Genomic DNA, 59,836 nt, shown 5'->3' with positions numbered 1-59,836 from the left:
TGAAACCTACCTTCTTTGACCGTCTTCTCATAAGCATGCCTTAATTGCAAGAATTTATAAATAGAATGTCATTTAACACCTTAGCGCTCCGCGCCGTAGCTGTACTGCGCAGCTTCCGACGATTAGCGCTCAGCGCAGTACAGCTACGGCGCGAGCGCATAGGATTTTAGAATTGTCACCACGTCTCGCGACGTGGTGACATCGGGACGAGAATTGGGTGACAGAGGCAGGAGGAGTTCCTGTCTCCGTCACCCGACCAATCAAATCGGTCCCGCCCGCCGATCGCCGTGATTGGCCAGTCAAACCTGACTGGCCAATTACAGCGATTTTGGGCTGAAAAACGTGGTTTTAGCCCCTTCCTCTTCCTCCAGCGGCACCATTTTGGTTTGGTATCGCTGGAGAGAGGAAAGAGCGTTACTGTGTGCACCAAAATACACTTTTACACTATAAATAGTGTTCTGATCCTTATCTGATCCCTATTGTTCCCTACAAATTCCCATCCTATCTGTTTTTTCCTGTGTCCTGTGTGTTCCCTGTGTGATCGCCTTGTGTGATCCCACGTGTCTTCCGTTTTTCCCTGTCTGTCCCTTCTGAACCCAAACGCACTTTTCAGTGCGCTGTGTTAGCGTTGTTCTGCACTGGACGCACTTTTCAGTGCGCCGTGTGAATAGCGCTGCACAGAATCTTTAGCAGTCTTAGCGGTAGTTAGTTTGTCTTAGGGCAAGCTAGGTGCATTTGTAGCGCCTTTTTGCGCGGTGCACATAGGTTTTTTTTCGGTGCCTGGTAATATTTTTTTCCAGAGCGCCGTAGGTGTACCCGTACGTAGCTACTTTTTGTGTGTGCCATCTGTGCGGCTTGTCCGTGTGGTTTGGTGTGCATTCTCTTTTTTTTTGTGTGCTATCTGTGCGGCTTGTCCGTGTAGTTTAGTGCGCATTATTTTTTTTGTGTGCTATCTGTGCGGCTTGTCCGTGTAGTTTAGTGCGCATTATTTTTTGTGTGCCATCTGTGCGGCTGGTCCGTGTGGTTTGGTGTGCATTCTCTTTTTTTTTTTGTGTGCTATCTGTGCGGCTTGTCCGTGTAGTTTAGTGCACATTATTTTTTTTGTGTGCTATCTGTGCGGCTTGTCCGTGTAGTTTAGTGCACATTATTTTTGGTGTGTGCCATCTGTGCGGCTTGTCCGTGTGGTTTGGTGTGCATTCTCTTTTTTTTTTTGTGTGCTATCTGTGCGGCTTGTCCGTGTAGTTTAGTGCACATTATTTTTTTTGTGTGCTATCTGTGCGGCTTGTCCGTGTAGTTTAGTGCGCATTATTTTTTGTGTGCCATCTGTGCGGCTTGTCCGTGTGGTTTGGTGTGCATTCTCTTTTTTTTTTTGTGTGCTATCTGTGCGGCTTGTCCGTGTAGTTTAGTGCACATTATTTTTTGTGTGTGCCATCTGTGCGGCTTGTCCGTGTAGTTTGGTGTGCATTATATTTTTTTTTTTTTGTGTGCCTGCTAGACGGTTTATCCGTGTAGTTTGGTGCACATTATCTAATTTTTCTAGTTCTCTATTTTTTTTGTGTGCAATGTCTCAGAAGACGTACACCGTGTTGGAGGCATATAACATGCTTGCCTCTGACACCGAGTCAGCTAGTGGGGATGATGGTCCCTTTTACTTATCATCATCCTCCTGCTCATCTTCTAGTGACCTGGAAGGACCCCCAAGAAGGCGCCGTAGGGTTCCAGGGACTTCTGCAGGAGAAGTGCCTGGGACTTCTGCAGGAGAAGTGCCTGGGACTTCTGCAGGAGAAGTGCCTGGGACTTCTGCAGGAGAAGTGCCTGGGACTTCTGCAGGAGAAGTGCCTGGGACTTCTGCAGGAGAAGTGCCTGGGACTTCTGCAGGAGAAGCGTCTGGGGCTTCCACTGACCCCACATGGGTAGCCCCAGATAATTATACCCCTCAGGTCCCTGACTTTACGGGCCATCCTGGAATTAACTTTGACACGACAGGGCTCAGAGCTGTGGACTTTTTTAAGTTTTTTTTTGATGAGGCGCTGCTGAATATTATTATATTTCAGACAAATCTCTACGCTGCACAACATATTGCCCAAAACCCCACGTCCTTTTATGCACAACCCTACAGGTGGACCCCTGTCACTGCAGCAGAGATGCACAAGTATTGGGGCATAATACTCCTTATGGGGATAGTAAAGAAGCCTTCAATCAGGGACTACTGGAGCACAGACATACTGTACCACACCCCCATGTTCCGCATGGCAATGAGCAGGATGCGCTTTGAAGCCATCCATAAGTTTTTGCACTACACTGACAACACACAGTGCCCACCCAGAGGTGACCCCAGTTATGATCGGTTATTTAAGGTCAGGCCCATATTAGATCATTTTAGTGCCAAGTTTGCCCAGGCATATACTCCCGCCAAACATGTGAGCATAGACGAGTCCCTGGTACAATTCAAAGGGAGACTTCAATTCCGCCAGTACCTGCCCAATAAGAGGGCAAGGTATGGTGTGAAGATGTATAAGCTGTGCGAAAGTACATCAGGGTATACCTACAAGTTCAGGGTATATGAAGGGAAGGACTCCACTATAGTGCCCCCAGAATGCCCCCCCTTCCTGGGTGTTACAGGGAAGATAGTGTGGGATTTAGTGCACCCACTGCTGGACCAGGGCTACCACATCTACCTGGACAATTTCTACACCAGCACCACCCTGTTCAAGTGCCTCACTTCCAGAAATACTGCGGCATGCGGCACTGTACGCAGAAATCAGAGAGGTCTCCCTAAGTCGCTGCTTGGGCAAAAACTTAAAAGGCACGAAAGCAGGGCACTATGCAGCGACTCTGTACTGTGTGTTAAGTACAAGGACAAGAGAGAGGTCCTTGTATTAACCACAATACATGAGCACACCACCACCCCTGTCCCAGTACGAGGTGCCAGTGCAGAAGCCCCCAAGCCAGACTGTATTTTAGATTATAATAAATACATGGGAGGGGTGGACTTGTCTGACCAGGTGCTTCAGCCGTACAATGCCATGCGGAAGTCGAGGGTGTGGTACAAGAAGCTGGCCGTGCACATCATGCAGATGGCATTGTATAATGCTTATGTGCTGCATCGATATGCCGGCCAGAGGGGAACTTTCCTGGAATTTCAAGAGGTGGTAATAAAGTACTTTCTTTTTGGAGACCAGGAAGGGGAGAGTGCTAGCACATCTGGAAGTGAGGCCCCATCACGTATTGTACCAGGGCAGCACTTTCCAGGAGTAGTTCCCCAAACAGCCAGCAAGGGAAGGTCACAAAAGAGGTGCAGGGTGTGCTCCAAAAATGGCATTAGGAAGGACACCATTCATCACTGTGAGACATGCCCAGAAAAACCAGGGTTATGTATGAAAGATTGCTTCCGAATTTATCATACATCCCTGGATTTTTAGAGTACCCTGTTGTTACCCTGACGCACAGCTTATACATCATGCCGCATGCCGCATCTTCCCTTCTAAGCCCTGCCATGTGCCCAGCCTGTAGATTACTGTCCCGTATGCTTTACCCGGGAAAACATGCATCATGATTTTTAGGGTGTTTGTCTCCCGTGGCAGCAGCTGGGCACAAAATGACATAATGGATATTTTTTACTATGCACTATCCATTATGCACTTTTTCAGGGGTCCACCTGTGGGGTTAAAATGCTAACTATACCCCTAGATTAATTCATGGAGGGGTGTAGTTTCCAAAATAGGGTCAGTTCTTAGGGGTTTCTACTGTACTGGCCCCTATTGCCATCTACAAATCTTTCATGATGCCAAAAAGAAAAAAAAAAGTACAATGTCTGTGCTCCAACAAGTTATTCCCTTTTGAGCCCTGTTGTGTCTCCATCCTACAGATTATTGCCTCCTATGGGGTATTGCCCTAACCGGGGTAACCCGCAGAATGATTTTTGGGGTGTTTGTCTAAAGTGGCATGAGTTGGGCAAAATACTTTTGTCACTTCAATGGCATATTTGATAAATTGCAATACAATTGTCTCTCTGCACTACTCACTTTGTATTACATTTGAGCCAGCACCTTAGTGGTTAAAATGCTCATACAAACCTACATACATTCTTTGAGGGGTGCCCTTTCCAAAATGGGTTCACTACTTGGGGGTTTCTATTGTACTGGTACCTCGGGGGTACCCCCCATTACCAATCTAGTGAAAACGAAGCTTGAAAACCTAAATTGTGCTTCTTTATTCCTGACCCCTGCCGTGTGCCCAGCCTGTAAATTATTGGCACATGTGTGGTATTGCTGTACTCGGGACAACCCGCAGAATGATTTTTGGGGTGTTTGTCTAAAGTGGCATGGGTTGGGCACAGTACATGAGGCACTAAAATGACATTTTTGAGATAAAAACACAATTTTTACTCTGCACCATTTACTTTGCACTCAATTTTGGCCAGCGTGTTGGGGGTTAAAATGCTCATACAAGCCTACATACATTCTTTGAGGGGTGCCCTTTCCAAAATAGGTTCACTACTTGGGGGTTTCTATTGTACTGGTACCTCGGGGGTACCCCCCATTACCAATCTAGTGAAAACGAAGCTTGAAAACCTAAATTGTGCTTCTTTATTCCTGACCCCTGCCGTGTGCCCAGCCTGTAAATTATTGGCACATGTGTGGTATTGCTGTACTCGGGACAACCCGCAGAATGATTTTTGGGGTGTTTGTCTAAAGTGGCATGGGTTGGGCACAGTACATGAGGCACTAAAATGACATTTTTGAGATAAAAACACAATTTTTACTCTGCACCATTTACTTTGCACTCAATTTTGGCCAGCGTGTTGGGGGTTAAAATGCTCATACAAGCCTACATACATTCTTTGAGGGGTGCCCTTTCCAAAATAGGTTCACTACTTGGGGGTTTCTATTGTACTGGTACCTCGGGGGTACCCCCCATTACCAATCTAGTGAAAACGAAGCTTGAAAACCTAAATTGTGCTTCTTTATTCCTGACCCCTGCCGTGTGCCCAGCCTGTAAATTATTGGCACATGTGTGGTATTGCTGTACTCGGGACAACCCGCAGAATGATTTTTGGGGTGTTTGTCTAAAGTGGCATGGGTTGGGCACAGTACATGAGGCACTAAAATGACATTTTTGAGATAAAAACACAATTTTTACTCTGCACCATTTACTTTGCACTCAATTTTGGCCAGCGTGTTGGGGGTTAAAATGCTCATACAAGCCTACATACATTCTTTGAGGGGTGCCCTTTCCAAAATAGGTTCACTACTTGGGGGTTTCTATTGTACTGGTACCTCGGGGGTACCCCCCATTACCAATCTAGTGAAAACGAAGCTTGAAAACCTAAATTGTGCTTCTTTATTCCTGACCCCTGCCGTGTGCCCAGTCTGTAAATTATTGGCACATGTGTGGTATTGCTGTACTCAGGACAACCCACAGAATGATTTTTGGGGTGTTTGTCTAAAGTGGCATGGGTTGGGCACAATATATGACGCACTAAAATGACATTTTTGAGATAAAAACGCAATTTTTACTCTGCACCATTTACTTTGCATTTAATTTTGACCAGCGTGTCGGGGGTTAAAATGCTCACCACAACCACCGATAAATTCTTTGAGGGGTCTAGTTTCCGTAATGGTATCATTTATTGGGGGTTACTATTGCACTGGCACCTCACGGGCCCTGCCAACATGACATGGCACTCCAAATCCAAACATGTGAAAACGGAGCTGGAAAATCTAAATTTCACTCCTTCCGTTTTCATCCCTTCTGTGTGCCCAGTCTGTAAATTATTGGCACATGTGTGGTATTGCTGTACTCAGGACAACCCGCAGAATGATTTTTGGGGTGTTTGTCTAAAGTGGCATGGGTTGGGCACAGTATATGAGGCACTAAAATGACATTTTTGAGATAAAAACGCAATTTTTACTCTGCACCATTTACTTTGCATTTAATTTTGACCAGCGTGTCGGGGGTTAAAATGCTCACCACAACCACCGATAAATTCTTTGAGGGGTCTAGTTTCCGTAATGGTATCATTTATTGGGGGTTTCTATTGCACTGGCACCTCACGGGCCCTGCCAACATGACATGGCACTCCAAATCCAAACATGTGAAAACGGAGCTGGAAAATCTAAATTTCACTCCTTCCGTTTTCATCCCTTCTGTGTGCCCAGTCTGTAAATTATTGGCACATGTGTGGTATTGCTGTACTCAGGACAACCCGCAGAATGATTTTTGGGGTGTTTGTCTAAAGTGGCATGGGTTGGGCACAGTATATGAGGCACTAAAATGACATTTTTGAGATAAAAACGCAATTTTTACTCTGCACCATTTACTTTGCATTTAATTTTGACCAGCGTGTCGGGGGTTAAAATGCTCACCACAACCACCGATAAATTCTTTGAGGGGTCTAGTTTCCGTAATGGTATCATTTATTGGGGGTTTCTATTGCACTGGCACCTCACGGGCCCTGCCAACATGACATGGCACTCCAAATCCAAACATGTGAAAACGGAGCTGGAAAATCAAAATTTCATTCCTTCCGTTCTCATCCCTTTTGTGTGCCCAGTCTGTGAATTATTGGCACATGTGTGGTATTGCCGTACTCGGGACAACCCGCAGAATGATTTTTGCGGTGTTTGTCTAAAGTGGCACGGGTTGGGCACAGTATATGAGGCACTAAAATGACATTTTTGAGATAAAAACGCAATTTTTACTCTGCACCATTTACTTTGCATTTAATTTTGACCAGCGTGTCGGGGGTTAAAATGCTCACCACAACCACCGATAAATTCTTTGAGGGGTCTAGTTTCCGTAATGGTATCATTTATTGGGGTTTCTATTGCACTGGCACCTCACGGGCCCTGCCAACATGACATGGCACTCCAAATCCAAACATGTGAAAACGGAGCTGGAAAATCAAAATTTCACTCCTTCCGTTTTCATCCCTTCTGTGTGCCCAGTCTGTAAATTATTGGCACATGTGTGGTATTGCTGTACTCAGGACAACCCGCAGAATGATTTTTGGGGTGTTTGTCTAAAGTGGCATGGGTTGGGCACAGTATATGAGGCACTAAAATGACATTTTTGAGATAAAAACGCAATTTTTACTCTGCACCATTTACTTTGCATTTAATTTTGACCAGCGTGTCGGGGGTTAAAATGCTCACCACAACCACCGATAAATTCTTTGAGGGGTCTAGTTTCCGTAATGGTATCATTTATTGGGGTTTCTATTGCACTGGCACCTCACGGGCCCTGCCAACATGACATGGCACTCCAAATCCAAACATGTGAAAACGGAGCTGGAAAATCAAAATTTCACTCCTTCCGTTTTCATCCCTTCTGTGTGCCCAGTCTGTAAATTATTGGCACATGTGTGGTATTGCTGTACTCAGGACAACCCGCAGAATGATTTTTGGGGTGTTTGTCTAAAGTGGCATGGGTTGGGCACAGTATATGAGGCACTAAAATGACATTTTTGAGTTAAAAACGCAATTTTTACTCTGCACCATTTACTTTGCATTTAATTTTGACCAGCGTGTCGGGGGTTAAAATGCTCACCACAACCACCGATAAATTCTTTGAGGGGTCTAGTTTCCGTAATGGTATCATTTATTGGGGTTTCTATTGCACTGGCACCTCACGGGCCCTGCCAACATGACATGGCACTCCAAATCCAAACATGTGAAAACGGAGCTGGAAAATCTAAATTTCACTCCTTCCGTTTTCATCCCTTCTGTGTGCCCAGTCTGTGAATTATTGGCACATGTGTGGTATTGCTGTACTCGGGACAACCTGCAGAATGATTTTTGGGGTGTTTGTCTAAAGTGGCATGGGTTGGGCACAGTATATGAGGCACTAAAATGACATTTTTGAGATAAAAACGCAATTTTTACTCTGCACCATTTACTTTGCATTTAATTTTGACCAGCGTGTCGGGGGTTAAAATGCTCACCACAACCACCGATATATTCTTTGAGGGGTCTAGTTTCCGTAATGGTATCATTTATTGGGGGTTTCTATTGCACTGGCACCTCACGGGCCCTGCCAACATGACATGGCACTCCAAATCCAAACATGTGAAAACGGAGCTGGAAAATCAAAATTTCACTCCTTCCGTTCTCATCCCTTCTGTGCGCCCAGTCTGTAAATTATTGGCACATGTGTGGTATTGCTGTACTCGGGACAACCCGCAGAATGATTTTTGGGGTGTTTGTCTAAAGTGGCATGGGTTGGGCACAGTATATGAGGCACTAAAATGACATTTTTGAGATAAAAACACAATTTTTACTCTGCACCATTTACTTTGCATTCAATTTTGACCAGCGTGTCGGGGGTTAAAATGCTCACCACAACCACCGATAAATTCTTTGAGGGGTCTAGTTTCCGAAATGGTGACATTTTGGGGGGTTTTCTATTGTACTTTTACTTCAGGGGCTCTTCAATTACACTGTGGCACCACAAAATATTTGCAGCCAAATTGGCCTTCCAAATTCCCGGTATCGCTAACTCTGTTCTGGACATCGATGTGCGGGGAAACAGCAGCTGACATCCACATGTCTGGTATTGCCGTACTCGGAAGAAGCAGGGCAAGAAATTAGGAATATATATTTACCTCAAATTCCTTCTGAATGTATCCGTTTTAGGGCTAAATTGGAAAGATTGAAATCAAAAATTGAAATTTCAAAATTTCCACTCCATTTTCATATGCTTCCGGAAAAATAATTAAAGGGTTAACAGACTTCTTAAATGCTGATTTGAATAGGTTGAGATGTTAGGTTCATAAAATGGTGTTACTTGTGGGGGTATATAGTACATAAGCCTTTATAGAGCACTTCCAAACTGAATTGATCACCAAAAAGTTCGCATTTTTCAAATTTCAAGAAAATCTGAGAAGTTGCTACTAAAACTTCAAACCTTCTCACATCCATAAAAATAATGGAAATGTAAAACAAATTATGGATATAAAAAGAAGACCAATGGCAAAAGGTTTCTATCAAAAAAAATTTGTGGTATCACTTTTTGTCTAAAAATTATAACATTTGAAACTTTGAAAATAGTCATTTTTTTCAAATTTTTCCTAAATTTTTGAATTTTTACCCCCCAAAAAAGGAACGGATCACTGAAATGACACTACTAACATAAACTACAATGTCTCACGAGAAAACAATCTCAAAATCACAGAGATATCTTAAAGCGTTGAAAAGTTATTACCACAGGAAGAGACACTGGTCAAATTTCCAAAAAAAGTTGCGAGCCTTAACCTGCAAACAGGCTGCGTCCTTAAGGGGTTAAATGTCTGTTCTACTCTTGATCTAAGGATTTAGGCCACGGGCCTTTAGTGGTTCAAGGACCACATTATCATACCAGTAATCAGCACCAACAACCACCACAGTACAACATAAAACGCCACCCCAGAATTTAGAAATACCACAGTACAGCAATAAATACCACACCAGGAACCAAATACTTCATTCCGAGTAGATTACAATAGTGGAGACCCCAGAGGAAACAAATACTGGAGACTCCATATAACTATACTATATTCACCAATCTGCATGGTGTGGCAGTTTATTGATTATTGGCACACGGTCTTCAATTATCTGGCGTAAATGTGCAAACTCCCCTTCAGGTCCTTTTGTCACAACACAAAACTGGCACTTCTTAAATACAATGGCAAGCTCCAAAGACGTTCTTTTCAGTGCAAAGTACAACAAAACTAGCCAACGAGTAGACAATTATAATACTGGAGACCCCCAGAGCAAACAAATACTGGAAACCCCAAAGCAGATAATAATACTAGGAACCTCACAGCAGACAACTACAAATATTGGAGATTCCAGAGCAGACAAAACCTGGAGACCCCCAAAGTAGACAAAATAAATACCCTCCTTTTCTCTTCTGCCCCCTGCACCACACTGTAGCTTCTTCTCTCCTCCATATGTTGCTCTGTTTCCAGCATTGGTTGTTTGCACCAGTGTCGCGACCCAGAGTTGTATCAGGAGCAGAAGAGGACCCTGGAGCAGCACTGTAAGAGTGACAAGTATTGACCACTCCAGGGTCCCCTCCTCTTCTGGGAGTCATGGCACAAAGCATAGTGGCAGGAGAGGACACAGGAGCAGTGAGGACTTCATTGCCTCTACCCGACCATAAGTTATGGAAACACTCATTGGACTTTGACCGTCGGCAGGGTGTGGAACTTAACTCAAGACTTGGGTTGAGTTGGCCATAGGATGTGCACCATTCTTCTAAGCTGTTAGTTGAAATGAATGTATGCTGCACTTTATATAGATTTTTAGTAGTGAAGCTCCTCTACAGATCAGAGGAAAAGGCACCAGGAAGGAATAGCTGCTAGAGTAACCCGGAAAACAGGAATGTGGATTCAGAGATGAGGAGTTACTGTTATTATTCACTCCACAGTCTAGGTTTTCTTCTGTTAGACCTTTGTTGACCATTGTTGATCCTTGGAAGAATCCTTGATCCTCTAGTGACCATTATTTAAACCAGTACATATTTATATTCATTTTTTCTTGATTTTTCTTCAAGCTCCATATTGGAAGTAAAATATTCTGTCTGGATGTCATCTACCATGTTGTATCTAGTGGCACTGTCTTCTCATCCTATCCTTTTCCTGACCTAGGCTTAATGAATCCGTGACTTGTATTCTCTTATTCTTTCTAGGTAATTTCTTGATTTCATATGATCGGCTTGTCAGGTCTAGTTAGTTCTATATTACTACCGTAATTGCATAATGGTGACCTTGGTCTGTAAATCCGCACTAGTGACACATGCCTTCATTTCTAGCAACCTACATTACCTGTCAGTGTTGGATTTTTGAAATATGACTCAGGGCGTTTATGTCATGTCCATTCTTCTAGGGATTTCAATAAAGCCCTTGGGGTGAGATAGAAACTTACTCCATAGCCCCAGTACCCTGTATATCTTCCTCTATATTCTCTCATTCTGCTCCTTCTTACTTCGCCGCCTCTCCTCTCTGCAGACTTCTATGTACCGTATTTTCCGGGCTATTAGGCGCACCGGACTATAAGGCGCATTAGTAGTCAGCGCCTTATATATGGAATAATTCCATATATAAGGCGCACCGGACTATAAGGCGCAGGGTCCGGGGGCGTGGCAGGGAAACGGAGCGGAGACCGACCCCGTAAGAGGTGAACGGTCTCCGGGGAAGGGGGTCGGTTCAGGTGGAGGAGGGCAGCGAACTACTTACATAGGTCCCCGCTACCGGAGACAGCAGATCTCCAGCGGGAACTGCAGACCGACGCGGCAGAAGTTGGTTCGCGCTATGGCGCTGGAGATCTGCGGTCTCTGGTCTCCGGTAGCGGGGACCTATGTAAGTAGGGTCCGCTGCTCTCCTCCATACTTAGGGCGCACCGGACTATAAGGCGCACTTTGGATTTCTAAGGAAATCCTAGGTTTTTATGTGCGCATAGTCCGGAAAATACGGTAATCTAATAATTTTGTGATCTTTCTACATCTTTCTTCAGTAGATTTAGTTTGTGAATTACCGCTTTTTGCCAGGCTGCAGCTGTACTTGAAAGTTAAACCACAGCAAGTATGGGTGTAGGCCGGCAATTAGCAATAATTTACATGTGATTACTGGAACCCATTAAGACTGACCGAGCCGGCTCTTAATTAGGAATAGATTTGTTGCTAACAAAATAACCATATATAATGCTTTCTATTCAGTATTATCACTGGGCTGCGTCCAGGTCTGAACTGGCAAACAGATCTTCTCTCTGTTCTTGCTCATTATAACGCCACGCCGTACCTACCTTGTGCCATAACTAGACTATGCTACATATACAGGCAGTCCCCGGGTTACATACAAGATAGGGTCTGGAGGTTTGTTCTTAAGTTGAATTTGTATGTAAGTCGAAACTGTATATTTTATAATGGAAGTTCTAGACAATTTTTTTTCTTTTGCCCCAGTGACAATTGGAGTTTCAAAATTTTTGGTGTAATTGGACCAAGAATTATCAATAAAGCTTCATTACAGACACCTTACAGCTGATCATTGCAGTCTGGGACTATAGTAAAGCATCCAGAGAGCTTCACCAGAGGTCACAGGGGGCAGAGGGGTCCGTCTGTAACTATGGGTTGTCTGTAAGTCGGGTGTCCTTAAGTAGGGGACCGCCTGTACACACGATGGGGCACATTTACTAATAACAGTGCAGTCTCTACTATGTGCAGTTTGCCTGTGTAGTGTACAGGGGGCGCCAGATTCAGGATTTGGGGCGCCCCTTATGTATGAATCTGGTGCCCCCTGCACTGCTCCGACAGGGTGCACTCCTTTTTTTTGGTGCACCTTTAACATAGGCCGTGGACACAATTCATGCGGACTTTGCATGCGGACTGAGCACCGGAACGCCCCTTTAGTGTAGAAATTCATGTACATACATACATATAGTATACAGTATATACACTTATATGATATCCATAAACAAAAATTAGCCGTAAAAGGTGATTTGGAAATATTGAATTCCAGCTGCTGATAAGTCACATTAGAGAATCTGCATTACAGAAAAAGCTTTTCGTAGTAGAGGGTTTGTTACATTTGCGTTCCAGCTATTCTTTTCATTTATTCTGTGTCTGCTCTGGATCCATCGCCTCAACGGTGGCTCCTCGCAGCCTCTTGTGGGCAGGCTGAGAACTGCAGTTGAGAAATAAACTGATCTCTGTAGGTCTCATTTTCATTAATAATAATTAATTCCTTCATTTATATAGCACCTACAGATTACGCAGCGCTGCACAGAGCTTTCCAATTTGGTCCTGTCCCCATTGGGGCTCACAATCTAATCAACCAACCAGTGAGTTCATTATTTCTAAACATAACAATATCAAGCGTGAAACCCCTCTCACCATTGTCTGAAATCACACTAAGGAGGTTTTTGTGCCTGTAAACTTGTGAGCCCCTATTTTTTTTAACTAGAGACCGACTGTACATAATAAAGATTTTCCAGGGACAGATGAGAGAGGAGGGCAGCCCCCATAAATTATGATACTAGCTTCCTGTGAAACTTCACTCTATATAATGCCCCCTTCTCTGTAACCCCTCTGTATAATGCCCCCTTCTCTGTAACCCCTCTGTATAATGCCCCCTTCTCTGTAACCCCTCTGTATAATGCCCCCTTCTCTGTAACCCCTCTGTATAATGCACTCTTGTCTGTACCCCTTCTGTATAATGCCCTCCTTTCTGTTCCTCCTTCTGTATAATACCCTCTTGTCTCCACCCCCTCTGCATAATGTTCTCTTTTCTGTTGGCCCTCATTTAATCCAATCTTGATGACATGTCTTCTGGCGAATGGTATTTGACACCTATAGCAGGGTGTCTGGTAAGACTATACAATTCAGCCCACAGGTCGCCCTCCTTTCAGTGTTGCCGGGCACCATCTCCTCCATCAAAAAAGGCCTCCTTCGCCGTTTTCTCGCGGCTGCGAGGACAGTGATCCCTCGACACTGGAAGAGCCCTCACCCACCCACGGCTGTGGAGTGGATACAGGAGCTCCGTTACATACGAAGGATGGAGGAGCTGGTGGGCGAGGATATGCCAGACGAGTAAAACAGCCACGGTGTAGACCCCCTGGGAGGAATACCAGCTAACCCCTGCCTTTCAGGATCTTTTTGCTTAGAATAATAAGATTTTTACTTGAAATCGTAACCTTTCAGGACCCTTGCATTGAAAATACTAGGCGGTACGCTCAGTGCGTATGGCCAAAGAATGACTCAGAAGTAGAGATGAGCGAGTATACTCGTCTGAGCTTGATGCTTGTTCAAGTATTAGCATACTCGAAACGACTCGCGTGTCGAACGGCGGAGGAGCGGAACGTGGGCTGGAGGGCTGAAACGAAACGGAGCGGAGCGGAGGCTGGATCAGGCATGCAGGAGCGGAGGCTGAAGTGGAGCAGAGCGGGGGCTGGAGTGGGCATGGGGGTGCGGAGCGGGGCCGGAGCGGGCATGGAGGAGAGGAGCGGGGGCTGAAGTGGAGGCTGGAGTGGAGCGGGCTGGAGCAGGACCAACAGCACAGAAAGAACACAGTGAAGAACACATTGCAGATGTTCCGTACATCTGCTAACCTATCGGAAGACACGCGTGCAGAACGGTGTTCTTCACAATAGTATATGAAGAACATTGGGGGTCATTTACTAAGGGCCCGATTCGCGTTTTCCCGACGTGTTACCCAAATATTTCCGATTTGTGCCGATTTTCCATGAATTACCCCGGGATTTTGGCGCACGCGATTGGATTGTGGTGCATCGGCGCTGGCACGCACGCGACAGAAATCGGGAGGCGTGGCCGAACGAAAACCTGACGGAATCGGAAAAACCGCCACATTTTTTTAACAAAAAGTGTTGTGGGACTCACGCTTACCTTCACTTGGTCCGGCTTGGTGAAGATCAGTGCATTCCGGGGAACTTCCGCGCAGCAGCACCACCTGGTGGACGTCGGAGAAACTGCCTTAGTGAATTCCGGCCGGACCCGAATCCACCGCAGAGAATGCGCCGCTGGATCGCGAATGGACCGGGTAAGTAAATGTGCCCCATTATGTGTGAAGAACACATTGCAGATGTTTGGAAACATCTGCAATATGTTCTTCACACATATTGTTCCTCATATACTATTGTGAAGAACACCATTCAGCGCGCGTGTCTTCCGATAAGTTAGCAGATGTACAGAAACATCTGCAATGTGTTCTTCTTCAGTGTTCTTTCAATGTGTTTTTTCAGTGACAAATGCTCGAGTCTCCCATTGACTTCAATGGGGTTCGTTATTCGATACGAGCACTCCAGCATCGGGAAAAGTTCGACCCGAGTAACGAGCACTCGAGCATTTTAGTGCTCACTCATCTCTACTCAGAGGCCATCCTTAACCCTAGCCCCCCCCCCTGCTCTTTCTTACTCATCTATGTCTTGTGTTGTCTGTCCCCTGTTTTTATTTTTGTCTTGTTCTATCACTGAAAAGGGTGGGCAGACCCCTGCGGTCATCACATTATGATCTTCGCCTCAGTGTGATCTCACAGTCTGCCGTCACACCGCTATATGATATTGGATGTATCTTGATGCTGGGGTCCTGCGAGACCACCCATCATGCCTTGAAAATTCTGTTTGTAGCTGTTGTTTTTTATTTTCACCAATAAATGTGGATTGAACATAATCTTGATGACATCACCATGGATGATGCGTAACTTATGTAGTCAATTTATTGCCTGGTCACTTTCCAGAAGATCTGTCAGGGAATAAGATGTGGTTATTTCAAGTACCACAACTCTTATTATCTTTAGGCTGCACATAGATCACTACCATAACTGTGTTACGTCTCCATCAGAGAAATATCTCTCCAGTATGTTGTTGGCCGACAACCAGCAGCCGGAGGAGACAAAACGAGTCCAACGTGCAGCCAATAGGAGCCCGACCACTGCTCCCGCCTAGTGTGAAATTCCTGACGGTCAGCTCCGGGCCTTGGCCTGTCTGTAGAGTGTGAGGTTTCCTGGCACAGCAGGGATCCAGGTATGAAAGATACTGAAGTAAATTGGGAAACGCCACTTCCACATGAATCTCCCTTGTGCCAGTCTCCTCCAGCGGGGGAGTCTGATCCAAAAATATCTCCATATACTAATTTTAAGGCATGACTGTCTGTGTATTCATTCTGTGACATGAACCGGGGCTCAGGCCCCTCCATTTGGGGTTGGAGGGTACACACAAGGAAGATAAATCCTTGAAATGATGCAGATTCTCTCGTACTATCTACAATACATGAAACAACGTGCATGAGACACTCATATTCACTTCTGTGGGGTAAACTTTGGATTTTCCTAAAACTATACACAGGTCTTTACACTATAAACAGACTTTGAGGTTGATGTCTGGCTGTGGTTGCAACTGACAATGACTGCAAATGGAGGTTGCACGGCATATTAGCTTCTTGGTTCCTTGGTCCCATCTAGGAGATAGATCTTAATAGCCTTAAAATCGGTTTGTACCTCTGGGGTCCAGTATTAGGTTAGAACCTGTGCCCACAGGAGGATCATCTGGAGGGCCACTGCCACATCGTTTTTTTAGAATGGAGATGCTCATTACTTAATGGAAACTTAGTAACGGGCATCTCCATTCTCAAGTCCAGTGTGGTACTGGCCCACCAGATGATCCTCCACCAGATGATCCACAAACTCTAGCCCGATCACTCATGGACTTCAGTGGAGAGTGGCTGTGAACACATGGTTGCTTTCCCATAAAGGAATAGATATCCTAAATTTTGGATGTGCCAGTGCTCAGATGTGGCCATTCTTGATGGGCAAGTAATAGAGTTGCACGATCCTGGTGGAAAATTGAGCCTATTTAATCAAAATGTGCATGGTTCCTATACACCAAGCAGTAGAGATGCTTATATTTGGAGGTGCCTGCTCATGATGGCCAATGAAAATTGATGACATTTTGATATATTGACCAAGTTTTTTTTAGATATTCTCTATTGCTTTCAACAGACTGTGACACAAGGATTGGACATCCTCATTTTTGGAGGTGCCAGTGGTTGGACCGCTGCTGTTTAGACTCAATGGGGCACGTTTACTTACCCGGCCGCTGAAGTTCACTGAAATTGCATTGTCTGTTCGGCTATTCACTAAGTTTGTGCATCTGAAATTATGAATGTGTCGTTTCCCTGCTCAGGTTCGACAGAGTTCACCATCTTTTTTGTGGTGCATCTTAAACATAGTCGTGCGACACAATTTAAAAGTTAAATACCGCGCTCTGTCCGAATCAGTCGGACTGTCCGATATCACGCTCCTTAAATTGTGTCGCATGGAAGCCGATGCTGCAGCGCAACAATCCAAGTGTACACACTTCTTAAATACCTGTGCAAGCCGTTTTAGCCCCGAAAAAGATGCACAGTTCGACAAAAGTGGCTGAGTGGTTAGCACTACAACCTTGCAGCACTGGGGTCCTGGGTTCAAATCCCTCCTAGGTCAGCAAAGAGTTTGTATGTTCTCTCTGTGTTTGCGTGGGTTTGCTCCCACACTCCAAAACATACTGGTAGGTTGATTAGATTGTGAGCCCCATTGGGGACAAGTACCAATTTGGCATGTTCTGTGCTGCGCTACGTAATCTGTAGGCACTATATAAATAAAGGAATTATTATTATTATTATTATTAAAGAGTGCCGCGGCCCGTAGTAAATGGGCCCAATGGGTTGCAAAGATTAACTTTCATTCCAGATTAGTATACTGTTGTGTGAGAAAGGGGTGATTGATTTTAGTAGCTCGTATTATCTGGTAGGTCACATACCTCTACGCTGGAATCTGTGGAACCCTCCCGATACCTGTCCCGTGATGTCAGTGTCTGTCAGTCTGTCTGTCGCTGGTCACTGCCTGTGTCACTATCGCTGGAAGTCTATGTCAGGCTGAGTTATAGCAACAGGTGGTGGGAAGGAGGGGGGAGCACAGAGACACAGAGACTGAGGAGGGGGAATTCATTTGGGAAGTGGGAGAGCGAGGAGAGGCCTGTGAAGAACACTGGCTGCTACAGAAAATAGCAAGAGGTCTGAGTTGTTTGGGGGAGATGCAATCCGGGACTGGGCAGAGGACACAACACTCCACTGGATGCATCAAAAGTACAATTGTTTTGTAGTAGTAGTAGTAATAACACTACAGAAGTTCTTGAAGTTGACGGACCGTATAGACCGAACGCTATGGAAATGTATAGAGTGAACTTGGGACCTGTGCACTGATCTCTCTTCTACCACTGGCCTCCATTTGGGAACATTTGGATCATCTACCATCTGACCAAGACCCTAGAAGACATCAACTTCTTCATATCGACTGGTCATCAAATCTTACGAATTCCCATATATATTGACAGCAGAAAAGGATTTTGATACATTATAGATTGTAAGTAAATGTAATGTATATGTATTGTAATTAATATATCGGTATAGTTGCCTTGTAACACGTGTTGTTGTCCCATGTGCGTCACTAGTGTCATCTTTACTATGTAGGCACGTGGAAAGCTTGGTTTAGGGGGCACCAGCTAAATTTCACGTTAGTTTCTTAAGATCTCATTCCACGACTCAAACTATATGATGACTGTGATAATGCGTTTCACTTTGGTGCGTTTCGATGCCAGTGTAATACATGGCTGGGGCACGTTGTAGTTTACGGCCCCCCCCCCCCCCCCCCTCCTGACTGCAATGTCAGTTGCCGGAGTAATAGACTGATAGACTGGACTACGAAACCAGTCTGCAGGGGGCAGCAATGGGGTAGTAGTGGTAACTATTCACATAATAGACTTACAATAGGACATGATGTATTATAAAGCATTGGATAGATAAAATATAACATCTAAAATCATAACCAAACTTGAAACTCTCGTGAACATGGGATATTAATGGGGCCTTATACATAGGAAACTAAAATCTAAAATAAAAAAATTAATCAACTCAACATAGCACAGTGAAAAGACGCTGGTATATGGTGACGAACTGCACAGCTGTGTTAGTTTGCCATGGTCAGGATAGACTTTTAGCGCCTAGATGTGAAGCGGACCATTTCTGTTCACTGACAGCAAGCTGAGATCTTGCAAATAGCGAGGAACTGAACTGCATTCTAATGTTACAAAAGCAATCAATGGATAGTATTTTGTCGTATTTACTAATACTTCATATTGACGGAAAGTGAAAGTAGTGGTCATTCAACTAAATATTCAATATGCAGAATGTTTACATCCGGCCACAACCAATAATGAAGTGAGGGGTCAGTGTTAAAGGAGCGCTCTAGTAAAATGTGATATGTTGTGCTAATGTCTAATGCAGGCCTCAGTGGGCGGGGCATGACACAGGGGCGTCTTCTCCTTCAATGATTCTGCTCCGCCCCTCATACATACAGCAAAGTCGACTTGGTGTGCTTTCCATTAAAAAAAGAAAAAAAAAAGATATTTTTTAAAATGAAAACATAAAACATTTATTTGAATAAAAAGAAAAGTTGTGAATTATTACAGTTTTGCAGATTTTTGATGGTAGTTGGGGGTGAGGAATTGGGTGTGGTTAGTCTAGTAAATTGATGTTAAATGGATTTATCAAATATAACTCTTTAAATACCGGCGGTGGACGCCATTTTTCGGAGGATTGGTGCTCCCAGTGACATCAGGTGGCAATCCTCTGGAAAATGGCGGCATGCATTTGCTGCCGACATCCAAAATCCAGCAGTGAATGCCAGGGCTTGCATTTGGTACCCAAACTCCAACAAAACCTATGGGTACTGGTTTGTCCGTTCTCGAACCTTAATGTCTCCGCTTACCCCTAAATATAGCATCACAGTACAGAACCGTTTGATGAGATAAATGTTCAATTGATCAAAAATTGTTCAGCTTTTTTGTAAATTTGGGGGAAATTTTCATGTCTATTGTATTTAGCTAAACTGACTAAATTCCAGTAATGTCTCCCCATTCATTAACTTTAAGAAAATGTTATAATCTTTTGCTCGTGCACACATTTCTTCTCCGTAGAGTTGATTTCTTCTGGTTGCCAATGGAAACAGACAACAGCTTATCTCCCATGTGTTGTCAGACCTATCATCTCCCATAATTTACTTCTCTCTGGTAACAGGAAGGAAGGGAACATAGTGTGGTTTTTGCAGTCTTTTTGGGGTCCACAAAGTTCAGCGCCAGTGGTTCATTCACATTTCATGGTCATGCACTGGATTTTGGCAAACTTTTTTGAAAATGCTTCAAAAACTGAAAATGTCTGAAAATTGTGGTAAAAAAAATGTAAAATTATTATTAAGTCAGTGTAATGACAGCCCTGCTCCGCTACCCTGATACTATTAAAAATACAGTTTTTACAGAAATTTTACCAAAATGTGGTTGACTTTAAGAAATGGTGAAAAGCTAATTACATTTTACTAAATACATAAATTTTACTTTAAAGCCCCTATAACTATTCCCCCGACCATTTGTCCCTTTAATTCTGCTTTGTAGACGTATCATATTGTACTTAATCTAATCAATGGGCGGCTCATAGTAGAGGAATGTCCCCTCGTTAGTGGGCGCTGATGTGTAAATGCTTGTGACTTTGTCTCCTTCAGATTTCGGCAATGCTGTGACTATGAGGTCATGTCTTCTTCCATTAAACCACATTATTGTGACTCCGTCCAGTAATACAGAGCGGCCTTAGCTGACTCGTCTCCAAGGCAAGGTCTGGCTAATATACTTTATCATGTGGGTGCTGACTTTCCAGTTGGTCATACTGGCACCGTGTGCCCGTGTTCTAGGCTGATTACCATTCTAGATCAAATACCATTCTAGTTTTTGTCTGTGATTTTTTTCCCCTTGCTGTGCCTGTTGCACCTTATTTATGAAATGTGGGTGCACAATTTGGGAGCAACTTTGAAATCCGGACATTTTTCTTGCGCTTCTAGATTTCCGACACATTTGAGCTTCAAAATGCTTGTCTACGGAGATCTAATTCACCTCCATGATTGTGGAGACAACGCAATTCATTAACCTCTTGGTCCAGAATCTAACATCACAGGGAAGATTTTAGCATAATTTGTGTGCCAAAAACAGGCCCTGCTCCCCAATTTGTAAATGCCACCCATAATGTGTATGCTTTGTTGAAGGCCTCCTAGGATCAGAGTGCTATTGCTTTGATTCACCAGTGTCAGTGTGCTATTGTACTAGGTCCACAAATTACAGAATGGTACATTGTGACTAGCTGAGAACAAGGGTACACTGTGACAAGTGGACCGAATACTATGTGTACACTGTGACTAGTGGACCTAGAACAATGGTACACTGTGATAAGTGCACCTACAACAATGGTACACTGTGGCTAGTGGACCTAGAACAATGGTACACTCTGGCTAATGGACCTAGAACAATGGTACACTGTGACTAGTGGACCTAGAACAATGGTACACTGTGATAAGTGCACCTAGAACAATGGTACACTGTGACTAGTGGACCTAGAACAATGGTACACTGTGACTAGTGGACCTAGAACAATGGTACACTGTGACTAGTGGACCTAGAACAATGGTACACTGTGACTAGTGGACCTAGAACAATGGTACACTCTGGCTAACGGACCTAGAACAATGGTACACTCTGGCTAATGGACCTAGAACAATGGTACACTTTGGCTAATGGACCTAGAACAATGGTACACTTTGGCTAATGGACCTAGAACAATGGTACACTCTGGCTAATGGACCTAGAACAATGGTACACTGTGACTAGTGGACCTAGAGCACACTGAGACCTACAATAATGCTATACCCAGTATCACATTGTTGTCCACCCTCTAGTCTCCTTGTGGTATTGTTCTAGGTATACTAGTCTTAGCTTGCTAATATTCTTCATCCTCTAATTTTACTGTGCCGTTGTTCTAGGTTCACTGGTTACAGTGTGTAATTGTTCTAGGTCCAGTGTACAATTGTTCTAAGTCCACTAGTTTCAGCGTACCATTGTCCTGGGTCTACTAGTCTCAGTGTGGTTTTGCACTAGTTCCACTAGTCTCAATGTGCCATTCCTCTAGGTGCACAAGTCTCAGCGTTCAATTGTTTTTCACGCTCTAGTCTTAAGGTAAATTAGTTCTAGGTCCACTAGTCCCAGTGTACAATTGTTATAGATCCACTAGTCTTAGTGTGCCATTGTTCTAGGACCACTAGTCCCAGTGTACCATTTTCTAGGTCCACTAGTCCCATTATACCACTGTTCTAGGTCCACTAGTTCCAGTATACCACTGTTCTAGGTCCACTAGTCCCAGTATACCACTGTTCTAGGTCAACTAGTCTTATTATGCATTGTTCTCTGTACCTTTTTTCTCGGTCAACCAAGCAAAGTGTGGTATCGTTCTAGGTCCACTAGACCCATTGTGCCATTGTTCTCGAACTATTACAATCAGCATTCCTACGTTCTAGATACAGTATATCTTAACTCCAGGTACACCAGCCATTATTTTGAGACTCTCTGTTTTTATTGGGCCACTTTCTAAATGACCATATCTTGTTTGTACACCAGTGTCCATGTGCCAATCCCTTGGCTTCTTAATCCTCAATTGGGAATCTGACAATCCAATGTGCACACATAGGGTGTTTGTGTAGCTTTGTGGTATGTGTAGGTGTTGTGATAATGAAAATCCTGCTTGTGGACTAAAGCTCGGATGTAGGGACCATGAGGTGGGGCGGAGTAATGCAATACATAGAAATGAGGGGATTAATATATCCTTGAATCTTCTATTACTTGGGAATAATCCTGGGTACAATCCCCCTGCACGCTTTGTTATCTCAGGCCAAGGCCGTAACTTTCTCACATGCTCTCCTAGTCTATCCCTTTCTTTTCCGGCTCATCACCCATCTTGCCACTTGTTGTTTCCATGCTCCCCCCTATGCGGTTGCCTGCATCTTGTGTTCCCTCAATGTCTCTTTCTCTGTCTCACAATCGCCCCATTGTTCTTGCTGATTCCTTTATTCCGGGCAGCTGTCCCTCCATCACGCCCCCTTACACACCGAGCAGCTGATCTACACCCCATCCCCCTCATCGCCCACATAGCATCCCCTAGTATACATGGGCATCTGCTCCTCCTGACATTCTACCTCAGGTACCAGGCCCTGACCCTCGGCAGTTTAGCATTTTCCAGATTTTCTTGAACAAAAGTTTTGGCTTGGTAACTAAACGAATCAAAACAAAGAAGCAAAGTCACCCATGCACGTAACTACGTATCCTTAGGCCTTAGGCCTGAGGCCTAGCAATAGAAGAGGCCGAGGATGCAGTTGTACCCAGAACTAGAGTTGTCACCTTTGCAACTCAAAATTGCTGCAATAACGGAGGGCAGGACTGAAAAATACTGACCACAATTGGTGCCCCTTAACCCCTTAGTTTCCCACGCATAAAAATACCAAAGTCTGATGGGGTCAGCAAATAATAATAATCTTTATTTATATAGCCACATCAAATTCCGTAGCGTTTTACATATCATAGGGGACATATACAAGTATAATATTACATTATAGAGTACAAGAAAATATACTGGCCTAAGGGCAAAATACAATTCAGGGGGAAACCTTACTTGGTACCTGAGGAGGAACAGTGGTCCTAGGAACTCTACGTGCCACTGTATATTGTTGGAATATGTTGCCATCACCTTCACTATACAAAGTGTTATGTACCTAAACAAAGTAGTTGAAATACACATGGGCCTATACGATTCTACAATGTCCAATATCAAATATACTGAATTTGTACCGCATGGATCGGTCATGTCGGGGCACATTTACTTACCCATCCCGTCACAATCCCCGAGGTGCGTTGTCCGACGAGGATTCAGAGCTGCCGCGATTCACTAAGATCGTGCGTCCAATTTCCTGCATGTGTCGCTTCCCCGCTCAGGTCCCCGGGGTTCACCTTCTTCTTCCGGGTGCATGTAAGTGCTTGGCTTGCGACACAATTTTGAATGTTAAATCCCGTGCTTATTCCGAATCAGTCGGGTTGTCCGACAGCCACGCCTCCAATTTGCATTGCATGAAAGTCGGCGTCAAAATCTGATTGCGTGCACCAAAAACCCCAGTTAAATGCGGCGCAAAACGGAAACCCAATGAAAAGGCGGTCCGCGGACGCTTAGTAAATGTACCCCATAGTCTCTGACCAGCTGTTTGTCCCACCAAGGAAATGTCAAGGTGGAAGAAACAATAAAGTTTTGCTACAATTGTAGTAAAAAAACCCAGCACAACTATAAAATGCTGCAGCGGAAAAACACCACAAAAACTCATGGTGTGAACCCGGCCTAATAGGGTCTTCTCTTCAAGGACTTAAAGGCTTTTCTCACCCCGATGCTTTATAACATGTCACCAAAATAGGTGGTAAAACCGAGATTGATGGGGGTCGGACCCTTATTATCCCCATAAACAGTCTGTTTTTTTTGAAGAAAGAAAAGCCTCTTTCCCTGTAAAAATACTAATTTATTGGCCATAAAACAACATGGTGCCAAAACTCTCATGGGCAATGGTCCCACCATGTTCACACTTGATGTGGTTTTGTCACATACAGAAGTGCAGTGGGTTGGAGCAGTGGCGTAACTACCGCCGTAGCAGCCGTAGCGGTTGCTACGGGGCCCGTGAGCATCAGGGGCCCGGACGGCGGCACAATCACAATGTCTGCTGACAGCGCTGCATTTCTGTACCCATTCAGACCGCCGCCCGGGCCCTGCTATACGGCGCATTAAGGTCAATACCAAATATCACCCTCTTTGTCAAGCCCGCCCCAGTGTTTCTGTCCCGCCCCGCTGCTCCCGCGGCCCCATGGACAGCATGTTGTGCCCGCGGCCGGAACACTGGTTCCACAGCTGCCCGCCCCGCAACTGCCTGCCCGCCCTCCACTCTGTTGCAGCGGCTGCCCGGCCGGTATCCTGGTCCCGCAACTGCCCACCTGTACTCAGCGCTGCTTGGGAGCGTGCCCTGCAGGCATGCTACTCCCACGGCCTTCAAGCAAACTCCCTGGTCCCACGGCTGCTTGGCCGGTACCCTGGTCCCGAGGCCGCCCGGCCAGCACCCTGGTCCCGAGGCCGCCCGGCCAGCACCCTGGTACCGAGGCCGCCCGGCCAGCACCCTGGTCCCGAGGCCGCCCGGCCAGCACCCTGGTCCCGAGGCCGCCCGGCCAGCACACTGGTCCCGAGGCCGCCCGGCCAGCACACTGGTCCCGAGGCCGCCTGGCCAGCACACTGGTCCCGAGGCCGCCCGGCCGGTATCCTGGTCCCGCAGCTGCCCGTCTGTTCTGAGCACTTCTCCCACGGGTGTCCGGCCGTTACCTTGGTCCCTAGTCCCGCAGCTGCCCACCCTCGACGCTGCTCCCGCGGTCCCCGGTCCCACGGCCGCCCGGTTGGCACCTCGGTCCAGCGGTCGTCTGCCCTCCACACTGCTCCCACGGCCACCCGCCATGTAGCTGCTGCGGCCGCCTGGCCGACACACTTCTTGGGCTCGCAGGATGAGACCTAACTGACCCACCCCACTGCAAGAAATGTAAGTCCCTATATATGTATGTATAGTTAATTAATGTATGCTATATGTGTGTATTTGCTGTGTGTAAATGCTGTATATACTGTATATATGTGTGTATATGCTGTATATACTGTATATATGTGTGTATATGCTGTATATACTGTATATATGTGTGTATATACTGTATATATGTGTGTATATGCTGTATATACTGTATATATGTGTGTGTATATGCTGTATATACTGTATATATGTGTGTGTATATGCTGTATATACTGTATGTGTGTAAACACTGTATATACTGTATGCGTGTAAACGCTGTATATACTGTATGTATGCGTGTAAACGCTGTATATACTGTATGTATGCGTGTAAACGCTGTATATACTGTATGTATGCGTGTAAACGCTGTATATGTGAATATTTTTAAGGGGAAGGGGGGCCCCCATGCAAAAATCTGCTATGGGGCCCTGCCTCTCCTAGTTACGCCACTGGGTTGGAGCATTGTTTTTTTCAGTGCAGTGGGTTTTTTTCTCCTTTTCTGTTTTGCTGAGAATTCATTGAAATGGATCTATTCCGATCTCCATGTTTTTCTTGGAAACATGCTCTATTTCGGTCAGTATTGCCATTCCATGCCTTCTATTAGAACCAGAGAATCTGTGGACATCATGAACAGCACATGGATGACATCTGTTCACTGTCCATGATTTTCAAAGACATAACATAAAAAAAATAAAAAAAAATAAGTTTTACACAAAAATCATGATATTCACATTAGTTGAAGATATTTCTGTCACCCAAAATCCGTTTGGTTAACAGATTTTTGCAAATCCTGCTGAAATGAATGGCAGTTTTGCAGAAAATTTTAAGGGAACCTGTCATCAGATTTAGCACTAGCCCGCTCAGGTAGGATGAGGATGAAATGTTCTTTTTAGAACTTTTATGTGAAATCTTGTTTACCTGTGAAAATCTCTCCTCCAAATTCATGGGAAAATGTGGAAAGAAGAGTCATATTGGGTTCCTGAAATGAGTCAGGTTTAGAGGTTGCATGGGGGGTGTCACGTCAGATGCCCCTGTCTTTGGTTTCACAGTACCTAGAAACATGCTACTTGTGCCATATTAAAGATAAGAATCTCATCTTTAATATTACAAATTTAATATTACACCAGCAGCACAATTCTAGATCTCATAGAGCCGAAAAGAAGGGCATCTGATGCCACACTCACCCTGCAGCCTTGACTCTTATCGGGCAAATATGACTCTTCTCTGCTCATTTTCATATGACCTGTTTTTATTTATAGGTAAATGGGTGAGATTTCAGATAACAAAGAAAGAACATTTCATTAAACTACTAGGGTGCTAGTAGTTTAATGGGGTAAAATCTGATGACCGTGAAATCTTCCATGTGTGGACAATTTTGCCCATCCCCTGCCCACTTTTTTCAATTGAAAGGCATAAAAGGGGTTAGACAAATGCACACATAGCTGACATACATTGATAGATACATCGCATTACATTCATAGGTTTGTCCCTGAACATTTGGAATAAAATGGCGTACATCATATAGGCGCAAACATATAGAGACACAAGGTCCTTATACTCCCCCCTCCCCAAATCTCCCAAACAGCTGGGAGCCACAGATCTTGTTTCATTTATTCCAGGAGTGACCGCACCACCCAGGAATTTCTGTCATGTGTGCGTGAGAGCCGTACCCTGCATGTGTGTATGAATGTGTGTGTAATACTTTACATATGTACGTTATGCAATGTACCGCCGTGCAGAGCCCCAACTACATGCCTATTAAGTGTGTCCGCTCAGTACAGGCCTTTACATGTGTGGAGATACGGGGTTAATAGCAGGTCTATGATGTTACATACTGTAAGACATGGTGACTGTATACATGGGTACATAGTCGTATGTAACACAGGCAAGATCAGGCAGTCTATACAGGCAAGATCTTTGGAAGGGTTTGGCACCAAAAAGGATTAAAACAACGGCAGTGGAAGGGTTAACAATGAGATTTCGGCATAGGTAGGGGTTAAACAGTGAAAGCCGCTCCACAGGAACATAATACAGAACAGCCTCAGGCCTTTTATCTTTTATTAGCGAGAGCACCTGAAAGTTATTTCACTGCCTCGTCTTACTCTTCCATGCCGAATTGAATCCCACTTGCCCTAATTCTCCTCTTTTCATCCGCACCGCCCCCTCCCACTCCTCGGTTTTTCACTCTTGCCTGTGGTATTTCTCAAGGGACCAGCACTTTTCATCCTTCAACCACCAGAAGCCGTCGTGTGTCTATGCTACAGGCGTTACTCTACAATCCCCAGGGTCGGGATACACTAGTGGTGAGGGGCTTCAAACGTCTTCGAGGACAGTGCAGTGTTCATGTTTTCTACAACAGAATCCTCATTACTTATAAGATGTCTTAGAACCAGAAAGATATTTTACGACCCAGAATCCTTATAAAGTTGCATAATAAGAATAGGAGATATTCTAGAATTATATGGATAAGTATTAATTTAGATCCAAAAGTCTGGTTCATTTATGCTTCCAAGCATATATATGTATTCTAGAATGAGATGTCCATGGTTCTAGATACGCAACAAATTGAAGCCCAATACAGCCATGGGTCTAAGAAAAGGGGTCTAACTACTAAAGGAGCTGCCATAGCAGCTGATATGGGGTCCATAGTGTCAGGGGGCCCAGCATCTGCAGTATTGGGTGTGTATATGCTGGATGTGTGTGTGGTGTGTATACTGTATATATGTGTATATGCTGCATTTAAATATGGTGTATATTTACTGTATGTATGTTTATGCTGTATTTGTGTATATACTTTGTGAGTATACAAATATGTATATTTTTTTTAAAAGGGAAGTAGGCCCCATTCAGAAGTCTGCGATTGGGCCCTGTCTCTCCTAGTCACACCCCTATTTTATTATTTTATTAAGAACCAAAATCCTGATGTATTTACACACCTATACAATGTTCTAGAATCATCTATTCTCACAGGAATGTGTAATCTAAAAGACACACAAACTTCTACGCTGATTAATTTTCTAATATATCTTTATATGGATTACAGCTCCCTTCTCAGCTTTGGGTTTTCTTCATAAATGTAGGTAGGTCAGCCTTAGGATCCGTCCATACGTTCAGTTTTTCGGATGCAGTTTTTGATGTCCAAACCAGGAGTGGAGTGAAAAAAAGAGTTGGAGTGTAACCTCTCAATGATATGTCCTTATCCATAATGATCCTCACCTGCTTGTGGCTTCAAAAACTGTATCTGAAAACCTGAACATGTGGATGCAACCTTAATCAGGTCCCAAAGACCTCTACATGGAATGAACAGTCATCTGACAGGTGACCAGCATTTGTCTCAGAGCTGACCAAGAGGTTCTGTATGGGAGGTGTACCAGAATGCCATTCGATATTCATCCTAAAAGACTACAGTTGAAGCCTACGGTCATATATATGGGGATCAATTCTGAAAAATGTAAAATATCTTATTTTGGGAGCCAATGTAGAGCGTACTCAAAACCAGAGAGATTGCAGATGGGATGGGGTTGAGGTTATAAAAGATCCATGTACTGTGTAGACATGAAGCATAGCCTTGTGTCCAGTCCCTTCTTCGAAAACTCTTTGGGTTTTCTGATATATGAATGGACGCCACCTTTAACTAGGGAGCAAATCCTAGGCAAGAAGGTGGAATGACTCAAGGTTTTAAAGGAGTGGACAGTAATTTGACAGGGGTCCAGTAGTGGTCTTGGAGCAGACTGAGAGGTTCTGTATGGGAGGTATACAAGAATGCTACTTGATATTCATCCTAAAAGACTATCGTTGAAGATTACAGTCAGATCTGTGGGAATTAGCTCTGAAAATTCTATTGGGGTTGTGGAAATAGACATCTTGGGGCAGATTTACTTACCCGGTCCGTTCGCGATCCAGCGGCGCGTTCTCTGCGGAGGATTCGGGTCCGGCCGGGATTCATCAAGGCAGTTCCTCCGCCGTCCACCAGGTGGCGCTGCTGTGCTGAAAAGCATCTGAACACGCTGGAGTTCACTGGCTCGGGCTGAGTGAAGGTAAGCGCGTCCCAAGCAACACATTTCTTTTTTTAAATGCGGCGGTTTTTCCGAATCCGTTGAGTTTTCGCTCGGCCACGTCCCCCGATTTCCGTCGCGTGCATGCCGGCGCCGATGCGGCACAATCCGATCGCGTGCGCCAAAATTCTGGGGCAATTCAGGGGAAATTGGCGCAAATCGGAAATATTCGGGTAACACGTCGGGAAAACGTGAATCGGGCCCTTAGTAAATGACCCCCAATGTGTTGGGAGCCAATGTGTGAGCAGGCTTCAGTGTTGCAGATGGGATGTAGGTGAGGTTATAAAGGACTGGTTGTCCTGCAGACCTGAGGTATGTCCTGGTTGTGCAGTCTTGGATTATGTTGGAATGTACAGACTGGAAACCTAAAGGATATTGTGACATCCTCAGTATGTGTTGTTTGACGCGATAGGGTTCTGCTGGATAAGACAACGTGAAGTCTCGGAGTATTCTCTGTGAGACGGACTTGACCTGTTATGGAAACATTTCAAGTGTTTGATGTCCTCTCCATCTGTTTGCAGCGTCCAATAGACCAGAGTCTCCTCAGATGATGTAACGCTCAGAATTGTTTAGTTGCCTTAGGAGTTTATGTGACCATTCACTTCAGGGCCAAATCTGTTGCAATTGTATTTGGTCTGCAATTGTTTTCTGAATGGATATTACTCACACCATCATCACATCCAGATTGGAGAGCCTGATAGAGAACTGGTATAAACCTCTGGTTCTAAATATACAAAAGGCTAATAATCCAGAACTAGAAGTCTTTAGCTCTTTCTGATTTCAGTTGGCTAGGATTTTCTAGAACCAGAAGTCTAGAGAAAGCCGGTATGAATCTAGGGGGGATTTACTAAGCTACATGTGCTTAAAGGAACCTACCCTGAGGAATCTATCATCAGGTCTACTTCTAAAAGTAGAATCCTCATTGTAGGTTTCCTACCACCAGGATGAAGGATTGTAAACCAAGCACACTGACTGACTGGATCCACTCTTTTTTAAAGGGGTTGTCCGAGTTCTTGAAAAAAAGCTAAAAGTGGCCGGGACAGGGCTGCTTAAAAAAAATAAAGATGTACTTACCTTCCGGTGCCCTCCGGTATCCAGTGCTGCTGTCACTCCGGTCCGGGCGCCATGTAAACAAACATGGCCGCCGGAGCAGCGCTGGACTCAGTTCCGGCCGGACCCGACAACCTTCCGGCCCCCATACACAATGCTGTGAATAGGGACGGATAGGCGTGCCCGGCCACGGCCGGCCGGAAGCTGAATCCAACGCTGCTCCGGCGGCCATGTTTGTTTACATGGCGCCCGGACCGGAGCGACAGCAGCGCTGGATACCGGAGGGCACCGGAAGGTAAGTACATCTTTATTTTTTTAAGCAGCCCTGTGCCGGCCACTTTTAGCTTTTTTTCAAGAACTCGGACAACCCCTTTAAGCTTCTTATGCCCTGGTTTTAAAGAAAAAAGTTTAAATGTATCCAAATGAGCCTGAGGAGCTCCAGGCTCCATAATAATTCCTTTATTTATATAGCACAAACAGAGTTTGCCAAATCGGTCCTTGTCCCCATGGGGCTCACAATCTAATCAATCTACCAGTATGGGAGGAAACCGGAGGATGCAGAGGAAACCCACGCAAACACGGAGAGAACATACAATCTCTTCGCAGATGTTGACCCTGGGACTTGAACCCAGGTCCCCAGTGCTGCAAGACTGTAATGCTCACCACTGAGCCGCTGTGCTGCTCCTAATCCATTAACACCTATAAAGCCCAGAGCCACTCAGGCTAATTTGCATACATTTGATGTACAATCTTTCATCCTGGTAATTTCTAGATTTATTTTTCCCCTCTAAACTATGCAGTGTGTATTACAGCCAGATCCTGGATCTCTTATATGTAAACAGAATATTGTAGGACCAGGAGCTTCCATCTCTGGTTCTGGATTTGCCCTACATTCCGGAGATAGATAATCTCACCTGATACGAAATAACACACATAGCGCCAGGAATCTAATTACAGTAAAAAAAAAAGGAAGAATCCGCTCCATTGATTTGATTCCTCAGAATCTCACGAGGATGATTGTCATGGTTACAGATTAACGCTGGTATGTTCCTCCGTCAGACTCTTTGTTTGCTCTTGTGTTGGCTTATGTCTTACCTCCTGGGCTAGGATCATGTGTAATACAGCCAGCATACGTGTCCACTGCTCTCTACAGCTTCTGCTACAAAACAGTACCCCAAAAATATACCACTAATAAATGATACCCCCCCACCCCCCGAAAAAAAAAGTACAAATGACCGGATGACGCTGGTAATCCTCCTCTGGGGTCTTCATTTGTCATGAATCTTTTGCAATTCCGATGTTTCGATTGTAAATCTTACATTTCAGTATTTATGGATTTGTAATATTTTTAAAAAAAATTTATGCTGTTTATTTTTTGAATCGGTTAAAAGAGTCATTCACACCCACATCGGTGGCTCCATTGGCAGTCTCAATTGCTGAGAACCCTTTCCAACAAAAAAAGAAGCTCAGTGGGGCACATTTACTTACCCGCCACAGGAGTTTCCAAAATACGGAGTGTCCGACGATCATGCACTCCGGCGCGATTCACTAAGATTGTGCGCTGGATATCCTGCATGTGTAGCTTCCCCGCTCAGGTCCGCCGGAGTTCACCTTCTACTTCCTGGTGCATGTAAGTGCTTGATCTTGCGACACAATTTTAAACGTAAATCCCGCGCTCAGTCCGAATCAGTCGGATTGTCCGGTGGCCTGCCCCCCCCGATTTCTGTCACAAGAAAGATGTCGCGAGTGCACCAAAATCCCATCGCATACAACACAATCCCCTTCTAAATACCTGTCCCAGCGGCGCTATCCCCGATAATTTCTAAAAGTGTGTTGTTGTCGTGAAGCGTAGCATGTTGTTTATGCTGGACTAACCCTTTTTCTCTTATTTCTTTTTGAACCTACAGACAACTTTTATCTTATTTACGTACAAATGGCAGGGGGGGCGCTTGTAATCCTCCTTTTAAAATTTTCAGTTGTCTTTAATCTTTTGTCTGGATATTACATTTCAATACTTCCAATATCATATTCCTTAAAATCTAATATTTTTTAAAATAATTTTACACTGTTTTTTTTTTTAACTTGCCCTAACAGCCTAAGGGCATGTTCACATCCTTATTGGTGGCTTCATTAGAAGTCTCCATACCAGAGACCCCTCCAAAACTATGAAAAAATCTTTGTTTCTATGCTGTGGTGGAGGATCCCCTTTCCCTCATGTCTTTTTTGAACCCTCAGATAACTTTGCCTTATTTGAATACAAATTTACAGGATGGCGCTTGTTTCTATCGCAATTATATTTCAGTACTTGTTCATCTGACTCCTTGTCAGTCAGATGGGTACTGATGATGGGTAAAATAACAAATACCAGACGCTCCCCATTAAGGCCAGTGGGGGTCTTGAGGATCAGCTGTTTATTGACATTTAATGACGTGTGACATAAGGGATACCAGGCAAACCCCATTATAGTGAGAGGGGACCCTCGGGATTAGATGTTTTCTTTCATTTAATGGATTAAGATCTTATAACGAAAGATTGGAAATCCAATGCAGATGTGCGCTAAGTCTAACAACGCTGCTACATAATAGGGAGTCATTTTTACCCACATGAGACTCACTGCAGGCACTGAACCACCAAGGCATGCTGGGAGATTACAGCTCTGTAGTCAGAAGGCTTGTGAATGCAGCTGTGGCTTTCCTCTAACATTCCTGACTGCGTTGCCCATTGTTTTAGATGACATTTTTGCTGGGGTGGCCTTGATTTCTTTGCTCTGTAGTTTGCATTGCTTATCTCTAGCTTTATTTCTGGTTCTTATTGCTTCCGTATTGTTATGTCTGTTTACTGACCCTAAGGCTGAGGCGAGGCTGATAACGCCATAAGGACACCTGCAGGCACAGTATTGATAGGAATATATAACCACAACCCTCTGTAACTCTATTAGGAGGAGACTCATCCATCTAAATTTGTTATACTGAGTCTCCCCCTTAGGCTCTCCCTTCATATATAACATACCGTAAATTTTTCTTGTTCCTGCCCTTCTCTACCTTGTTGTTATCATAAAGTAGTTTGATTTCTTTTTAGGCAATAATCTCATGCAGCTCGGAGGAGAGGAAATACGTACTGTAAGTAGAGTATACGTCCTCTGACCTCTGCTATACTAGTAGTTACATGAAACCCTATAGCAGTCACCTCGGGTGGCGTAACTAGGAGAAACAGGGCCCCATAGCAGGCCTCCCCCTTCTCACATATATGTTATATATATATTATGCAGAACAGTGTGCAGCATAATATGTATATAATGGTGCACATCCTCCACTCTTTAGTATGTCAGGTAGTATGACGGGGCCCCCTGACACTGCGGGCCCCATAGCGGCTGCTACCACTTTAGTAACGCCCCTGGTCACCTCTTATACCTGTCATTGTTACCACTGTCATTTCTGCATATAGGACACCACGTTTTGTCATAGATAACTGTATTATTTTATGATTTTACGAAATTTAACCTAAAGGCCCTGATTATAGAGAACCTTATATTCCAATACTACAGTATGTCACTTCAGTAAGAAGCTAGTGCCATGGGAATAAAGCCCCATCACTTCATCTCGCTATGTACTGTATACATAATCTACTTTATATTTCTGCATTTAAAAAAATCTATGTATAAATCTGTATAATCTTTCATATTATCTTCTATCATCCATCTCCCTATCATCTGTCTATCTCCTAGAACATTCTCCTACAGTCCTATATTACAGATACTTACCTACTACTGTGTGTAACTACAAAGTGTTATTATTGTGCAGGGATAAAGGAGCCTCTTACTGACTGACTGTTCATAAAATGTTTTTTTTTTATTTTTGTGCCCCACTTTTAATTTTGCCCAGTGACCCACTTTGTCTAAAACCGACCTTGACTTAAGAGTTGCACTCACTATTCTGCTGTTGGTGCAGTCACTGTGTACATACATAACATTACTTATCCTGTACTGATCCCGAGTTACATCCTGTATTATACCCCAGAGCTGCACTCATTATTCTGCTGCTGGTGCAGTCACTGTGTACATACATGACATTACTTATCCTGTACTGATCCTGGGTTACATCCTGTATTATACCCCAGAGCTGCACGCACTATTCTGCTGCTGGTGCAGTCACTGTGTACATACATAACATTACTTATCCTGTACTGATCCCGAGTTACATCCTGTATTATACTCCAGAGCTGCACTCATTATTCTGCTGCTGGTGCAGTCACTGTGTACATACATGACATTACTTATCCTGTACTGATCCTGGGTTACATCCTGTATTATACCCCAGAGCTGCACTCACTATTCTGCTGCTGGTGCAGTCACTGTGTACATACATGACATTACTTATCCTGTACTGATCCTGGGTTACATCCTGTATTATACCCCAGAGCTGCACTCACTATTCTGCTGCTGGTGCAGTCACTTGGTACATACATGACATTACTTATCCTGTACTGATCCCGAGTTACATCCTGTGTTATACTCTAGATCTGCACTCACTATTCTGCTGCTGGTGCAGTCACTGTGTACATACATGACATTACTTATCCTGTACTGATCCTGAGTTACATCCTGTGTTATACTCCAGAGCTGCACTCACTATTCTGCTGCTGGTGCAGTCACTGTGTACATACATGACATTACTTATCCTGTACTGATCCTGAGTTACATCCTGTATTATACCCCAGAGCTGCACTCACTATTCTGCTGGTGCAGTCACCGTGAACACAAGATCCTAAATCCGAAACCTGTTTTACTGTGACAATGGCTAAAATTCTGATTAGAATCCTTCTCAGTCATGTTAAAAGGTCTACAAGTTTGTCACCATCACCAATATTTAGTGAACTGTTGAACAAATAGAAAGGATTTTTTAAAAATATGTCATAATATGGGAGAAGGGATCTTATAGGGTATGTGCCAACAAGCCACATGGCAAGACAGGGGCATCTAGTCCTTTAGGTTTTTTTTGACTTAGAGGGTCTTTCCTTCTAGATTTTTGACAAAACAAGGTTGTAGAGAGGAAGTGTCCAGAGGAAATAGCACAAAGTGTGAGGAAGTGTTGTCCAGGCTGTGAGGAGCGGTGGTAGGAGTGTGAGAATGGAGATTAGAGCTGTGAGAGAATGAGTTAAGGAGAATGGAGGGGAGGGGAGCAGAGACAAGTGAATGCTGCGCTTGGTGGAGAGGAGGGATCTGGGGAGGAGGAGGGAAGAGGCACAGATAGTTTAGTTCCTGTCTGTCCCAAGGGAGAAAGCTATGGAGAACATGTCATACTTCTGAGACTACCTGCACCAGGACACAAGCGGTGGGCGCACAGGTAAGTGGCCTGGAGAGGTGTGAGGGGCGCTGCGCAGTGGGAGTATAGGGGCTCAGGTGGAAGGAGAAATAGCCCCAAAGTAATGGAAAAAGTGGGGAGGAAGAGTGAAAGTGACAACCCTGTGGAGGGCGGACGGCTCAGGTGTAGGAGAGGAGGAAGGAGCCTTCAAGACGTAGAGGTATCTGCAGGGGGAAGCGTCGTGGCTCTGCAGCTTTCACTTACATGTCCGCACTTGTTCCATATATTACAGAAACTACAGTATATGGTCATGGATTAGGATGTATGGGGGTCAGTCGCTGCTCCCCCATATATAGAACGATATATAGAACGACATATAGAAAAGACAGTATCAGCCATAGTTGCAATCACCGCCTTAAAGTGGCCACGCACATTCATAGTAAAAATGCAATTTCCCCAATTTGTAAGGTTACAATCTTTGTAGGGTATGACCACACTTGAGCGGTACGCTACAGATTTTACTATATGGAATTGCAGGCAAAGTAAATGGGAATTTAAATAATTTTGTCCTCACATTGTCAAATTATGCTGCACGCTTGCATACTGTGGAATTCACCCTTGCAATGTAAAAAGCAAACGCATTCGGAGGATTCCACAAAAAAATTGTGGTTTATTTTGGTGCTGTCTTAAGAAAAAAAAAAAAAGTTGCAGTGTATCGTCCTGTGTGAATAGTGCTGGATGCGTTCTCATATCTAAGAAATTGTCTTATATAATGGGGCTCATTTACTAAGGGGCGTACTATCATCTGAATATCCAACAATTACCGATTCGCGCCGCATTTAGAAGGGTTTTTTGGCGCACGCTATCGGATTTTGGTGCATCAGCGCCGGCTTTCATGCGACAGAAATCCAGGGGCGGGCCATCAGACGATCCGACGGATTCTGACTAAGCGCGGGATTTAACATTTAAATGTGTGTCGCAAGTCAAGCACTTACATGAACCTAGAAGAAGAAGGTGAACCCCGGCGGACCTGATCGGGGAAGCGACACAACAGGAAATCGGGCGCACAATCTTCTTGAATCGCGGCAGATGTACATTCCGATGGACATTCCGAAACGGGGATCGCGCAGGACCTGGTAAGTAAATGTACCCCAATGTGCTATAATAGACTTGAGCTTAGGGCACAACTATAAAGTATTCTCTAGGATACTGGATGTAAATTTTTGGAAGAGTGGCGCCATATATATGTGCTTATATGTGCTTACACCATAATGTAATAAAAACGTATGCTATGCGGGATGCGTTCGTGCCTATGAAGCGTTACGACCACATCAAAAACCACATCACTGAGCATTTCCTGACATCACACTGGGAGTGGATGTTATCCAACAGCTGCACGGCCACAGGCTGCCAGGGCATGCTGAGAGAAGTAGTGTCCCAACAGCTGTAGTACAAGGCAACGGTGTAAAAAACTTCTTCCATTCCAGTATTGATCGGACTTGCTTGTAATGTTGTGTTATTCTTCCCTTTGACAAATGTATTACAAAAATCTGATTACTAACCCCAGCTGTTGTTTTAGTAATCAGATTTTTAAATAATTTTTTAATAATAAAGTGAAATCAGGTAAACAGAAATTTGGGGATATATTTTGGCAGCAACAAATTCTGTATTTTGTGAACATGTTGTATGCTGTGATATGATATTGTAATATAAATGTGTGTTTTAGGGGAAGTAGAATTGTATTTGTTAGGTGGGCATTTATCGCCCATAATTGCCCTCTTCTAAGGTATTTCAGATTGCAGAGTTTAGAGCAGTAGCACGGGCATGAAGGGGCAAAGTAAAAGCAGCAGTTGTAGTGACATATTTACAAATGTCTCCATCTTGTACAACCTGTATAATCACACTCCAGAGCTGCACTCACATTCCTCCAGGCTTCAGAGCTGAACTCTTCCTTCATTCTGTTGACTCTGTATTTTTTATGGGATATTCTTTATTGCTGTACCATACAGTAATGCCATGTATTGCGCTAAAACAGGTGTGAGCTTGTTGGCTGTTTCCAATAATAACCAGCAGAATTCACTTCTGGTTTTTATCCATATGCATGATCCAGATGGATCTGCATTAGATTAGTGGGTTTGTACTGGGATAATATAAATGCTGACCGGTGTCTTCTCAGCCTTCTCAGTCTCCAGGGTGCGACCTCCAGGATGACAGAACAGGTTTGTAAGGCTCCGTCTACCTGAACTAGTCCGTGTGGTGTCATCTGTGTTGGTTTTTCCTAATTGGCTGATTCTTGACATAGCTTCCAGGAATAACCTTTGTGCATGCAAACCCTACAATAGCCTTTATGGATCTTGAACCGTGCACCAGCCTACTAGTCCTCTTCAGTGCACTTTATCACCGAGCCACATCATTGAGCTGCATCATTCCTTGTTGGGTCACTGCCATTGTACATCTTCTCTCGGAACCACTTATGTTACCCACATTTACTAATATGGTTACTCCTAAATTCTAGGCAGGAAAATTTTTTTGCAATTTTTGTTCAAAATGTTGTTGGAGCAGTCATGGCTTAGTGGGGAAAGAGCATGGTATAACATATGATATTGTGTGCCACTGATTGCCAACTATGCCACACAGGGTGGTATGAAGTATCTAAAGATGCACCTGATTTATTTGTACACCATGAAACCGTTTGATAAATTTGGCACGTTTTAAAGCTGGAGTTTACACTTTCTACAAATACCTAAATCTCCCCCGTTGTGTTATTAAGCCATCACTACCGGTGCCAGATTGTACAAGTTCCTACGCTGACACCGTTATAAGAGCCAAAATGTGATTTCTCCTATTGTAACCTTTGTTTTTTTGGATCTATATTGGTTGTTACTTTTTCTTAGCACTAAACCAGCTCCTTGGGTGCCAACCTCTTCATAGTATTCCAGCTGCTTTGTGTATGTTTATGTATTTTACCTCTGCGCCGATAGAGTATATAGATATATCTACCAATACATCAAACTACTTTTAGTTCTTTGTAGCTCCTTGTTTACCAGTGATTTGGAGGAACTTAAAACATGTCTTAAATATTGTTGACCTCTATATAACTTTATCTCTTTGCAGTAAGAATTATGGATCAGAATTTCATGAGTCGTCACTGACAGAAGACATGAAGATGGTATCTTGTCTTCTCTCGCTCGGTCTTCTCATCGGTTTCTGCCTGGCTGAGCCAGACGCTCATTTTGATCCATGTAAGTGTAGAATTGGTTTATTAACTCTAGAGAAAATGGTAACAAACAAGTCAGTGAGGACTATGGAAATGAAACTTTGGATGTGGTTTCTTCACCACTAGATTCTTGGGAACAAAGTCATCAACCACTAGACTCTAGGACTGAGGTCCTTTACCACTACACTCTAGGATCTGAAGTCCTCTTCAACTATAGGGACAGGTTGACAACCATTGGACTGTAGAAACAAAGGCTGACAACCATTGGACTGTAGAAACAAAGGCTGACAACCATTGGACTGTAGAAACAGAGGTTGACAACCATTGGACTGTAGAAACAGAGGTTGACAACCATTGGACTGTAGAAACAGAGGTTGACGACCATTGGACTGTAGAAACAGAGGTTGACGACCATTGGACTGTAGAAACAGAGGTTGACGACCATTGGACTGTAGAAACAGAGGTCGACAACCACTGGACTCTAGAAACAGAGGGTATTAACCACAACATTCTTGGAACTTAGGACATTATAGATAGTAGAGACTGATAGAGGGGAGACGGCGCCTTCAATTCTTTGACAACAGAAAGTGAAATAATGGAAATAAGCCATCAGGTCCTGGAACACTAAATCACTGGATACTAGAAACTAGGGTCCTTATGAACTGGATGCAAACATTACTAAGCACTCAAATACTGGTCATTAGGAACCAGGATACTGCACCATAGGGACACTTTAACATTGGAAATTAGGAACTGGGCACCAGAGAACAGAGATGTGACGCCTATATTACAATCTGGTGACTTTGTCCACAAAAAAAGAGATGGCTAAAATCATCTCCTGCGCTAATTATTGGTTATAATGATTCAGTTTCTTTCTCTCTGCAGCCACGTGTCGATATGCCTTGGGCATGCAGGACAGGACCATCCCTGATGAGGACATTACCGCCTCCAGTGCATGGTCAGACTCTACTGAAGCTAAACACAGCAGGTGAGAGAGCACTTGTTCAGTCTGTGTGTATGTGGTTGCAGGAGGATGAGGGGTATTGGGTATTGGGTTTCGACTGTTGGACCTCCTGCATTCGTACATCTATCGCTTATCCTGTGGAGAAGGAAAAAATTATATGAATGTCCCATCCCTTTAAGTGTCCCCAAACCCCCTGACATGTATAGCTTTACAATTGTATTATTTTCCATAAACTTGGATACTACAGTGAAACCCATTATGTGGGACGAAGCCGCAATGAAAATTCTGTGTTGCCTCATCAGCCAATCAAAATCTACGCTTTATATTTTGAATGCAGCTTAACGAATAAAAGCTGTATTCTAATTGGTTGCTAAGGCCAGTATATGGATTGCTGTGGGACAGATTGAAGGGCTTCAGTCTCCTAGGAACCATAAATAAGATATCAAGTCCTTTGTGTGCTTGGAAAAACAAAATGGCTTCCTGCGTTATGGATTGTTTATGTAGTAATGAGTTTATAGGTCTTTTTTGTACGTTATATATAGAGAAAGACCCTAACATGTGACTAGGACTATGAGGGCAGGCTGGGGGTTGTAGTTCCACAGCTGTCAGCCACAAGTCAGAGGTGGGACACCCCATAGTCTGCACACAATAAATCATTGAGACCACCTCCTTCATCTCATACGACGTGCCTCTCAGATACAGAATCTTTCTCATAACGTCAGACCCGAGGAAACCAAATTCACCTGTTTCCACACATGTCTGATCCGATACGCACAGGTTTACTCTAGATGAAAGATTCCCTGTGACTTTCACTAATACAGTGCAGAGCAATGGACGCCATCACATCAAACAGGAGAGAGGCAGGGGGCAATAAGGCGGCCGCATACCGTTTTCAGCTGAACTACCCTTTAAGTCGCTCCCCACATGGCCGCCACATGTAACATGAAACGTTCTTTGATGAGGATGTAAATTTTGCAGCGATAACGCTTAACAATATCCAGCAATGTTTTGTAGGAGGCCTCATCTGGATAGAAACCACATGGAGCATCATCCAGAAATATCTCGCTGGCACCAACAGGCACTTTCACACAGTGGTCATGTATTCCCACTACGTTCACATCCGCCAGGGAGTCACTGAATCCGTAAAAAAAAAAAATCCCTCACTAAAAATGCAATACACATGAAGAGAAACCCAATGGACCCAAAAATATCCAAACCCTCTCACACGATTATGTACTGTATGTGGGATGTGCCTATAGGATCTTTACCCTGCAGGACGTTCACACAGATTATCCCGCTGCTGTTTGCATTGTGATTGACAGGGTGAAAGGTCGGAAATTATTGCTGCTATCCTGGAAAATGAGGGGAAAAAAATGCAGCTATTAGCATACCTCCCAACTTTTGGGCGAGAGAAAGAGGGACAAAAAGCCCCTCCCCCTTTGTCTAAACCACGCCCATTGCCACACCCACATAGTATAATATTGACCTTGATGGTCCCCACATAGAACAATGCCCCTTACTTTGACCCCCCCCCCCCCCCGTGGACCCGTATAATTACACTTAATGCAACTCTGCAACATATAAAACCCCTCTTTAAATTTATCCTCCCTTTATATTCGGTTTTCCACTTTTATTTAATCTCCCAAATTTACACATAATATTATCTGTACTCCTACCCCCACCCCTCCTCACATGGTGTGGTCCCTGTTCTCTATCCTCCTCATTCTGTGGCCTCCTGTCCTCCATCCGCCTCCTGTCCTTCATCCTCCTCCTGTGGCCTCCTGTCCTCCATCCTTCTCCAGTATCCTCCATCCTCCTCCTCTTTATGTATCCGCCTGTCCTCCATCCTCCTCCTGTATCCGCCCGTCCTCCATCCTCCTCCTGTATCCTCCATCCTCCTGTCCTCCATCCTCCTCCTGTATCCTCCATCCTCCTCATCCTGTTCTCCATCCTCCTCCTGTATCCTCCTCCTGTATCCTCCTGTCCTCTATCCTCCTCCTCCTGTAGCCCACTGTCCTCTTGCCTCCTCCTGTCCTCCATCCTTCTCCAGTATCCTCCATCCTCCTTATGTATCCGCCTGTCCTCCATCCTCCTCCTGTATCCGCCTGTCCTCCATCCTCCTCCTGTATCCTCCATCCTCCTCCTCCTGTCCTCCATCCTCCTCCTGTATCCTCCATCCTCCTCATCCTGTTCTCCATCCTCCTGTCCTCTATCCTCCTCCTCCTGTAGCCCACTGTCCTCTTGCCTCCTCCTGTCCTCCATCCTCCTCCTGTAGCCCACTGTCCTCTAGCCTCCTCCTGTCCTCCATCCTCCTCCTGTAGCCCACTGTCCTCTAGCCTCCTCCTGTCCTCCATCCTCCTCCTGTAGCCCACTGTCCTCTAGCCTCCTCCTGTCCTCCATCCTCCTCCTGTAGCCCACTGTCCTCTAGCCTCCTCCTGCCCTCCATCCTCCTCCTGTGGTCTCCTTTCCTCCCTCCTCCTCCTGTAGTCTCCTTTCCTCCATCCTCCTCCTGTAGTCTCCTTTCCTCCATCCTCCTCCTGTGGTCTCCTTTCCTCCATCCTCCTCCTGTAGTCTCCTTTCCTCCATCCTCCTCCTGTAGTCTCCTTTCCTCCATCCTCCTCCTGTGGTCTCCTTTCCTCCATCCTCCTCCTGTAGTCTCCTTTCCTCCATCCTCCTCCTGTGGTCTCCTTTCCTCCATCCTCCTCCTGTAGTCTCCTTTCCTCCATCCTCCTCCTGTAGTCTCCTTTCCTCCATCCTCCTCCTGTAGTCTCCTTTCCTCCATCCTCCTCCTGTAGTCTCCTTTCCTCCATCCTCCTCCTGTAGTCTCCTTACCTCCATCCTCCTCCTGTAGTCTCCTTTCCTCCATCCTCCTCCTGTAGTCTCCTTTCCTCCATCCTCCTCCTGTAGTCTCCTTTCCTCCATCCTCCTCCTGTGGTCTCCTTTCCTCCATCCTCCTCCTGTAGTCTCCTTTCCTCCATCCTCCTCCTGTAGTCTCCTTTCCTCCATCCTCCTCCTGTAGTCTCCTTTCCTCCATCCTCCTCCTGTAGTCTCCTTTCCTCCATCCTCCTCCTGTAGTCTCCTTTCCTCCATCCTCCTCCTGCAGCCTCCTCCGGTGTCCCCCAGCAGCCTTCACCTGTCCCCCAGCAGCCTCCTCCTGTCCCCCAGTAGCAGCCTCCTGTCCCCCAGCAGCAGCCTCCTGTCCCCCAGCAGCCTCCTGTCCCCCAGCAGCCTTCACCTCTCCCCCCATTAGCCGCCTCCTGTCCCCCACTAGCCGCCTCCTGTCCCCCAGTAGCCTCCTCCTGTCCCCCAGCAGCCTTCACTGTCCCCCAGTAGCCTCCTCCTGTCCCCCAGCAGCCTCCTCCTGTCCCCCAGCAGCCTTCACTGTCCCCCACTAGGCTCCTCCAGTCCCCCAGTACTACCTTCACTGTCCCCCAGCAGCTTTCACCTGTGTCCTCCAGCTCTCCCTGTCCTGTATCCTCCTCCTGGCCCCCTCTTCCTGTGGCCCCCTGTCCCCTCAGGTTCTTACCTCTCCTGGTTCCAGCAGTCATTCTGTCTTCTCCCGGGCTCCGACTTGAATTGCGGAGGGGGCGGGGCCAGCCGGGGGCGGAGCTACCGTCTCACATGACTTCATCATGTGAGGAGGTAGCAGGGGCTGGTCCCGCCTCCTCCTGGCTACGATGCTTCCGCTGCTCTGCAGCTCTTATCTATGGGGCCAGGAGGAGGCGGGACAAAGCGGGGAAGAGGGGGGGGAGTCGTGACATTCTCTCAACCGCCCGTGACGCGTGTACAGAGCCCAAAAAACGGGACTGTCACGTCAAAAACGGGACGGTTGGGAGGTATGCTATTAGTAGAGCAAAGTTATCTCTAAACACAACAAAGGAACTGCACCCGGGCATAAGCGATTGTCTGACAACTACATTGTGCTAATATTTTCACATTGTATAGCAGCGGTGTTATAGTACTTTGTAGCTGTTAGCCGGTCACTGTATGGCGGGGTGGGGTTATTTGCTTTTTTGGTGACATTTGTGCTCTCTATGATTGTGCACATTTATTTGGTCACTGTAAATCTGGTATTGCTTGTGCACTTTGTGATTGTATTATTATTGCACCATATGGAGTTGTTTTTTGGTCACTATATATCTTGTTCTGTTTGTGCACTGTATAGTGGTTTATGTCTTATGTGCGTGCTGTATGGTGATATTATATGTGCACAACGTGGTAGTACTATGTGTGCGCTCTTTAATGGTGTTTTTTGTGCACTGTGTGGAGTTGTCTTATGGTCACTTTATACATACCAGGTATAATTTGTGCACTGTATGGAGTTGTCTTATGGTCACTTTATACATACCAGGTATAATTTGTGCACTGTATGGTGGTATTATTTGTGTGGGGTCCATTTTGGAAAACATTTTGATGAAGTCGTGATAAAATGGACCGACTTCAACTCCAAAGAATTTAATACTGTATATACTTGAATATAAGCCGAGGCCCCTTATTTTTCCTACCAAAAACTGGGAAAACCTATTGATTCAAGTATAAGCCGAGGGTGGGAAATGCATTGGTCACAGCCTCCCAGTATATAGCTAGCCAGCCGCCAGTAGTATATAGCCTGCCAGATCCCTGTAGCATATAGCTCGCCAGCTCCCTGTAGTATATAGCCAACCACCTTTAGTATATAGTCAGCCCCCTGTAGTTTGAAGCCAGGCCCCTTTAGTATATAGCCAGCCAGCCCCGAGTTTGCCCAGCACAAAAAAAATTAACTTACACACCCCCCCTCCGCCGCCCCGATGCTTGGCGCGGCTCCCGATGCTCCCATCCCCGCAGCTCCTCTTCTTTCACCGGCAGAGAGGTGTTCATGGCGCATAGTATACGCTGGCCGGCAGAGTGCATGGACGCGCCTCTGCCGGCTCTTACAACAGAGATAAGAAAGAAGTGGAGCCACAGGGACGGAAGTATCGGGGAGCAGCGCCGAGCAACGGGGGCGCCGGAAGGTGAGTATGTAAGTTTATATTTTTTTATAGACTCATGTATAAGCTGAGGTGAGGTTTTTCAGCACATTTTTCAGCACAAAGAAAGTGTAGTCGGGTAGAAAATGGCCCATACGCCAAATATTTTACACCAGTTTAGAACAACTCTATGAAGACAGAAAGTAGAACACGGCTGTTTTAAACTGCCCCAGAATTTAACATCACGGTGATAAATGTGGCGCAGCAAAAAACTAGTGTTGTCTGCCTTTCCACTGGCGGAGCCTGTGCCACAATGTTACATCTCCCTTATTGTCTTACTGTTTAACTAGTAACCAGTAGCCTATATACACCAACAACCACAGTATAGTGCAAAATGCCGCCCCAGGAATTAGAAATACCACAATACAGCAATTAAAACCACCCCAGGAACCAAATACTGCATTCAGAGCAGACAATAATAGTGGAGGCACCAGAGCAGATAATAATGTTACTGGAGACCCCAGAGCAGGCAATGATAATAAAGTAGAGACCACAGAGACAACAATAATAATGTTACGGAAGACCCCAGAGCAAACAAATTAATAGATACCCTCCTTTCTTGGTTCCTTGTCTCCTCCTTGCACCACACTGCAGCTTCTTCTGTCCTCCATGTGCTACTCTGCTATTTATCGGAGTTGGTGACCATTATGTAGGATTTGGAGTTAGTAAAATTGAGAAGTCAGAAGTTTAAGTTGCCAACTCTACAGCCCTGATTATTTGTGAACTGTATGGTGTTATTATGAGTGCACTGTATAGTCTTATTATTTGTGCACTGTATGCTGTTATTATTTGTGCACTGTATAGTGTTATTATATGTGCACTGTATGCTGTTAGTATTTGTGCACTGTATAGTGTTATTATATGTGCACTGTATGCTGTTATTATTTGTGCATGGTATAGTGTTATTATATGTGCACTGTATGCTGTTATTATTTGTGCATGGTATAGTGTTATTATTTGTGCACTTTATGCTGTTATTATTTGTGCACGGTGCTGTGTTATTATTTGTGTACTGTGTAGTGTTATTATTTGTTCATGGTATGGTGTTATTATTTGTGCACGGTATAGTGTTATTATTTGTGCACGATATTATGCTGTTATTTGGTTACAATGTTGGTTACTATAATATTAGTACTATTTGAGGTCCCGAGGAGGCATAATGGCACCAATCACATGTGCCCTGTCTCTAGACTAATGGATATTATACAAATGAATGTGGACCTCCATGGTGGTCATGCTAATGAAAGTTTCATTATAGTGTCATTATTAGTGCACTGTATAGTCTTATTATGTGTGCACTGTATAGCGTTATTATTTGTGCACTGTATAGTGTTATTATTTGTGCACAACATACTGTTATTATTTGTGTACTGTGTAGTGTTATTATTTGTGCACTGTATAGTCTTATTATGTGTGCACTGTATGGTCTTATTATTTGTGCATGGTATAGTGTTATTATGTGTGCACAGTGTAGTGTTATTATTTGTGCATCGTATAGTGGTGTTATTTGTGCACTGTATGGTCTTATTATTTGTGCACTTTATGCTGTTATTATTTGTGCACGGTGCTGTGTTATTATTTGTGCACGGTATGATGTTATTATTTGTTCATGGTATAGGGTTATTATTTGTGCACTGTATAGTGTTATTATTTGTGCACGGTATAGTGTTATTATTTGTGCACTGTGTGGTGTTATGTGATTACAATGTTGGTTACTATAATATTAGTACTATTTGAGGTCCCCGGGAGGCATAATGCCACCAATCACATGTGCCCTGTCCCTAGACTGCTGGATATTATACAAAGGAGCGTGAACCTCCATGGTGGTCATGCTAATGAAAGTTTTGTGATCACCTCTGCTGAAGCTTGTGGGAACGACTGACAGATCTGTAAAAGATGAACGTCTGCCTCAATCTGCTGACAAAGAAAATGATTGTACCTGGAAGCCATCTTGTCGTGACTTGCCCAAGAATGGCTCGATGCGTCACGGCGGGGCTGTTGTTTTCGCATAGAAGGAAATTCTCAAGAAAATTATGTTTTTTATATGAGTTTTTATATCGTAGATCTCTAGGCTCAGGTTGTGTAACACCAGGTGATCTGGCTGATGTATTGTACTCAGTTTCTTGGCTACAGGGGTTTCGGAGACCGCAAGTGCTCGAGGGTCCAACACGTTGGGGAGGGGGGGGAAGGTATCACATACTTCTCCCAGACATTGATGAAGAGAGGATTAGAAGAAGGCGGTGACCTGCGCACCTCTAACTTAACAATAAAGTGATTGTGCTACAGAAATATAGGATAATGCCCCCCACCCTCCTGTACATTAAAGCAAAAGGTGAGGTGAGGTCTGCAGCGGCTGAAGTGTGTATTATGATGTTCTGCAGCAGCTGAGGTGTGTAATTTTAGGTTCTGCAGTAGTTGAGTTGTGTAATATAAGGTTCTGTAGCAGCTGAGGTGGGTAATATGCGGTGCTGCAGCAGCTAAGGCTTGTATGAGGTTGTATAGTAGCTGAGGTGTGTAATATGAGGTTCTGCAGCAGCTAAGGTTTGTATTATGCAGTGTGTATTCTGCAGTAGTTGAGGTGTGTAATATGAGGTTCTGCAGTAGTTGAGGTGTGTAATATGAGGTTCTGCAGTAGTTGAGGTGTGTAATATGAGGTTCTGCAGTAGTTGAGGTGTGTAATATGAGGTTCTGCTGCAGCTAAGGTGTGTATTATGTGTTGCTGCAGCAGCTGAGGCCTGTATGAAGTTGTACAGCAGCTGAGGTGTGTATTATGTGTTGCTGCAGCAGCTGAGTTGTGTATTATGAGGTTCTGCAGCAGCTGAGATGTGTAAGTCTTGCCAGTGATTTGTATGTTATATAATCTATACTGTATGTGCAGTCTTTGGGGTTACATATACAGCACTCCTAGAACATAAACACTGCTGCTCATGACATTGCATCTATCATTGTACTCGACCCAAAATATGTGACTTTCCCCTACAGATTAACCCCCATGACCTCCACTATTACTCCTATTACAGTCAGATGACTTGCCCCTAGTTGTGTCAGTAATATTACTCTTCATTGCCCGGAGGGGTTTGGCAAGGGGCCGCATGTCCGTGCTCTTAGGCTACTTAGTACAGGCGTCCACTCTAAGTTGACCTTAAACCTGGTGTATTTCGATACGTGTGAAGAACTCGTCTTACTTGTGTCTATGTATTGGGCTTCCTAAAAATAGAGAATTCGGTCATTTTCTCAATTCTTGAATATTTATTTCATTATTCCAGTTATAGTCATGTAAAGTGAAATTCCCCTTAAAGTGATCCTCCTCCCAAAATCATCCATTTATCCAACTTTTTCTCTCTCTTCCATGACACAGGCTAGAAAGTACCGACGGCGATGGCGCCTGGTGCCCCGCTGGGCCCGTCTATCCCAATAATGATGAATATCTTCAGGTGGACTTGAGGAAGTTGTATTTCCTGACCCTTGTTGGGACACAGGGTCGGGACAGCGGAGGACTGGGCAAAGAATTTGTCCGGCACTACCAGCTGCGTTACAGTAGGGATGGTTATAAGTGGGCTCATTGGAGAGACCCCTGGGGAAACGAGGTGAGAGGTGGTGGAGATGTGTTGTGGTGAGAGACGTCCTCCAGATGTGGTGGTTACGTATCTTCTGTCTTGTATAGGTGATAGTTGGAAATGAGAACACACATGACCTTGTTCTGAAGGACCTCGGACCCCCAGTCATTGCCCGTTATGTTCGTTTCTACCCCATGGCTGACCGAGTCATGAGCGTGTGTCTCAGAGTGGAGGTATACGGATGTATTTGGCAAGGTGAGTATCTCCTACCCTGCAACTGCTATAGAGTCATGACCTCCATATGGTCTAATAGCATCTACTACTTCAAGAGTAGCAGCCTCCACCAATCACTGAAACAATGAGGCCCCGTGGATGAGCATAACCAAACTCATCCGCAGAGGCACGGCGCTCACCGCTCCACATCCCCCCCCCCCTCCCATTTCAGTGATCGGACTCTTTTTAAGCTGGACGTACTCCCTGACCGATTTCATCCTACAGTCCCCCAATTGATGGTGCTCACTTTCACCATGACATTGAGCGTGGTCTTCACCTACTTATCATGGCTTTTCATAAGTTGACGATTTGTTTCCACCATAGATGGTCTCCGGTCATACACCTCTCCACCTGGAGACATCATGAACCTTGGGACGGGGATGGTCAATTTGAACGACTCTACATACGATGGATTTACCGTTGGCGGGTAAGTCATCATACACAACTTATTATATGTCTAGCACAATCATATGACATTGCACTCACTCAACGTTGTCCCACAACTTGTCTATGACAAAAGTAAAAATTTAAGAATTGAACCATTTGAAACTTATCCACACTGATAATCCCTTTTTAAGTCAAAAATAGAACACAAAAATGTCCACCACAACAAAAAAAAAATTGCAGCTTTTGTTCTAAACAGCGCCACACCTGTCCACAGGTGGATCATAGCATTGCAAGATATAATACCGTACCCACCCTACTAAATAGTTTGGTGCTGTTTTTGGAAGAAAGCCTACACAATGCTGCTTTGTCTTCTCCTAAAGGTTACATTACGGAGGACTGGGGCAGCTGACTGATGGTGTTATCGGGGCTGACGATTTCCTCCAGCACAAGGAGCAGGGAGTCTGGCCAGGGTATGATTACGTGGGGTGGAATGAGGCAAGTTGCCCATCTGGATACCTGGAGATGGAGTTTGAGTTTGATGCCCTGAGATCATTTACCTATATGAGGGTGAGTACTGTGTGTATATATATATATATATATAGTATAGTGTTGCAGCTTCATCCCCCCTCCACTTATAGTATTTATAGTCTTTATAGTGACTCAGGTGGTCCATGTACAGTCTGCAGGGAGGTGAGGAGATGCCACTTTCTCCTCATCGCTATTTCCCGCATTGGTTTTGTTTGTTTCTTTACGGATGAGGGATCCTAGATTTATCCTTTGATGTGCATGGATGTGTATCACCTGCATATCTTCCCTATCAGCTGGGAATCCTTCATGCGCAGATAAACAAACTCACCTGGGAATTCTATGTGGCGACAGGTGTGTGACATATTATGGACCATGTGAAACCAATGCTGAAGTCATACAAGTGCTACGAAATATACGTCTGTGTAATACAACAACGTGGAGACCTTGTAAGGGAGATACAGATCCTATCTGTAATAGCGACCCGGTCTTTCATACATTGTACAGATCACTGTGTCTTGGTAAACCATGGAGTGTTGTCTTCGTGTTGTCTTCCCATAGCTACACACAGGGGAGGATTAAGACCACCACGGGCCCTGGGCTGTATGGATATTATGGCCCCTACAAGTCTCTAATCACTTCCTACATCTGGTACTAGAAGCTACTTGGGGAATGGAGGATGGGTCTCTTCTGCTGCTTTCAATCTGTGATTTCAGGATCTTTGGAGGACCTTCAAAGGTCCTTAAATGGCTCTTGTGTGCATGTGTATTGAGAGCAGGAACAGATATACGAGGATTTCATGGGTGAAGGTCCTTCTCCATATAAGATTTAGTGGGTGGTTTGGGTGGCCATGGGCCCCTTAAAAGACTTGGGTCCCGGGCTACCGGCCAAACAACCTATGTTATAATCAACTACTGGCTACAGCCATAGGCGAAAACAAGGAATTAAAATAATCTTATTCTGCGCCAGGATCAACTGTGATCAGAGATGAAAGATCTTTGTTCTTTTGTTCCTCCTTTGGTCAAGTACTCGTTTTGTTCCGAACCACAACTTCTCGGAAGTTTCTAACAATGTCACTTGTACATCAGGTTTGTCCACCCGCCTCTCTCCCAGACTTCCTTGCAGGGGGTGGGCTTCTTCCGTACAGTTAAAGGGGTTGTCCACTTTCAGCAAAAAATCTGCCTGTCTATCACAAGACAATGGACAGATTTTATCCACTTGAAGTAAACAGAGAAGCTTTCTTTAGAATGACAGCAAGCAGAGATCTAGAAAACCATGAGGAATTGATACAGTAAGTATATTGAAAACTTGTATAACTTTTTCTTACACAAACCATATCAATTATTTGCTGAACGTGGACAACCATTTTAGGCCCATCCCCTTTTCTGCCTCTAAATTGCTTTATCAATGAAGGGGTTTGGCTTAGCTATTATACACAAGGCAGACAGTCCCATGCAAGGAAGTCGAGAGAGAGAGGAGGGGGGAACTCGCTGGACCCGCCATTTATTGTTAGGACATGCCTAGAAAGTCCACATATTGAGGGAGCCTCATTTAAGAACTAAGAAGCCCTGCTGAATGACCACAAAGGCTTATGGGTCGTAGAGGGTCACAGACCATATTCAGGGTCCCGTCTTACATCACTCTGTGATCACTGCCCTCCGATAACCTGACTCTTCTCCTCTTCCCCCTCAGGTACACGCTAATAACATGCACACCAGAGGGGTCCAGGTCTTCCGGCGCGTGGACTGTTACTTTAAACGCTCCTTGCACACTCCATGGGACCCCACCCCAGTCACCCTATCTCTGGCAATGGACGTCCGTGACCTGAGCGCCCGCACTGTCACTATGTCCCTGTCTGGCAGGTCGGCGAGAATCCTGCGCTGTCATTATTACTTCTCCAGTCCATGGCTGCTGTTCAGTGAAATCTCCTTTCTCTCAGGTGAGTGCTCGCTTTAAATTATTTTTGTTTTTTTTACTCTTGTCATCGGTGTCTTATCATATTCAAGCAAATGTAGCTGAGCTGTAATACCCAACACGCCCACAGAAAAGAGAGGCGCTGTTTCAATTCAAGTATACTTTTGGGCACTCAATTATTTATAGTTTTTAAGACGTCCTTGTATTAATTGGCACGTGACTTGAATGTTCTTGTAACACAAAGATGTTCAGGACTCGTCAGAACCGGAGGAGCCGAGCCCCCTCCCCCAACCACGTGAAGAGACCCTGCAACCTCCTACGACAAAGTTACCGGAGGGCACCAGCCAGAAGACGGTCTTCACTACAATTGGCAGCTCCAGTGAGAGTGTTCATGGTGAGAACTTTAGGAATCATCATTTTATGATGATTTATTATCCATGTTTTTGTGGTTTATGGCTTCATCAGTCAGGGATTGCTGAGAGTAGAACAAATATTCAGTTTTTTTCAATAAGCGGCGCCATTCTGATCTGGTATTACACCACTATTCCATTCATTAGACATCCATAGCTGCAATACCAGACATACCCTGTAGTTGGGAGCAGCGCTGTTTCAGCAAAAACTGATTATTTTTCCCTAATCTGAGCCATACCTTTCATTTTTACATCTTTTTATTCCTGTTTTTATTTACATTTTCCAATATTATTTTATTTTTTTGCCATAGAGGCTGTTAGTGTTAACCGGATAAACCAGCCAATCGTCAAGGACGAGAGCAGCAATACCTCCATTCTGATTGGCTGTCTGGTGGTTATAATACTGCTGCTATTGGTAGTCATTATCCTTATCCTGTGGAGGCAGCGATGGAAGAGATTGCTGGGGAAGGTAGGTATAACCTCTGGTGGGCTGCAACACACATAATATGTAATTAGTGTGACCACTGATTGGTGAGGACCCTTGTGGCAGGACTTCCCCTAGGGACTTTAGGGCCCCAGGGATGTAAAGAGATCATGGCCTCCCAGTGTTCTAGATGTTTCAAATGATGTGATGTTTAGTACATAAAAATATATTATTACAAAACTATTATTACTCTGTGTGTGTGTGTGGTGTATGCATACAATATGTGTGTATATGGTATTGTATGTATGTGTGTGTGTATTTGCTGTATGTATGTATATGTGGTGTGTATCTACATGCATATATTTTTATTTTGTAGGTGTGTGTATATGGAATGTATTTGCAGTATGTGTATGTATAGGAGTATAGTGATTTATGTATATATGAGTGTATAAATATGTGTGATTGTAACTGACCTGTGTGAGTATACAAATATGTATTTTTTTAAGGGAAAAGGGGGTTCCCATTCAGAAATCTGCTATGGGTGCGCTGCCTCTCCTAGTTTCGCCCCTGGCCCCTTGTTGCTGTGATGAGGTAAGACAGAGCGGCCCTATGCTAGTGTCCCTCAGCTTATGCCACTTACTGTAGGTCACCTAATCCACTTTGGAGGGAAAATCTTTTCCCTCCAAAACTTACCTATCAATGATACAGCCTATAGTCCTGTAGGGATCCCTCCATATTGTCCAGGCTCCAGTCAATATAACTTTTTATTCCCCCCATTCCTCTAGGCTCAGCACCGACCCTCGGACAGCGATCTCACCGCCCACCTGTCCCTCCCCTCTGACACTGTGGTCATCAACAACACCCAGAATCTATCCCTGGCATCTAGACATGGCAGCCGCTATGAGCGCATCCTGACCTCAGAAGGGGAGTACCAAGAGCCCAATCACAACCCCCTTGCCAAGATGGCTACTTTATGTCCTAACTCTGAAGGGGCAGGTGAGTGCTTCTAAGGGGGGTAGTAACCTCAGAGTATAGTATGTGCATGTGTATCAGGGGGTAACACTAAGTGCATGTTGATGTACTGTATATGTATATTGTAATGGTGAGGGAATGGGTTAATATTGTCTAACATATAATGTGGTGGGTAATATTATATTCTATTATACCAAAAACTGTTATTTTGTTCCCAAAATTTGGTATATGAGTTCTGTATTGTGCTAGTAGTTAAAGAGCATTAAAGGGGTTGCAATAACATAACAGCAACAGCGCCACACCTGTCCACAGGCTGCATGCGGCATTGCAGCTCTAGCCTTTGAATAGAGCTGGGCTGCAATACCACTTACAACCAGCGCACAGGCGTGGCGCTCTTTATTATGCATATGAGACAGGAGGTGTCTAGTTAACTCTCTATGGGTCTCGGTAACTAAAATGTTGTTATTCGTATTAACAGACCTGTTGTGGGGTGGGACATGTGGTGCATGCGTGTGCGGTTATCTAATTCCGTGTACACGGTGTCTGCATGATGATGGCGGTGTACACTATATACTCTGCATGTGTCTCTCCAGCTCTACTGTTAAACAACCCAGCCTATGAGCTCCTGCTTTCCACCTACAGTCGGCCAATCACAGAGCCCGGTGGCGTGCAGGCTAAGCCAATCAACAGCCAGGGTAAGGGGCTGGCACTATGGAGCTGAGCGTGAAACGGTCAGCTCGGCTCTGTATATCCTCTCCATTCCACTGTCTCTCTCTGTCTCTGGCATCTTAAGGACTGGAGAGTCCGTGTATAACTATATGTTTCATACATTCATGTTTGGGCATGAAGAGAAGTACAGGGACCGATTATCTGGGAACGTTATGTATAATGAACTCATCTTAAAGGGGAACATCATAAAAAATAATAGAAGATCTTTATTCCAATACTGGATCCACCCAAGATCTAGTGTTTGTTCCACTTTGGTCTCCAACAAAGTTCTACCTAATGTATCACCTACCATGGGACCCACCAGTCCCTTTGTCGAAAAGACCTATAGCAGACACTTGAAGATGAGGTGGTAGGGGGTTCATGAACTCGGGCCTGTGACCCTTTGGCACCACCTTATTTGAAGAAAACGAGGGACAAGTTAAAATCCAATCCATCCAATTTCCGTTTCCCTAATGAGGGACATTTGAATGGCTGCCATAGAGATTTTGGGGATCCTGCAGGGACACTCTTTCCAGATAACGGTCCCCATACTTGTCAGACCATACTGTACAGTGACAATCTTATCTCCTTTATTTCACTCTCCCTTCACTGTCTCTTCACTTTCCTCCAGTCCATCTCCATTCATGTCCCTGTCTCTTTATACTTCTTCCTTCTCTCTCCCTAGATGGAGGCTACAGAGAACTGGAGTCTCCTAAGCTCCCCATGATGTGCCCCCCGAGTGTCCCCCATTATGCAGAGGCTGATATCGTTACTCTGCAGGGTGTGACGGGCGGTAATACCTATGCTGTGCCCGCCCTGACTGCTGACACCCTCACGTCTAAAGAACTGCCCCTCAGTAAATTCCCCCGGGGGCATCTTCTGTTTCGGGAGAAGCTGGGGGAAGGGCAGTTTGGAGAGGTAAGTGTTCATCACTATATGTCAGTGTTCTCCTCTACATCCCCTTTACATCATGTTTTCTCGTCACTTCCTGTCAGCCATTTTCTTTTCTTATGTGTGTTTATATAGCACTTCCTGTCGGCCATTTTCTTCCCCAATCCTTTATTTGTTGTGTATTCTCACACCACGTTGTGACTTAGTGACGTCCCACCATTCCCATTTTGATTATATTATTGAATGAATCCTTGGATTTAGTGTAACTTCTGTTCACTTCCAGGTTCACCTGTGTGAGGTTGTGAATCCCCATGAGCTGCCAGTTCTTCAATTCCCATTCAATATGCGCAAGGGGCGAAGTCTTCTTGTGGCGGTCAAGTTACTACGGGCTGACGCGAATAAAAATGCCAGGTAAATTAACCATTGACGTGACTGAATACCCATTACCTATCACTTTGATGGTATTGGTCATCTTATATATGGGATATATATAACCTATGTTCTCCTCTCAGGAGCGACTTCCTGAAGGAGCTGAAGATTTTGTCCCGACTCAGTGACCCGCACATCATCCGCCTGCTGGGGGCCTGTTTGGATGAAGACCCCCTGTGTATGATTACAGAATATATGGAGAACGGAGACCTCAACCAGTTCCTCAGTTCCCACGAGTTGGCCGAGGAGGACGAGTGCATGGAGGACGGACACAATCCTCCGTGTATCAGGTGAGGAGACCTCTAAGATAACACTAAAGCGATTCCAAAATGACACATAAATATTGCGGAGACTCCAAGCACAGATTTCCAAAATTAATGGGTCTACCAACAATTTTATGGACATACAAATTTAATGGTTTCATATCATATTGACAGCAATTGGAACACATACCTGGGGACTCCATTTGTTTGTAGACCTGGGTGGTCTCCACCATGAATGCTACCTGCTCAGGCAGGTCCTTCTAGGCTGGTTCTTACGATCAGTAATGTACGAGGGAATGACTATCCTAGGGGAGCCTTTGGTTTCTTGTCCGGTATATGTGCTACTGGGCAAATATATTTTGTACCCTCATCTCTTTGAAGAGAGATTTCCACAGGAAGCAGTTTGGTGACCACATTCCAGTAAAGAGGTAACCATCATAACATTCATCTGGCCCTAGATACTACCCAATAACGGTGCCGTCATCCCAGTGCCATATAGAGAACATTCATTCCTCCACATTCCCTCACAACTGTCATGACGCATGAGGAATATGATGGGAGTTGTAGTTTCTGGAGTTGTGCTCACACAAAGGACGTGGCTGTAGAAGTTGTATCCATAACACTGTACGTCTTCTTTGCAGTTTTCCCAGTCTCCTCCGTGTGGCTTTGCAGATTTGTTCCGGAATGAAATATCTCTCGTCGCTTAACTTTGTGCACCGGGACCTTGCTTCTCGGAACTGCCTTGTGGGCGAGAACCTCACCATAAAGATCGCTGACTTTGGTATGAGCCGCAACCTGTACGCTGGAGATTACTACCGGATACAGGGCCGGGCCGTACTGCCGATCCGGTGGATGGCCTGGGAGTGTATACTCATGGTGAGTGATGGAACTGCTGAGGAATCATTGCTTCTTAAAGATCATGTGATTATATTAGGTTCTCGAGTTGTGGTGAAGAGTTTGGGGTTGCCTAGAACATTAAAACTAATCTGCTGTGTTGGGTCTGCAAGTGTAGGGTCTGAGGGGCAGAGTCACGCTCCATCCATAAGGTTTGGCATTAGGCACATCTCTGTTTTACCCTTTCTTACTAAACTATCTTGTTTTCTTAACAAAAAAAAAACTAAATATCAGGTTGGCGGTACAACACTTAGGGCCCCCACTGATCAGCTAATACTGATATGGAAGAACAGTGGTTAATTGTGCTGCAGTGTCACCATCTGGCCTCTACATAGGGTGTAGAGCTGTTCTTCTGCGTCTTTATAGATAGCAATCGTGAATATAAACAAGGTGGAAAATTCCTTTAAAATGCTGTGTGCTCCTGAATCGGCAGTCATCCAGCTTTCCTAGGTTTTTGTTGGGTACCATAAAAAAAAAAAAAGAAAAAAAACATAATCCTGACTCTTCCTTCTCTTCCGTTTACACCCGTAGGGTAAATTCACCACCGCCAGTGACGTCTGGGCCTTTGGAGTGACATTATGGGAAATCTTTATGTTGTGTAAGGAGCAGCCATACGGGGAGCTGAATGATGAAGACGTCATTGAGAACGCTGGGGAGGTTTTCCGGGACAGTAAGAAACAGGTGAGTGCAGGGACTCCCCAAAAGCTGGACATAGACCTAATCTATAAAAGCTCACATGTGTGCTGCCAGAGTCTGCATTATACTCCAGAGCTGAAATCCTAATTCTGCTGACTGGAAACTGTCAGCAAGCTGGTCAGCAGACACACCCCTCACTGCTTTGTGGAGGACACACAATGAATTGTCAAAGTAAATTTTCAACACCAGAGCAATCTAAAAGTGGTGTGAAATTTCAGCTCTGAAGCCAGAAGAACTGTAATGCACCTATGGAGCACAATGCCTGCTGTAAATTCATGTCCAGATTGAAGGAAAGACATATCCTTAAAGGGAAACTGTCACCAGATTTTTCACAAAAACAGCTAGTGACAGGTTCCCATAGAACCCTATTAAGTAACTTTAAAAAAAAAGTTGATTTTATGGGAATGTGAGGGAAACAATGTTTAGCTGATAGTTACTAGAGCTCTATGGGAACCCGTCAGTAGCTGTATTCATGAATAGACAAAGTGCATGATGGGTAGTTGATGTATTAGACTACAATATCCAGTAGATTGGAACAGGTCAGAGAATAACAGGAAGTGAATGGAGCATGCTGGGAGTTTTAGTATTACTAATCCTGAATAATAATCTATAATTGTGTTCCTCCAGATCTATCTGTCGCGACCTCCGCCCTGTCCTCAGTCCCTGTACGAGTTAATGCTGCAGTGCTGGTCCAGAGACTGCAGGGAGCGGCCATCCTTCCACGATATCCACGAGTTGCTCAAGTCTCACGCCCTCTGCTGCTCCAGTGTGGAAGTGAAGGAGTAAACCTAAGTATTGTACAGAACACTTTCCATTACCCGCATCGCCTGCTTATCCCCTTCTCATCATTTCTCTGCTCCTAGAAGTCGTCTTTATCAGTATGTCACTGCTATGTCATACACACTGGATCTCCCAGTAGCAGGGTAGATAGGATATCTCCTTGTACACACAATGTGAATAGATGCTATATCCCGTACACTGGACGTATCACGACAAGCACCAAGATACAATATGGTGGCAGACTGTGATCTCAGTGACTCTACCAAATCATACTCCACCCCCTCAATATGTCAATGGAGCAAAATGAAAAAGCGTACAGGGGGAAGTGTGTCCTTAAAGGAATTGTCCACATTACAGGAGCCATGTTGGAACACATACAGTGCGAACTGGGAAAGATAAGTCCAGAACAAATAACTGAGGTCTAACAGAAGGGGAACTGTCTGAAGAACATTAATACTTTGAGGGAACCATTCAGGTGATTTCTGCTGCCCTACCTGAGGGCAAGAGCTCCGAGAGGCTGAGCTCTGTGGTATATAGGTTTATGGGTTTTGGGTAGAATTGTTAAAAAGCAGAGTAATACTGACAGGTCTCCTAGAAGAAGATTAAGAGTCCGACTATCCTGCACACACACAGTGATTGACAGTAAGGGTCCTGATTACTCCACCCACACACAGTGATTGACAGCGGGAGCCCTGATTACTCCACCCACACACAGTAATGGACAGCTCCCCTATATTAATGTCTGTACACAGATAATTGACAATCACTGTGTGTGGTTATCTTCCTGTCAATCATGTGTGAGCGGAGTAATCAGGCCTCTTACGGTCTCTCCTAAGAGTCCCAAAAAGATTTTCTTTTTTTACTCAAACTCTGCTTTAGATCTCATCTTAGAACTGGCGAGTTTGGGCTTTGTAGCCCTACAGGATGTTAGTAGTTGATCCTATTGAAATCTGAAGGACACCCCACCCATTTCGCACTTGATCCTCACCCCCCCCATCTACATTATTGAAATGACAACATTCCACGTTCTCTGCTCAGCGCCCCAATTACGTGGAACAATCGTGATAGAAGTTATACATAGGGCCACTACTCATTGCACATGGAGCTCTGAGCCACCAGAATTCTGGACTGAAGATCTTGACTTATATTAAAAAAAAACCCAAAACCCTCATGGCATTAACAGAAATCATTTCTAGCGTGGACAATGACCTTATCAGTTATTTGGAGACACCCTCCCCCATCTCTACAATACAAGTCTTATGGAGTTTGCAGGCTACTGGAAAAGTTTGTATTCCTTACATTCGGACAATGATCTTCTCTGAGTGAGGAACTTGATATTCCAAGAATGTAAAATATGAGCAGCATCCATCATGAGTCCCTGGCCAGCCTTCTCCTCCACCATCCCACGCTCTAAAATCCTTACCCTTCAATGATGCCAGCGGGGAGGTGCCCTCTCACATATCACTAGACGTTCTGCTGCCCGGAGATATGATGGGGTGGACATATTTCCAAGACAACACTCCTTTAAAGGTTACATCGGAAATTTTTTATTTGACACACTCCGTGGTAACACCAGTAGTCCCGGAATTATGGGGTCACTTCACATGGAGACTCTTCTAGCCGGCCGCCTTGACAACATCTGTTGTGTCTGGACGACTTGGACAGTTTATCCTCCTTTTCAGTTATGCGCTATAATGGACGCATTGTTCGGGATCTTCCAATGAAGATCTCAAGGACGTTCATGATGTGGGTTGTATTAACCCTCAAAATACTTCTCGAGAGTTGAGATTATGATGGCCACGGCAAGCAGGAGGCATCTGATAGGACGTTATGGAAACTTCTAGCAAAATTAGTGGGATCCAAAAATGACTCCAAGGCCTCTCTCTCGGGCCACCCAATGGAGGTTCTGTAAGTCTGGGATGTTCAGATACAACTTCCATTGGTTGAAGGCCTTAAATCGTTGACTGTAACGTAGGACGCTGCTTGAATCCTCACCTTGGATGGTTGGAGCCTCGGACATTGCTGTCCCCGGCCTGATGTGTATATATAGTTCTGCTAATTTAAAGCTTTACATGAGATTGTGTTACTTTT

At 44.6% G+C, this 59,836-nt stretch overlaps 1 protein-coding gene across 3 annotated transcripts; it reads left to right on the top strand.

Moving 5' to 3' along the window:
* Positions 1-17,640: 17,640 nt before the first annotated feature.
* On the top strand, positions 17,641-58,241 carry DDR1 (discoidin domain receptor tyrosine kinase 1). 3 transcript variants are annotated; one of them, XM_072125762.1, is made up of 18 exons: positions 17,641-17,890; positions 38,550-38,677; positions 39,538-39,640; positions 47,981-48,209; positions 48,287-48,434; positions 48,777-48,879; positions 49,220-49,406; positions 51,057-51,303; positions 51,523-51,672; positions 52,000-52,157; positions 52,898-53,108; positions 53,678-53,779; positions 54,478-54,710; positions 54,967-55,094; positions 55,196-55,402; positions 56,017-56,251; positions 56,801-56,950; positions 57,593-58,241. In XM_072125762.1, the coding sequence occupies exons 2-18, from the start codon at positions 38,596-38,598 to the stop codon at positions 57,749-57,751; spliced, it is 2,832 nt and encodes a 943-aa protein (XP_071981863.1). In that variant the 5' UTR covers positions 17,641-17,890; positions 38,550-38,595; the 3' UTR covers positions 57,752-58,241. The 3 variants fall into 3 exon arrangements, with proteins under 3 accessions (XP_071981863.1, XP_071981862.1, XP_071981864.1); XM_072125761.1 differs by lacking the exon at positions 17,641-17,890 and adding an exon at positions 35,322-35,477; XM_072125763.1 differs by lacking the exons at positions 17,641-17,890; positions 53,678-53,779 and adding an exon at positions 35,322-35,477.
* Positions 58,242-59,836: the final 1,595 nt, after the last annotated feature.

Source organism: Engystomops pustulosus, chromosome 9 (genome assembly GCF_040894005.1).
Source record: "Engystomops pustulosus chromosome 9, aEngPut4.maternal, whole genome shotgun sequence".
Classification (NCBI taxonomy): domain Eukaryota; kingdom Metazoa; phylum Chordata; class Amphibia; order Anura; family Leptodactylidae; genus Engystomops; species Engystomops pustulosus.
The sequence above is the reverse complement of the archived record's forward strand: the minus strand, read 5'-3'. Positions and strand labels throughout refer to the sequence as shown.

Excerpts from the sequence above, each read along its gene's own strand:
- DDR1 (XM_072125762.1), top strand. The coding sequence starts at position 38,596 with ATGAAGATGGTATCTTGTCTTCTCTCGCTCGGTCTTCTCATCGGTTTC. Across the intron at positions 39,641-47,980 it reads ACTGAAGCTAAACACAGCAG|GCTAGAAAGTACCGACGGCG; the intron begins GTGAGAGAGCAC and ends TCCATGACACAG. Across the intron at positions 53,780-54,477 it reads TAAGCCAATCAACAGCCAGG|ATGGAGGCTACAGAGAACTG; the intron begins GTAAGGGGCTGG and ends CTCTCTCCCTAG.